At 41.3% G+C, this 72,089-nt stretch overlaps 1 protein-coding gene across 1 annotated transcript; it reads right to left on the reverse strand.

The window, feature by feature from the left end:
• Positions 1 to 1,865: 1,865 nt before the first annotated feature.
• Positions 1,866 to 53,434, reverse strand: LOC141491033 (neuropilin-2-like). The gene is made up of 7 exons (XM_074191563.1): positions 52,370 to 53,434; positions 36,021 to 36,198; positions 13,867 to 14,048; positions 5,611 to 5,841; positions 4,315 to 4,469; positions 3,650 to 3,819; positions 1,866 to 1,962 (listed from the first exon to the last, which is right to left on the reverse strand). The coding sequence occupies exons 1-7, from the start codon at positions 52,440 to 52,442 to the stop codon at positions 1,944 to 1,946; spliced, it is 1,008 nt and encodes a 335-aa protein (XP_074047664.1). The 5' UTR covers positions 52,443 to 53,434; the 3' UTR covers positions 1,866 to 1,943.
• Between the last annotated feature and the right edge of the window lie 18,655 nt (positions 53,435 to 72,089).

The raw sequence follows: 72,089 nt of genomic DNA on the forward strand, positions 1-72,089 counted from the left end.
CAAAGCCATCCAATGGTCCAGTCATTCTTTTTCCTCATTTATAAAATAGAAGAAAACATTTTGCCATTGAATGAAATCCAGGAAAACCCTTCAATTAGATGAGCATTACCCAATTACAACTCCCTTTAAAAAAAGGGATCCTTTTTAAATCTTTGTCCCATTGAATGAAATAACTTTTCCTGGATCACACTACTACAAGAATTCTGGGTTTCAAAGTGTGTCTACTTTGTACAAGTGCAGGCAAATACCCCGATGCTTCACCTTCTCCTGGGTCTGAGTGTAGGGAGATAGAAATCACATTATGGGGAATCCTTTACAAGAATGTTTTGGGACTTTCTCATTTAGCATGGCTTGGCCACTGCCGTTTCAATGCTTCATAGCCAGAACAGGAAGATTTCATAGGTAATCAGATTGTCACCAGTCAAAAGGTACTTTAGAGATCATTTAGTCCAACCCTCTTATTTCAAAGATGAGAAAACCAAGCCCAAGTTGGTGAAGTGATTTTCTAAGGGTTGTACACACCAAGAATGCCCAAATGCTGTGGCATCGTGATATTGTATATCAAAAAGAGGATTGGGTGAGAGATCCTGAAACTTGGATTCAATCCCACCTCAGTTGATTTCTACATATGGGGCTCCCAGGTAAGTTACTTTGACTCCCCAGGACTCAGTTTCCTCATTTGTAAAAGAGAGGATTTGGCCTTAAGGCCCCTTTAACTCTAAAACTATGATCCTTATTGATGGGAAAGAAAGGGAAAAACTTTTGGTTCCTTTCTGAAACCTCCTTTAACCCCTCTTCCCCTCCCCTTTTGGATAAATAAAATTATAAAGAAAAAAATAAGTAGCTTCTTCTCCTCCGTGATGATTCAGAGCACCAGCCTCCCCCTGACCCCCCCCTCCCCAAGATGATCTCCAATTGAACTTGCCTCATGGCACCACAATCCTTGGGTTTGCCCTTTGCCCTTTTCAGCCCTGTCCCCCTGGGCAAAAAAAGCAAGCTTTGTTTTCAGTAGAGTTTGCCTCCTGCCAAGCCTGCCGCACAACACCATATCTACAGCGCCATACGAAGGGGCAGCTCACAGACAGGGCACCATGTGTCCTAAGGAAGCTGAGTGTCAGACATCCATATGTACAACAGAAAATGAAAAACCCTCACCCAGGCCACACCTCCGGGAGCTGCAGCTGTAGTGGGCACAAGCAGAGAGGTTTCAATGCATCACTGCCAAGTGTGATTGCTATCACAGATTCCAACTCTCTGACACACTGAATTTCTCCTCGTTATTTATTGTCTTCTTTATTCTCTGGGACATTGTGATCCCCTCTTAGGATTTGTGCCCTTTCATTTCCAGACCTCAGTAACTCCTGAACTGCAGCTACATGTGGCTTTGTGATTGTTAACCCAGCATGTGGATGGGGCTCCGGCCATAAATGCTCAATGAATCTTGTATGGTGAAACATGGACTGTGAAAGCATTTTCTCCTTCATTTGCAGTCAGAGAACATACTGCAAGCTCTCTCTGCTGTGTGAGATGCAACCCCAGCCAGGTTGTCTGAGAAACTGTGTTTTCCAATCACGTTAGCATAAGAAAGAGGATTTTTCAGGACTGGTCTATCCTTCTCAGCTCCCTGCAACCCTCCCTTCTCCCTTCATACCAATCCATTATTTGAGCTTCACAAAACAAAGCCTCTTCCAGCAGGTGAAGTCTATCCTGGGTTCTCTTTCCTCCCCTCCTCCCCATCCCCACTCTCCCTACTGGTTTCTTCTCCTTTCTGTTCAAGTGTACATTTGAGATTTGGAAATAGATTTACCTTGTGGTTCTTGCCATGCCGGTACATCATCCAATCTTCACCATTAGTGCTGACTTCCAGTTTGTAGGATTTGACATAGTAGCCATTCTGTGTTTCCCGAGAGATGGCTCCTGGGTCGCTATGGCTGTGAGTATAGTCAGAAAACGTAGGTCCACCTGTGGGGCATTAAAGATGGATGAGAAGAGGGAGACACTTATACAGTCATAACAGGACATCATCTTGCTTTTCTTTCTACTTCCTCTGCTGACACTGGTAATGTGTCCCAGTGCCTATGGCCCACTGTGGTTACTGCCAGTCTTGAATCTAATTTCATAACAAACAACTATTTGGCATTAAATCGGCCACATTGAAGAGACAAATTTTGTTCTTTTTTTTGTGTTTGTGTGTATGTGTGTGTGAGAGAGATTTTTCTTTGGTTGCAGGGAACAATGGAAAATGAGATGCTTTTGAGTACAAAACAGTCCAAGAGCACAGGATTGCTCCAATATTAACATGATTGGGTTATTAACCAAACTGTGGGAGACCACAGCTAATGAACACCATCTTAATACAGCAGTGGATAAATTCAATCCAAGTGGATAAATCATCACATCCAATATCCCTGTTTTTCTTCCCTCCCTAATATCGCTTCTTCCTCCATTAATTTTGAGGGTCGCTAAAGGGTCAAATTTTTATGCAGAAAATGCCAACCTAAAGAATAAAGATTCTGCTCCATTTTATATTTATTGGAAGAAGTGTGTGCCCAATGCTTTAAAGCATCTTCTGGTCCAAGATGCCAAATCCATTTAGGAAATTGCTAAATGTAATCCCTTTACTTCTCCTGTTTTTCTTGAGTGAGCAAAATTTAGTCAGTGTATGCCATTTCAATTCAACTCATCAAGTGTTTTCTGTGTATCTACTATGTGCTTAGCAATTCTAAGTTCTAGAGATGACCAAAAAAACATATCAAGGGAGTTCTCAAGGAGCTCATAGATTCAAGGAAACATAAGAAAATTTTAGAGAACAATGAGACTGAATGTAACAAGTATCAAAATGAGCAGTTGATGCTATGGGAATTCAAAGAATGGAAAGAACAATGATCTGAGGATGGTGAAGGAAGGCTTCATGGAGGAGGTGAGAGCTGAGTTGAATTCTGAAGAATGAATGGAGACTGGACAAGCAGTGAAGAAGAGTTTCTAAGTAGTTTTTCCTCTCTCCATCTCTGGTCACTGTGGGTTCTGCAAAGTCCATTGTGAGCCAAGGGTCATGAGGTCACATCATGATGTGTCAATGAGAAATCAAGGCTGGCATGGACCATAAAAGCACAAGTTGCCTCCCCTGCCTAAATGACCTCTCTCCAAGGGGCCATAGTTGGGTCACCTCTTTGTTGCAAGGGCTGACTACACAGCATGAGCTGCAAACCTTGTTCAAAGGAAAAGAAAATTACCATCTTGGGAGCTGCAGTGAAGAGTCTGACCAACCCTGGCTCTATCCCAGGAGTAAGATTTCCCCCAATTGTATTGGTCTACCAGTGACACACAGAAAGCTTTCATGATGAGGTTCTCACCAAAGCAGCTGCCACCATGCCAAGATAACATGCTGAGCCATCTAAATAAGGGAATGCTCATTCTAAGGACACTGCTCTTGCTGTCAGTCTCTTTATGCAATGGTTGAGGGAGCTCAGGATCAACAGAAAATTTCCTTGGATATTATTATACAGTTCAATGTAACATCTCTTTTATCATTGTGGCCTGGGAAGGCAATTTTTCCAAGGTCTGGTGTCCCTATACAACTCAGTCTTTCTTTTCTCCATCATACTATTTGGGATTTAGGTTCAATCTATGTCTCCTCTAGGCTAAATACCTGGAGATATTCCTTGTTGGAGTCCACGTTGGGGGTCCAGCCATTGTTGTCACCATGTAGCCGACCTTGCTGTGGAGTCCACCTTCCATCAGAGTAAGTAGAAGAAGCACTAATCTGCTCATTGGCGATCCTGCCAGATTCCATCCCCAAAGGAACATTGCATTGGAAGTCTAGGGCACACAAGTATATTGAGAAAGTCAAAAAGTGAAATTATAGTTCTCAACCTCAAACCAAACAAAGTCATGAAATTTTTGTCAAATCCTAGGTCAAGACTTTAGAGGTACTCTTGGGCCTCAAGAACAAAACTCTTCTCTATATATCTTTAAAATATATATATACAGGCTAGCAACTGTCCACCTTCACCCCGCTGGGCTAAAAAGAAATTAAACTAGCCATAAAAGAAACCAGGCTATGGATAAATAAGAACTATAACACAAGTTGAAAATACAGTTTATAGCACAAGCTTGGCTTCTACTTCAGGCTACTGATGCTCACTGTTGCCAGAAGATATACTATTGCAGTACTGTAAAGTAAATTACTAAATAAGTAAATATGAAAAGAATAGAGGCAATTTGATTGAACTGATGTATCTTGCAAATGCAACTTTATTAACATACACATGGGAATTTTCCTTCTTTCCATAAAATGTCAAGTTTCCAACTCACTTTCAGGGGTTTCTTGAGGATTAAATAGTAGTGTGCTGAGAAGCCATCCTTGGCCACTGCCATGTCAGTGTGGAAGGTGAGAGAGAGGATGCCGGTTGAAGAGCGGAGCTTCGAGGGAGTTTTGGTTCCACAGTACTTGCCAATCAGGGGACCCACTGGGAGAAGGAGAGAGAGAGAGAGAGGAGAGAGAGAGAGAGAGAGAGAGAGAGGAGAGAGAGAGAGAGAGAGAAGAGAGAGAATCAGTGGAAAGGAAATGACAAACTTCCTGCTGATCACATAATCCCACCCCCTTCTCAATTCATTTAGTTAACTCAATATGCAATCATTCTGTCTTACTAGAATAAGGGATAAACTTAAAAGACAAAATGTAAAGATAATCTTTCTTGTTCAGCAATCATATTCTATATGGAACTCTGAAAAAATGCTTCCCTTTCAGTAAGGAACATTTCTACCACCTATAGACAAGAGTGGCAAGAATCACATGTTTCTGTCTGGGTGCGGCTACTAATTAGAGTCAACTCCTGTGGAAACCCTGGACCGTGGAGCTGCAAAGATCCTCTTGAAGTTAGGAACATAGATATTGAGCTGGAAGGGAACTCAAAGGTTATGTAGTTCAACTCTTTAATTTAATTTAATTTTTTAAATAATATTTTCCCTCACTTATGTTAAAAAAGTTTTTGAACTCTTTTTTTTATAGATAAAGTAAGTGAAGCCTAAGGAGCTTAAGTGATGTGAACAAGGACACAAAGATACTAAGTCTAAGAAGTGAGATTTGAACCTCAGACACTTGATTTTTAGAGGCTGTACATAGTCTTACCATGTTGCCTGGGCTACTTTATCTTCACACAAACTCCCTTTGACATTACCTAAAAACATAGAATTGATCTAATTCTCAAAGGACTCCAATACAGAAGACTGGAGAATTTTTACCATCTTTCTGTCTTTCATTGAGAACAATGGGTCAGTCACCCCTCGAGTTAGCACTAGAGAATTCTTTTTTTTTTTTTTTGCCTTTGCTCTTTTGTTTTGTTTTTGTTTTTATTAGGCAGTGGGGTTAAGTGATTTGCCCAAAGTCACACAGCTAGGTAATTATTAAATGTCTGAGGTCAGATTTGAACTCAGGTCCTCCTGACTCCAGGGCTGGCGCACTATCCACTGTGCCACCTAGCTGGCCCCCACTAGAGACTTCTTTATAGTTTTAAAATCTTTTGTTTCTTTTTAACTCTTATTGAGGTGATTTGCTGACAGAAGGTGATCTATTGAGGAAAAAAATACCTATGACCTATTAATACTCACCATGAGGAATGCCATCCCAGATGTCCAGCCAATCATATTTGCAGTCACCTTCTCCCACCTGCAGTGGATCGTGTTCCAGATCAAAGGTCATAAACTGGAGGATGATTTCCATCTTGGGTTTGGCTAAGATAGTGAAAGTGCAGTCCAGATTGTGTGGGTACTTATCGGGGAACCCAGGGGATTCAATAGTACCATTCAAACTCGTGAAGTTTCTTGAACAATCTTCAGAGCCTGGAATTAAGAACGAATTGCAACATTAAGGCCCAAAAGTGGTCTCTCTTTGCTTTGTTTGAGATTCCCAATGTTTGGGTCAAAGGTTCCATGTTCCTCATTGGATAGTTCTTGAAAAGCACATTTTAAAATTAAACACAATTAAAACCCCCAAACTTCTTCATCTGGGAGAATCCAAATGTTTGGCTCAAGGGCTCCATGCTCCACATTGGCTAGTTCTTGAACTCTTTCATTCAACACTCTCTCAGCACCCACAATTAAAACCCCCAAACCATTTCTTCTGAAGCACAGACCCAGGGGAGAAACATCAGGGAGAGTCCAAATGTTTGAGTCAAAGTCTCAATGTTCCCATTGGCTAGTTCTTGGAGAGCACCCTCTCAACACCCACAATTAAAACCCCCAAAGCAGTTCTTCTCAAGCACAGACCCAGATGTGGCTTCACCCACATCTCGGGGAAACAACAACTAAAACATTTTGGGGAATGGAGAGAAATGTATGTATATGTGCGTTTGTGTGTGTATGTGTGTATGTGTGTGAATTCTGTTGAAAAGAAGAACAGAGTCTCCTTTCTCGTTTCACTCAGCTGCCTGTTCCAGAAATGTAAGTTATTTCAATCCTTAAGGAAGGCTTTCTGATTGCCAGCAGGGAAAACAATGTTACCACTTATTTATTGCTGACCTCAACACTGGCCTCCATTGTACCATGGCCAACTTAGTGCCCCCCTCTCCCCACTGAGATCCAAGGTGCCTCAGGGGAGGGGCAAAGGGGAGCTTGGGTCCCCATTCATGTCGTGACCATATTAAAACTAGTTGCTCTGTAGTGATCAGACAATTAACAATCGGAGTTTTTAGCCACTGAATCACAGCAGGGTATCGGGGATGTTAAATGGCTGTTCCGCCATTGAGTCTGAAGAAAGACATCATTTGGAAAGCCTCTAATTTCTGTGTGATAGAGATGACTGGGAAGCCCACGTGCTGGTTCCTCTTAGAAAGGATGGAGGGTTTCCCCTTATAGACAGTGCAATTCCTGTACCAGTATGGGTTTGTACAGCAATAGCTACCCTTAATGCCTCTAGGTGGAGTCTTCTTGTATACCAAGAAAAATAGAAGCATCTTCAGGACTAGGACTCCTCCTGAAACCAGAGTCAATCTGACAATGTGGCACCACTGTGGTGCAACCACAAACACCACCACACACACACACACACACACACACACACACACACACACACACACACACGAAACAAACACAACTTATCTAGCAACACAGTGAATATAAATGCTAGGCAATTAGAATTGATTGTATTTGGTCCAGATAAAAAGGTAAGCTGGATTGATGAAGAGAATCATACACACTCCAAGCATGGAGGAAAAACACAAAAATATTCAATAAACCAGGTGTTTACTGGCAAGGAAGCATCCTCTGGGAATTGCACAGAAATATAACTATGTGATGTCAATAACCTGATCTTAGCCTGCAGCGATGTCTTTATCTGAGGCTCCCTAGCAGGTCGGTTCACTAGTATCTTTATTGATGATGGTTCTCTGGAAAGCAGTGAATGTCTTTTAAAGGGTCCCTGCAAATATGTATTAGACAGAAAGAAATTTTTTTCCTTTAGTTTCGAGAAGGACGTGTGTGACACACACACACACACACACACACACACACACACACACACACACACATACCCTTACCCTTTGCTGGGGTCCCATTGAAGCGGACTGGCAGAGCAGGGACATTGGATCCACCGAGACCTCAAAAAGAACCTTTTCTTAATTCTTTGGAGGTCTACCTCTAACCACAGAGACTCAGAGGTTCTGCACTCATTCCATCATTCAGGGACATTCACACCAATTGGGCAAGCCCTTGGGCTGCTGGAGCATGAAGCCAGACCAGTGAGACCAGAGCTAAGCCATCCTCTGCCTTGTCTTTGTTTCCTGTCATCCTGGGCTCCGGTAGCGCTTCCTTGGTTGGCCGCCCCGCTTCGCCCAGTATGATGAGATCCAGGGCAACCAGTCGAGCACAGCCAGCTGGCAGATCTTCAAGGGGTCCGAGAGGAATTTTGAAAAGGTTAGGGTTTAGCTGCTGCTGAGCTGCCGCCCCTTGTAGCCTGGCTGGCAGGGCCACAAGCGTGGCGGCAAGAAAATTAAATCTCCATTCTCAACTTGCAGGTCAGCTTTGAGAGTCAGGGAAGGAGTATTGACTTTCCCTCCTAGAGCCTACCCTTACTGTAATTCTTTTTTAAAAAGGACTAGAATTTTCCCTTGGGAGCAGGGAATTAAAGAGAAATCCCTGGTTCTGTCCATCTATGGGGAAATGGATGCTTCACACAAGAGGGAAATTTCACTTGAAATTACCAAGTTTCAAAGACAGTTCCTGAAAACACCCCCTCCTTCCTGTTCCTCCCCCCACCACCACAAGCACACTCTCTTCCAAACCACAGCCCCTGTCTCCTGCCCATGCTTGCTCCTTTTGTTTCAAAACAAAAGACTAGAGGAAAGATTGTAAAATTCATTTGATTCCCAGAAGACTGTGCCCAATTATACATGTTTGGGTACTCAAAGGAAAGGTGTGTCTCTGCCCCAGGGCTGTTACTCCCAATAGCTTGCCCCTGGCTCTGGAGGGATTTTTGTCCAGGTAGATATCAGAATACATTTAATAATAGCAGTAACAACAACCAGACCTTTTTCTTTCAAACAGTGGATCCTTAACTCTTTTTTTCTTTTTGGTGAGGTAATGGGGTTAAGTGACTTGCCCAAGGTCTTACAGCTAGTAAGTATTAAGTGTCTGAATCCATTGTACCATGGCCAACTTAGTGCCCCCCCCCACTGAGTGACCTAGCTTCCCCTGGTCCCTAACTCTTGATGGCATCTTGAAACCTGACTTGAATACAAGAAAGAAAGGCAACACTGAATGTTCCCTACAAATAAGAGGTATAGGGGATTAGACTTATGATTTCATTGTCCATGGAAAATTCCTAGACTTGGAATATTCTTGTTGTAGATTAACAACCTCTCTATGTTTGTCCTTCATTCTGGAAGAAAACTATGGCATCAGGAAAGGTGATGCCATGACAAGCCCATGAATTGGATGGGGGGGGGGGGCTGTGCTATGTCACCAGCCTCATTTTCTCCTCCAGAGTGATTTGGGTCCAGTGGCCAGATATGAATCAGGATGACTGGAGATGACCCTGGGTGCAAGGAAGTCAGGGTTAAGTGACCTGCCCAAGGTCCCACATCTAATAAGTGACAAGTGTCTGAGGCTAGATTCAAATGCCCATCCTCTTGACTCCAAGGCCAGTCCTCTCTCCATTGTACCATGTGTCAGCATCAGGATTTGAAACCTTATTTATTTTTAGTTCTGAAGGGAGTTCCCTATGCTATTTCTTGTAGTTGCTCTTAATTCAGAGATACCAGGAAAAAGCATAAGCATTCTCAGGACTAAAATTAAGGTCTTCCTTAGCTCTTGTCAAAAGGGATAGAAAAATAAAAAAAAAAGAAACTCAATCCACTCAAATGGGCTAGACAACCCTTCTCTACACTGCATGCAAAGATCTGCCAAGGAAACTAAGTGGTTTCTACAGCAGGGAGCTATTTCTTTCGAACAGTTTTCGCCCAGCACGATTTCCTAGTTTCTGTATAATTGGAACAGCAGTTCTGAAAGCAGAAAAACCTGAACAAGGGCTTCCAAAAGTATCTGGAGCTTTTCTAGAAAAGTCTTCCAACTAAAAGCTAAAATAAAGTCTATATGCTGAAAGCAGAGCTTAACCCAGATCACTTCAGTTAACTAAGCCCCTTAACTCAGGGATGCTGGGATTCCCCCAGTTACATATCATAATTGAGATTCCAAGATCCATCACTGGGTCATAAGAAAGGCATTTTGACCTTGAACTCAAGTTTAAGAGACAGAGGGAGAGGAACAAACCTCTGACTCTTTCAGTTTCCACCAGTGATTTTTTAAAAATTAATACTTGAAATTTCTCCTATTGTTTCTATACATTATGAGATATCTCATTTTCAAATTTGCAAGATTTTCTTCCAGCTAACCTTCTTCTATGAAGACAGCCAGTCTGATGTGTTACAGAAATGCGTTGTTTTATTTCATAAATTAAAAATAAAATAAATAGTGTTTTTTTTAAAGAGAGAATTAAAAAAAAACTGATCAAGTGATATATGATCTTTTATAGCTCACTTCAGCTGGAGCCAGACATGAATTTACCAGTCCCACCACAATGTTCCCTGTCTGCACTGAAGTTGTGAGTTTATCTCTCTCCATATATTTCTTTAGCAGGGTTCTAATGGTATAATATACTGTCTCTGGGCTCCAGAGCCCTCTGGTATGGGTATTTGTATATCTCTGTTTACAGTTTCCCCCTCTCACTCTCTTTGAAGAATACTAGCCAGCAAACAGAGCTGTGTTTGTTTGGATTTCTTCAGTATATTCATGAATTTCTTTCATGTTCAGTTGATGACGTAAGCCTTATGTGTGTGTTTTTTCCCAAGATACCAGCACTGGAAACATGGGCATAAGGCCTGGCACCTCAATGGATTTTTCAGCTCTTCTTCATTTGTGCCCAGCAGAGCCATGTGTCTACACAGCTGGATCTAGTCTTCAGGGACATTCCCCCATCGGTCTTACTATGCCCACACTTGGTATTGGAAGGTCCAGGGAGTGACTTCTTGGCCCTTTTTGTACTACTGATATTTGCAGGACCAGAGGTCAGTTCTTCAAGGTTGAATGCTGGATATACCTCAAATGCTTCAAAACCTAAAATCTACCTATAATTAGCATTTATTTATTTGATAATTTGCTTATTTATTTAGTTTAAACTTATTTAAGGGGCAATAGGGTTAAGTGACTTGCCCAAGGTCACACAGCTAGCTAGGCAATTATTAAGTGTCTGAGGCCAGATTTGAATCAGGTCCTCCTGATTCCAGAGCCAGTGCTCTATCCACTACACTACCTAGTTACCCTGCACTTATTTTTTTAATTTTATAACTAGTATTTATATAACACATTAGGGATGGTTTGGGATATATTATCTCATTTGCTCCTCACAGTAACCCTGTGAGCTAAGTTCTAGTCCCATTTTACAGATGGGGAAATGGAGGTACAAAAGTTTACTTAGTGTGACACAGAATGACACAGCTAGTAGGAGACTGAGGCAGTATTTGAATTCAGGTCTTTATAATTGTGTCCTAGTAATCCAAGGATGTGCTGAAGCAGTTGAAATTCTTTGGTGGGTCTTAAATAATGGCCTGCAGGACCCTCTGCCTTGTATCTGATTTCCTGACATTATCTTAACTTCTTTCTACTGACTAACTCATCCAACCAAAAAAGGGACTCACTTTATATTTATATTTATGCTCATTTGTATTTCAAACTGATGTGAATGCAAATTCATTTTGGTTTGAAGGGTTTCTGAGACTAGAGCAACATCCTTAGTTTAAACATGGTAAAAACCAGTCCTCAAAATATCTATTTCTCATGGGAAGACTTATATAAATTGATGAATGTCTGATAAATTAAGCAGAATTAGGGAAATGATCCACACAATTAGGAAGGAAACATTTATGAAGTATGTTCCAGATGCTGGGGCAGCTAGGTCATTCAGTGGATAGAGCACTGGCCCTGGAGTCAGTATAAACATGAGTTCAAATCTGGCTTCAGACATATACTAGCTCTTTAACCCTGGTCAAGTCACTTAACTCCAATTGCCTCCAAAATTCCCCCAAAATGAACTAGACACTACTAAGAACTTTATAAATATTATACTATTTGATCCTCACAACAAAAGTAGAAAATGGATATTATTGTCCCCATTTATACTTGAGGAAACTGAGGCAGGCAGATGTTATCCAATTTAGCCAGTACACATAGCTAGTTAACATCTGAGTTCATATTTGAATTCAGTTCTTCTGAGCTCTATCCACTGTACCTAGATACCATTCCAGAATTACCATAACTATGGTATTACATAATTATGTTATTACAAAGAGCACTAAAATGGTCCCTGTATAATAATTATGATGACCAAGAAGATTGACCCTTGAAACAAGGTACCTCCTTTCCTTCTTTGTAGAGCCAAGGAGCTATGAATGTTGAAGAGAGAATATGCTGTCAGTTCAGAGGCTTGGTTGGTTTTGCTTATTCTCAAATTAGACTGAATGCTGTCTGTCTGTTGCCTTTCTTTGTATCCCAAGTGTGTAACATAGTAGGCTCTTAATAAATGTATGCTAACAACTTGATGTTTTACTTTATCTATTTTTTGCCACAAGAGATTTGAGTTGAGAGTCTAAAGGTGTTATAAAAACAAAAGTTATCAATTATCATTTGTTTAAATTGGAAAAGAAAAGGTATGCTTTCTTCTATCCACCTTGACTGCGCTCACCTTATATCATTTTCCTTTTTTGGCCCTGGTGGATCTAAGTTTCCTCCACAGAGTTTGCCCACATTGCCTTTTCAGTGATGTTGAGTGCTGCTTCAAAGCCGATGACTGGCCTATTTCTGTTGATCCCAGCTTATTTTTAAAATTCAGAAAGGCTCAGGATGAAACTCATGATGTTATTTCCAAGAGGCTAAAGCCAGTCTTCAGTCATTAAGTGTGTTGGGCTCTGCTGCATTCTTGTCTCCCCTCAGTTTGGTCTGAGCCTCACCACCAGAGGCAATTAACCCCCTCCGGAGCAAGGCTGCCTCCTTACTCACACCCTGTGAAAGTCTATGCTCCTGCTCACTCACATAGATTTCCCCCTTTATTTTGTTGTAAATTCTTGTTCTCATGCAGACAAATCTGACAAATATTTAGACAGAGAAGACATAAAAAGTGCTTTCAGCAGCTACCACTTCCTTTCAAGAACTGTTTGGCAAAAAAGAAAATATATCTGAATAGTTCCCCTTGCATTGAACTCCCAGAGGCGCCTGGCTTTCTCCTCTCTATGACAAAGCCTCCCCTTTGCCTAGCGCTGCACCAGTCACAAAACCTCCAGGCTACAAAGGAGGATAAATGCATCATTGCTGATATATGAGGATGTCACCAGTCTGGTGGAAGCAGGGTGAGTGTGCAAGGAACAAGTCTCATTCCTTAGCTTGAAGAATATCACGAGGCCACACAGAAAAAAAGACCTTTGCTTGGTATGCTTAAGCATAGGAGCTGATCTAATAAAGAGGAGAAAACTTCCTTATGCCAGCCATGAAATCAAGTACCAGCCCAAACTGTTGGGGTCTTAGCAAAAAGCAACATAGGATCTTAAGAGAAACTAGCATAGATCAAAAAGAGACAGGTGCAAATGTTAAGACATATAATCTTCCCTGTCACCTTTCTGACTGACTTTCACAACAATCACAGCAATAGATGGGTTTGATAAGGGGAGGAGGGACAGTGAGGGGGACCACAGTAGACAACGGATAGTGCTCTCAGTATAGTCATATGGGAGGACTGATCTGATCAACAAGGTTCATAGGGCCATAGACTAACAATTGGAAGGAGTTTCATTTTTTTCAGATGAGGAAACTGAGGCCCACCGATGGGAAATAATTTCCCCATGGACAGACAGATTGGTAGTCAGGAACTTAAGTCTCCAATCTTTTACATTTCACTCCATTTCCTTGGAAGTGATAAGTGGAAATGGGTCCCAATGAAAACTCTAGGGGATGAATGGGATTTCTGTAGGTGGGCAAGATTTTTTATAAAAGTAAAACTACACGATGCCCATTACTTTTCTCCAATATGTCTCCAGGAAAAAACATCTTTTAACCTCAATGCTTTCCTATGTCACCTTATGCCTTTCTTTCCTCTATCACCTTTGCAGAATACAAAATACAAAAAAGGACTTCAATTCTCTTTCCTTGATAGATGACATGAGGAAACCCCTGGGTTCCCATCTTCCCCTTCAGGCTTGCTATCTTCAACAGACTTGCAACCTCTCCCCTCCTGGGTCTCCCATGTCTGCTAAGCTCCTCCCCTTCTCTGGTCAGACATACCAAGGTATCTGATGGGGTCACATCTCTTCCTGGGACATCACTGACCTGTTTTGAAGATCTCGTAGCGCAGTGAGAAGCCGGCACCCTGGCGGGCATAATCAGATGTGAACTTGATGTAGAGTACTGAGCCAGAAGAGATGATGGTAGGAGGGGCGATGTTCCCACAGTGCTTTCCCAGGAGGTCTGCAGATTCACTGTCCCCATCCCGAATCTCAATGAAGTCATACCTAGTTGATGACAGCAAAAGGAGACACAGAAGAGGAAGAGAAAACAATCACCAAAAGTAGGTTACGTTGGCCTTGTTTGCTAATTTGTAGCTAAGGATCTCCTGCCTGAAAGACTGTTTGGCATAGAGTTCTGGACCTAGAGTCTGGAAGACTTGAGTTCAAATCCCATCTTACTTTCTGTTTCCCCACCTATAAAACGGGATAATCAATAACAACCTTCTTCCTAGGCTATGAGGATCAGATGTGATAAAATTGTAAAAATTGCAAATTAGGCCAGTGCCTGTTAAAGAGTAAGCACTCTATAAATATTAACTCTTTATAAAATGTGGTAATCATAATGGGATAACCCATCTGTTAGAGTTATTGTGAGAATTAAATGAGATGATCTATGGAAAGTGTTTTGCAAAACTTAGAGTACCATATAAATATTAGCTGTTATTATTTGGAGAGTAAGTGTGGCACAGTGGATAGATTGGGCTTCAAAATCAGGAAGATCTGGGTTCAAGTCCTTCCTTTGACACAGACTAGCTGTGGGACCTTGGGGATATCATTTAAACTTCTCCGTTATGCAGCTATCTCTAAGACTATAAGCTTCAGAGTTTTCTCACATAAGAGTCTCCTAAACCAGGTCCTATCTTCTATTATTATTTTACTATTTTTCCAGTTAACTTTCCCCCTTTAGTTGTTTTAGACCAAGGTCAGTACGGAATACATCTTCTCGTGTACATTTTTTCAGATGAGACCAGTGAAATGACTAACTGAGGTCACAAAATGAACAAGTGACTTAGTGAGAACAGAACTAAGGATCTTCAGCTTCTGAGTCCTCCTCATGATGATTTTGAACACTTCAAAAGAAAATGTCCACCTCCTTCCTTTCCAGCAGGCATCCTTTCTCCCCAGCTTTCTTTTCTTTCTGGTCCTCATCTTTATTTTCTTTTAAAGGCATATTACTAAACTTATAGCAATTAGCCCCCTCCCTCCCTGAGATGACAATGCAGAATTCAAGGCATTACACCATGAGCAGTGACAACAAGCCAAGTACATTAAAAATAAAGGAATCAGCATCATAATCCAACTCTTCAATAAAACAACAAAACCTTTTCTCCAAAAGCCCAGGATGAATCCCTGAGGAATCAGTCTCTTAATACAACCGTACATTTATTAGCCTTCACAAGACTACATGTCAGCTTTAAGGCATTTCCTATAATCTTGCCAACCTTAAAGAGAGTGGTCTGCACTGATTTGGGGAAATGGCCCCAACCACACCCAGGCCTGAGGGTGGGCTAAGACCTGAAGAATGTTCTGGGCTCTGACCTTCCTCTCCTCAGTTCCTAACACAACTGCTTAGTTGAGAAACCTCTTCTTCCAACTACTGTCTTATTGAAAACTATCCATTTCCCTCTACTTCCCTTTCCCTGTTTATTTACTTTTGTATCAACCTGTTAAAATAACAGGTAACAAATTTCTTCCTCTAGGGCATGATGCAGAGTTGGAAATGTTATACTCCATGGAATGCTGCCTTCCCTGGGCTATGTCATACACAGAGAGTCTTCTTGGATAAGTAGCTTGTTCAAGACCAAATGGTGTCTTATCTCCTCCCAGTCTCACAAGCCATACCTTATCATAGCTTCCAATTCAGGCAAATTCAATAAGTTGGGTGGATGAAAGAAAGGGAAGAAGTGGACCAGGCTCAACTCCTGTCTAAGGATAAAGAGGACTCTAAAGCTAAGAGAAAAAGACGGAAGTTGATTTGTTAAGTTTTGAATCAGTTCAAATTTATCATTTTCACATGGTAATGAACTGAGTCATTGTTGACACCATCTTACTTTTACAACAAAGAACACTTGACTGGACTCAGTTGGAAAGTGGAAGTTGACATGGTACTTTTCTCAAAAAAAACCTAAAGTTTTTCTCAGATCCAGTAAGGAAAGCATCTATGAACTGCTTTCTCAATGTGTAAGCCTTTCTGATCATCCATTTTCCCCTAATTTCTATTGATGCCCAATGAGATGTCTAATAGTAGTACATGAAGACCTCTAAGATCTGCCCACATTCTTTCTCTTCACAGTAGCAGCTTAAGTAGGCAAGGGACTATATGAAGCTCATTTCACTTAGAAGATACCCAAGCCTCAGAAAAACAACACGGTTTTATTTAGGTTACAGGTATGTGGGGGGGGGGGGGGGGGCGGGGAGAATGGGGAAACAGGATGAGAAGAAATTGAGAAAAATCATTCATCTCCTAATCAAAGAATCTGAGTTTATTTTCATGATCTTGAAAATGAGGGATTCTTTACTGGTTTTTGTGCCAAGGGCCCCACTGGCAATCTAGTGAAGCCTACAGACTCTTTCTGAGAATCATGGTATTGCCTATATGTATAATGAAAGGAAATGCTAAATAACCGTTAGAGGTAAGTGAAAATTAAGAGGAATTTTTTTCTCTTCACAATTTAGAGTCCTTAAAAGCTATTTGTGGACACCAAGTTAAAACTTCCTCCCACCAAGTCCTGATCAGAGTAATGCTCAATTACAGTATTAGAAGAGTAATGATTAAGTCATCTACTTTCCTCTTTAGAGGGAGGTGAAAGATTTTAAGATACAAAATAAAAGACACATTTTTTTGAACACAGCCAATGTGAAAATTTGTTTTTCTTGTCCATACATATTTGTTACAAGGGTTTTTTTCCTCCCCCCCCAGATGTAGGGGGAGAAGAGATAGTGGGATTAAGGGTAAGATAGCAAGAAAAGAAACGAAAGAAGATCCTTGAGGGATACTTTTTTTTTAATGCAGAGAAGAGAACAGAAAGAAAGCTAGAAAGAAGCACAAGCAAAGATGACAACTTTGAAAACTATAGGCTGAACTTGTTATATTTAAAAAAGAAAAACAAACTGAAATAACAAAGATTTGCAGTTTTACATACTATTCTTTTTCTGTTCTACTATGTTTATGGAAAGACCCATTTCACTTGTTTTTGTTAAGTTTACAACTTTTAAAATGAAAATAGAAAAGCAAAAGGAATTAAATATTTAGGTAGATCTTAGAGCTCATCAAATTCCATTCACAGGAGGCATTGAGTGGCACTATAGATAGAATACTAGACTTGACTAAAGAAGACTTGAGTTCAAATGTGACCTCAAACAGTAGCTGCATTATCATGATAAAGTCATTTAACCTTTGTTTGCCTCGGTTTCAACTGTAAAATGGGAATATTAATAGCATTCACCTCTTAGTGAAGATCAAATGAGATATTTTTGCAAAGTTTTGCTTAGGCAAAGAATTGAAAACTGAAAGTATGCCCATCAATTGGGGAACAGTTGAACAAATTGTGTATATGAATGTGATGAAATATCTTCTGTAAAAAATCAAGAGTAGGTGGATTTCAAAAACAACCTGGAAAGAGTTACATGAACTGATACTGAGTGAAGTAAGCTGTACACTTTACACTGTACACCTTAAACAACAATATTATGTGATGATCAACTATATGATAGACTTAGCTCTTCTCAGCAATACAGTAATCTAAAACAATTCTACAAATTCTGAGATGGACATTACCATCTATATCCAGAAAAAAGAACTGTGGAGCTTGAATGCAGACCACTGTCACTTCATTTAATTTGTTGGATTTTTTTCACTGCTTTTTCCTTTTGTTTGATTATTCTTTCACAACATGACTAATATGGGAATATGATTGTATTTGTATAACCTATAACAGATTACTAGCTGTCATGGGGAGGAGGGAGGAAAGAGAGGGAAGAAAAAAATGTGGAACTCAAAAGCTTACAAAAAATGAATGATGAAAACTATCTTTTCATATAATTGAAAAAAAAATTAAAGGAAAAATTTAAAAAGCTTTGCTTAGCATAGTATCTGGCACATAGGAGATGGCATATAAATATTTACTCCCTTCCCTTCTTCTCTTCACCTTCATTTTAATAGATAAGCATTTCTTAAAAGCCTTTTATGAAGGAGGTACCATATTGGATTCTGAGAAAAACAAATTTTAAATATTAAGGTATTCTTGATAATGTTATCCACAAATCAAATTTTTGCAAAACAAATCGTATTCTTAATGCACTAGGGGAGTTTGTGACTTAAAATAAAGAAGTTAATCAATATGGTCTCTGAGTCATGCCCCATGATTATCCATGTTCCTCCTTTTGACCAAATCTGGGATTTCATAAATAAGTGCCATTTGACAAGCAATATAGTATGTGTTTGAATGGGCATCAGATTTGGCATCAGAAGACCTTTGCTCATGACCAATTTCTGCCACTTTCAATCCCTAGGCAAGTTCCTCATCTGTAAAATGAGGGTGATATTTGAATAATCTACTGATTTTGAGGAAAGAATTGTGTTGCCCTGAAACTGCTAAGAAAGGGAGTTATTTTTATTTAGAGCATAATGCCCAGTTGCCAAGGCCTTCCTGTTACGTACTCTTCCCCTAACAATTATGTTGCCATGAAGTAGCCATTGTACCCAATTCAACACAGCAGTCCTGACCCATTTATCTACACAATATCCTGTCTCCTACTTTTTAAAAAATAATAAATCACAATCCAAATGACACATAGAGGATGTTTCGCTTGCCTCCTGCCACAACTGACTCATTCCGGGAAACGTGTTATTATTGAAGGATTTCCTACAAATGGAACAAATCTTAGATAGTTCAACATGATCAAGTGAATTTGTGAAGCTCTCTAGAAAGTCTGTGGTTTCTGAACAAATATAGTTCAATGTCTTACAAGGGCTATTCGGGAACCTGGGTGCATCCATCTTTGGGGTTCTTTCTTGGTCAAGTGGCAGAGTCAAAGGGGTTTCCACAAAACCTGAAATGCTTCTCCTCTTAAAACACACAATTTTTTTTTTAGGTTTTTGCAAGGCAAATGGGGTTAAGTGGCTTGCCCAAGGCCACACAGCTAGGTAATTATTAAGTGTCTGAGACTGGATTTGAACCCAGGTACTCCTGACTCCAAGGCTGGTGCTTTATCTACTATGCCACCTAGCCGCCCCACAATTGTTCTTAAAGACTGAAGCATGAACCAACTAACAGATACTCTGTCTTTCATTAAGGCAGATAAACTCTCTCAAAATGAAAAAAAAAATCCTTGAAAATTTAATGCACCACTCTTGAACTTCAGGCTGGAAAAAAGGGTGTGAATATCTCTGTTTCTGGTACACCTAGGATCATTCCCTCAAGTGTCTTGTTTTTCTTTTGTTCACAGGTTCTGATGACCATAAGTTGAGTCACTGACCTGGAGAACATTGCCATCGTTTTCTTTGTAAGTTCAAGATCTACTCTCCCTAATTTTATAGTATGGATCCTAGAATGAAATAGCATAACTCAATTAAAAAGGTCATGGCTATTGATGATGACTATGGGGATGTGGAAGACTGGGAAGGTCTCTGGAACCAAGTATGATCTAGATCATTCACATACCCTAATCTCAAACTGACCACAGTTTTAGCAAGCTATATAGAAAGTGTTATTCTTGGTGTTGATGAATGTCAGGGAAGAAAGGGAGAGCAATAAGTTCACCCAAGCTTTTAAATAGCATTTAGTATGTATTAAGCATTTACAAAAAACCTTTATTTTCATGATCATATTTGTAACCTGATAAGAAAGGAAGAGATCCTTAACTGGGATATTCTCCTGAAGTGCAGGTTCTGGTGATGGTCATCTAACCAGAAAGAGGGGTTCCAGCCCTTCACAACAGCCCTTGGTGGTAAGAAGTACTATTATGGTAACTTGTTTTGTTGTTGAGTCATCTTAATCATATCCAACTCTTTGTGACCCTGTGAACATGTGTCCATGGGTTTTCTTGGCAAAAATACTGGAGTGGTTTGCCAATTCCTTCTCCAGTTATAAACTGAGGTTTAGTGACTTGCTCAAGATCACATAATTAGGCAGTTTCTAAGACTGGATTTGAACTCAGATCTTACTGATTCCAAACTCCAACACTCTTATCTATTGTGCCACCTTGCTGCCCATTATAGGTGCCATCTTATAGGTGAGGAAACTGAAGTGGAGAGAAGTTAAATAACTTCCCTAGGGTCATACTGTTATTAAGTGTCTGAGTCAATATTTGAACAAAGGTCTTCCCAAGTTCAAGTCCAACACTCTATGCACTGAGTCACTAACTACCAAGGAAACTTTTTGGTTTCCAGAAACCTTCTTAGTAGGACACCAAAAGAACAACCAATCAATAAAGCAAAAAAAAAAAAAAAGAAGTTAAAGGGCACAGTGGATAAAATTTCTTACAGGACAGAATGATTTTTTAAACCTACTTCAAGGTCACTCTTATTCGAATTCTCTAGATCCTATTTCATATTAATAGAATAGGGTGGTACTTGAACACCTTATTTTCTAAATATTCTATTGATGACATTGGTGAAGGCTGCCATAGAGTCTTGATCGTTTCCTTGTAGTGGAGGTTACAAACATATCTCGATGATGGTAGGTATACCCAGATCCCATAAGCAGGCACCCAAGCACCCTGTTTACCTTTTCCATGGTTTAGGTTCCAAATACTTTAAATCATATTTCAAATGGAGGTCCTGTGTTAACAATCATCTATTTTTTGACAAGGACTCTTGGTCTCTGAAGAACCCAAGTCCACTTTATGCAGCCTGTTATCTCCTTGTAAGTCACTGAGCCATTCCATGTGTTTCATGAAATCAAATCACTGCTTCAATGACTCCAAAAACATGAAATATAACATTATGAGTGGAAAAAACACATCTCAAATCACTTTGACAGCATTTTCACTATTAGCAGCAAACAAATCAACTATAATTAAAATGCTGTCAGAGTGATTTGAGATGTTTCTCACACTTTCAAAGTGCCATATTTCATGGATAGATTACCCAGGCCAGGGAATATATCACCTCCTGGAGTGCCTTTCTTCCAGGGACCTCAAAGCCTTTTTTTTTTTAAACAAACACTGTCTCATTAATCCTTACATTAAAAAATTGAGGGAAGTAGGTGGTAAAAAACTGAGGACTAACATTTTCACTCTCAGAAGGGAAGATTACTAAAAACACAAAGAGATGATATACATGATGCTGAGATAAATGGTTAGTTCAGCCAACTTCAAATCATCTAATGAGAAAATTCAGTCAAATTGGTTCAGCATAGATTTTGAAGGACTTATACAGAAACCTTCCTAATTTAAGCTGGGATATCTTGTGGCTAATTGCCTAAGTGGGTTCTTCCAAGGTTCAGATGACCTTGGGATGTAACTCAAGTCCCAGCCCAGTTTGGAAGAAGGTTCTCTGAGCTAAGCAGGAGCCACAAGAAAGAACTTGAGAGACTCCCCTCAATAAGCTTATAGTAAGTTAGATTTCTCTATATGAACCAGGATGGATAGTCTAACCAAATAATTCTCTTCTCTGGTCATTTATTTTGTCATCTGGGAGACATAGATGAAATGGGGCTCCTCTATGTTAACATTCAAATAGATAGTTAAGGAGAGGAACTATCACAGGGCTATATTTTAATAAGCACATTCATTTCACCAAATTTCAGATTTCCCTCCTACAAAAAGTTCAGCAAGTAGACATCTAGTTATATATTGTAGGATTATAGCTATAACAATAACATTGGCATCACTAACACTTATAGGGACTTTTCCATCATTTCCCAGAAACCTCTTCAGCCAGGAAATTCACAATTCAGAGGTGCTGTCTGCCCCAGGAACCCCTCTTTCTGATTAGATGAGCATCACCAGAACCTGCACTTCCAGAGAATATCCCAGTTAACGATCTCTTTCTTTCTTTTTTATCAGGTTACAAATCAGACCTCTACATCAGGGCCCCATGACTTTAGAATGTATGCTTCTCGAGGGTGGGGGCTACCTTTCTATAATGTGTCCAAGTATTTGTATTTGTATTCCCAATATTCAGTACACTGCCTGGACTATATTAGGTGCTTAAGAAATGCTTGTGGATTAACTGTTAACTTGCTGGCAAAGTACTTTACATATAAAATTTCATTTGATCCTCACAACATTATCTCCATTTTATGGATGAGTAAATTGAGGTTGAGGGAGGTTAAGTGATTTACTTATAGTGTCATAACTAATAAGTAACGCAGGCAGGATTTTAATTCAAGGCTTCTGACTCCAAGCCCAGTGCTGTCTATTGTATCACCTTGCCACCTTCCTTCCAAACTGGAAGTGATTTTTTACATCATTTAATCCAAGCCCCTCATTATGGAGAAGAGGAGATCAAGTCTCAGAGAAGTTAAGTGACCTGCTCAATATCACATAAAATTTGAATCCAGTATCAATTAATCAATGAACATTTAAGTTCATACTATGAGCTAGACACTGTGCTAACTGATGAGCATATAAATATACTATAAGAATATACTATATCTACATAGATGTGTAGATATCCACACAGATGCATAGAGATATATGGCTATATAAGTTAATGGTGACAAATAGATATAAATTATTTAGAAGTAGGTAAATATAGGCAGCTAGGGGTCACAGTGGATAGAGCATCAGGCCTGGAATCTGGAAAATTCATCTTCCTGAGTTCAAATCTGACCTCAGAGTCTTTGCTAGCTCCAGGACTCTGGAAAAATCGCTTTTCCTTGTGCCTCAGTTTCCTCATTGGACAATGAACTGAAGAAGGAAATGACAAACCACTTCAGTATCTCTGGCAAGAAAATCCCAGGGGGCAGATAGGTGGCACAGTAGACAGAGCACTGGTCCTGGAGTCAGGAGGACCTGAGTTCCAATTTAGCCTCAGACATTTAATAATTGTCTAGTTGTGTGACCTTGGGCAAGTCACTTAACCCCATTGACTTAAATAATCTTTTAAAAAAGAAAATACCAAATACAAAGTTTTAGATACTACTGAAGATGACTGATCAAGATAAATAGAGATATGACATTTAGATATTCTATACATATAGTCAACCAATAGTCTATTAAGGTTTCACATATTAACTAATGATGTGTAGAAACTAAAGGATGTGTAGGAAGAATCCTGGATATTAGGATTCAGAAGACATGGAGAATCCAAAAATCCCAGTTTTGCCATGTGACCTTGGATCTCTTCTCTGGACCTCAGTTTCCTCATCTATAAAATAAAGAATTTGGAGCCAGATGACCTCAAAGATGCCTATTATATTTCTTAGAAGTAAGATAAGAATTGTTTCTATTCTAGAGATCTAAATGTGTTCGATATACATATTAAGTTTATGTTGATGAACTTGCGTTTTTCTTAGGTGTATTTTTTAATTGCTGTTATTTGACATTTCTTCCCCCCACCCCCTTTATAGCTTCCCACTACAAAGCTTTAATACTGTAGCTATTCATTCTCAATTCTCTCTCTCAGTCAAGGTCACCAGGGCTTTGGGGGGTGGTGGTGAAAACTGGTCATTTAGTAAAAGAAGCACGCAGAGAATATAACCCAAAACAAACTGAAGGACTTATCCCCCTAAACCTTGGAGGCAAGAAAATGGAAACTACAAATACCATCTATTTATAACAGTTGGTTGTTTTTCCACAGAAGACCCACAATAGGGGAGAACTTTTCACTGCTCATTGTTCCTCATACAGCCAACTGCCAAGATTGTTGCTTTATATAAGGAAGGAGACTTTTCTTTTCAGACAGTATGTCTGACAAATTTCACTGCTGATGAACTTGAGGCAAATGAAGCCCATTCAGCAGAACTTCACCACTACCACCCCCAGACACACACACACACACACAAACACACAAACACACACACACACACACACACACACACACACACAAACACACACACGTGATCTCTGGCTGAAATCTTCTCCCGTACCAGTAAGTCACATTCCTGTGGCAGTATGACTAGCCCCCTGCTCTTGGGAGGAGAAACACTGATGAGAATTTTGCTCAGATGGGACATGTCTGGAAAATCATTCGTTACGTAAGAAAACAAGATGTGCTAATGTGCTGTTTAATACTTTTCGGCAGGCTGTTTATTTGGGACTTACACATGGCTATTTGGTTCTATTTCTGTCTCCAGGATCAGTTCTATAAAATCTTCACCCTCACTCTTTAACTTACAAGGCCTTTTGGAAATGAGGCCACAACAGCAAAAAGAAGAGCAATTCTGGGCTTTCCAGGCACTTCCTTCAGGTCTGTTTCTCACTGGATATGTAAGGATGTAAGGGAGGCGTGCCACAAGGGAAGCAGCTCACCACCACCAGAACTGGTCACCTGGGATCTGAGTTGGCTTGCTGAATGAGCCAACTTGGACAACTAACTCCAGTCTTCCTAAGAGTTGGTTTTCTCATCTGTAAAATGGGAATAAAAGCCATGCCTTAGCTATCCCATAGAGCTGTGTAGGAGAGAAATAAAATGACCTAAGATTACTTGAGGAAGTATATGTTTTAGTGGTGGTGCATATGGGGTCTGATTCCAAGGTGAGCCCAAAGAAAGGAATGGGGGTAATTTACCAAATCCCCTCTTCTTTCTCCACCCCCCAACCCTGTGGTGAGGGAAGAAGAGTTTATTCCCTTCACCCGGGTGAGCAGTTTGCTCCCAGACAGTCATTTACTACTCCCAGCTCCCAGAGGATCAAATTGTGAAAGCAAGTCATAACCTCTCCATCTGTCCAGAAAATGGGATCCCTGCTGAGACCAGAGGTGCTCCGGGATGAGGGAATTACTGCATCTCAGAGGTTGTGTGTGTGTGTGTGTGTGTGTGTGTGTGTGTGTGTGTTTTTTCTTTTCCTTTGTAAAGGCTTTATTCTTTTAGTCATTTTCTGCCCCCCCCCTTCCATTTTTGGCATCCAGGCTCTACAACAAAGCCTAGAAAAGGCAAAGGCCATTTGAAAATGTTCCATGCAGAAGTCTAAAGAGACAAGAGAGGCATTTCAGCATTACACATGGCAGGTGGGTTTGGTCCTGCTCTTCGATTCATTTCACATGTGGCTTCAGGTTACAGTGCTTGGAGTTTTTGTTGGCTCCTGGGATTAACTGATCATGGAGTAAAAACTATGGCAGCAGGAAAATGATGAGCTCACATGAGTTCTCGGAACAGAAGAGTAGGCACCCGGTGGTTAGTCAGCTGAAATGGCTTCCCTCACTCAGCAATCACTGGACTTTCATCCCATTCATGCCTTGCCTCTTCTTCCCAAAGGTGAATTATGAATACCCTATTCCTGCTGAGTTGAAAAGCAACCGGACATGTTCAAAGCTGGGTTATAGTTCTGATCTTCTCCTAGGAGAGAGGACTCCACCTTTCGAGCTAGAATGAGTTGGAGGGAACTGGAAGTTTTAGAAATAGTAAAAAAATGCTAGCATGTTTGATGGGTCCACTTGGAGGCTCTCATGGAAAGATGGAGCGGGGGGCATACACCTCTACACGGTTTATAGAAAAGTCTCCCAACCAAACTCCAAGCACATGGTGTTAAGTGACCTTCCTCTAAATAGGAAACTGTAATATACTCATGGAAAGGCTGTTTGGTTCCCATTCTTGATGTGGCAGTTGTTTTGAAAGATGGTGCTCTAGGAAAGAAGGAAAGGCTTTGGGATTGTGCAGTCTTTTTGTGTCTTAGCAGCCTGTCCTTCAGGGAAATGGAAATTGCAAACACCCCTTAGCGGTGGGGTCCCTCAAAGTGGTCCAGGAAGAACTAGCTGCAGTCAGAGCTGAGACAACAAGGGGTCAGAAGGAGCGACTGGGGAGAAATAGAAGCTGAGCTGCTGGAGGCACCCAAGACTAATAAAAAGACAATCAGATGGAGAGTCTGCATCTTGCAAAAGCCTCTAACTTGTTCTGTGACTTGAGCCAAGTTTTTTCTCTCTTGATACCACAGGTTCCCAGACTATAAAACAAAGAGTAATGATTCCCTGCACTCTGCCTTCCTCAAGGCATGATGGGAGGAGATAAAGTGCTTTGAACCCTTTGGATGAAAGGCACCCCATTAAAGCAGAGGTATCATCAGTAAATAATTATAACAATAATTATTTTAATGATAATGATGATGATAATGGGCAAGGAAGAGGAGATAAACCGCCCACCTTGATATGGGAAAAAAAAATCTCTTGGGTTAAAACCTATTATCTCTACCCTTTCCCTTCCTAGCTCCTGATATTCTTCTCTTTCAAAATGCCCATTCTTGGACTGAAATATTATTTACTCCTTTCCTTTGCACTAAAACAATTATTTGTTCCGCTGTTTTCCCTCTCACTCACTCACTCTCTGATGTGTCTGGCTTGGCCCTGACAGCTCAGCCATGGACTGTTTACAAGTCTCGCTCACCCTCCCAAGCTCTGGTTCAGCTCCATTGACACTAAAGGCGAGAGAATTCTCTGTGTGTGAGGAATCAATTACTTCCACTGACACTCTATTACTCGCCCTCACATCCTCTTGATTCCAGATGTAGTCGGAAGGTGGTGGAGAGGATGGCAAAGAATTTGAAGGGGAGACGGGGGGGGGGGGTTGAGGGGAGTACAAAATAGGTGCATTGGGGTGGAGGGACACCCATCAAAGGTTAAGAAGAAGTGGTTTCTGGCTACTAATTGAGATCTAGACCTCATGGAAAAAGTCCTAGCTGCTGTATTTAAGTCATAGAAAGCCATCTCTCTCTCTCTCCTTGACTGCCCTGCTGGAATCCGGAGGTGACTCTTTGGCAGGCAAGGAGGAAGAAATGAAAAGAAGAGAAAGAAATCAAAAGGTTTACAAAGGGACCAGACAGGTCCCAAATGCTTAAACGCTGGGGTAACAGACAGCACACCTGGCTGCCATCCTGATAGGGAAGAGGAACAAAGACATGTGTCACCGGTGGGGACAAAAGACACAAAAAGTAACAAGACCCTTTGCCAACAAGCCATGAACAAAAAATATGAGAACGTACCCAAAATAAATTGAGCCTCTTTGACTTGCTTCAGACCATTTTCAAGAGTTCCAAGTCTTTTACCATAATATGATAATGATATGCCTGCCTGAATCAGCCCCTGGTTTGGGTTCCAGTTTTGTCTCTATGATACACATCAAAAGGCTTACTCTTTATTATTAATTGCACATTTAGGAGCACAGACCACAAGCTTCATGAAGATTTAGATAAATCAGTCATGGTTACAGTACTTCAGTTATAAGCAACTAGCTCCTAAGACAAAACAGAGACCAAGTAGTTGGCAGCCCCATCCATAACCTAAGGACTTAAGTAATAAGCAAGAAAAAGATTACAATTTGGAGATACCCAGTAGCTTCAATGCTAGGTAAAACATTTGCAGCTTTCTTCCCCCTTTCTTTCTCCCAATCTCTTCCCTCCAATAATTTGAATTTATTAAGCACCTACTACGTGACAGAGTAGCATCACTGGGCTATTAAGTGTCGTACAAACTGGTGCCTGACTTGTCATTCATGACTACATCTCCTTCCAAGAGATACAAAAAAAGCCAGAGCAAGACATGCTTTTCAAGGGTTTTCCTCTTCAGAGTAAAAATACGGGGTGGGGGGGGTGGGGGTAGCCAGGTGGTACAATGACTAGAGCACTAGCCCTGGATTCAGGAGGATCTGAGTTCAAATCTGGTCTCAGACACTTGATATCTACTAGCGTGTGTGACCTTGGGTAAGTTACATAAGCCTATTGCCTCACAAAAACAAAAAAAGGAGTGAAAATACAATTTTTGAACCAAAAAGCTCAAGCTGGACCTGTGTTCTGCAGTCGAAGGAATGAGACTATAAGATATCAGCACCTAATACACCCAAGCCAATGGAAAGAAAACTGAATTTGGGGTCAAGAAGATATGAGTTCAAATCCTGTTTCTGCTGCTTATTACTGAACAAGGCAGGGTAAGTCACCTTGAGCAAAAAATTCATATTTTGGAACCTCAGTTTCTTCATTTGTAAAATGAGGGGGTTATATTCCTTCCAGCTCGAAAACTATGGTCCTATGACCTTATTACCAAAGGAAGTTGTGTTCTCTAAACAAAGTTAACACATTATTTTTCTGGGAAGGCTTGAATGTATTCCTTAACTAAATCCAGGGGGATATTCTCTTGAATTTCTCTCAGCCTAGTGATTCCAGGATCTCTACCATTAAAAAAAAATTAACTTTTTAAAAAAATCTGAAAGAAAGGATTGGAGGAAGAAATGGGATAAACTAAATGACTTTTGAGGTTCCAACTCCAGATTTATGATTTTTTTGGCACTATCAATGTCTTATGTTTTCTATAATTTTCATGAGTAAAAGTTGCTCCTTTTTCCCCCGTCTATTTTCTTCATCCAGTTTATTTCCCTTTGTTTCTTATTCCCACCACACTTGGAGTTCCCATTGAATTTCTTGAGACAGAACCCTGCCCTATGTAACTGGATGGGAGAATTACATCGAATTACATCGGGTGAGATGCTGGCCCTTAGGGAAACTCCAGATTCAGAGGAGGTGCCAGGGTTGAGAGTGAGAACAAGTAGGATTGTGTATTATGAAATTCCCAAGTGGTTTTCCCAATCAAAAGATAAAATGCATTGTTTAGAGGGCAATCCACAGTGAAGTTTTCATTTGGATAGTCATTATTTCAACACAGCATGTTTGCAAACCAGCTGCTATAAATAACTATTGTCCCTTCTGCCCTCTAACCTTGGTGGGAGGGGGGAACAATTTGTAAACTTGCCTTTTTTGGCTGTTTTTGAGGTTGTTTGTTCCCCTTTGCTAAAACCTCATATTTTTGGGTAGAGTTCTAGGTCAGGACTGGTGAGCCCAGAATCAGGAACTAGCTAGAACTGGATTTTACTCATATCTATGTATTGTTTATCTGCTGGACTTCATTCCCAAAGGAAGGGATAGGTTGTTGAGTTGTAGAAAAGAATTACTGCTTATTGATTCCTTGTGGGAATCAGGCATTTTGATAGTACAATTGATAATAATAATAATATTTATAACCAATTCAATTCTCCCTCCTGAGCAAAGAATGACCTCACACTGAGCCTCCTGGGATAGTGAGGACTCTACCATCTTGCATTCCCTGAGAATAAGTTTGCCACTGGTTAAAGCTATACAAGCATGACAACCAATATCTGATGACAAAGAAGTCATGGAATCATTAAAAAAAAAATGAGAACTGAGGAAGTTCTTAGATATCATCTAGTTCCTCACCTTCATTTGATAGATGGGAAAAAGGAGGACTAGGGAAGCTAAGTGAGTTGCAGGAAGTCATATAGTTGATAAATAGCAGAGTTGTTATATTCAATAGTTATGGTCAATGAGTGATCCAAGCATAAGAGGAAGTCAGAAAAATCCTAAAAAGAGAAGATTTCTGGTCCAACCTTAGGCTTCCAGACTGGGGAACATGTGAGTATAAGACATAATCCTAGGATTTATTCATTCATTCATCAAATATTAAGTAACTACTGTTTGCAAAGAGAGGCAGCTACGTGGCTCAGTGGATAGAGTGCTGAGCCTTGAGTCAGGAAGTCCTGAATTTAAATATGACCTCAGATGCTCACTAGCTGTGTGACCCTGGGTAAGTCATTTCATCTCTGTTTATTTATTCTCTGTTTGAAGAAGAAAATGACTAACTACTCCAAGTATCTTTGCCAAGAGAACCCTAAATGGGGTCTCGAAGAAAATACTCTGGATTAAGTTTGGTGGAGTAAGAGCTCTCAATGAGTGCTGGAGAGGTCAAAGAAGGCATTTTTCTTTTCTGTCCCATCCCTATGACTTTCCATGTATCTAAAACACTCCCCTTCTGCTTTGCATGAAGTGATGCTGAGCAAGAGGAGCAGAACCAGAAAACATTGTATACCCTTACAGCAACATGGGGGTGATGATCAACCTAGATGGATTCGCTCATTTTATCAGTGCAACATTTCTGGAGAAATGCTATCTGTATCCAGAGAAAAAACTATGGAGTTTGAACAAAGACCAAAGACTATTACCTTTAATTTAAAAAGATTATCTTATTATGTAATGTTGTTATCTCTTATTACTTTATTTTTTTCTTTAAGGTTATGGTTTCTCTCTCATCACATTCAACTTAGATCAATGTATACCATGGAAACAATGTAAAGACTAACAGACTGCCTTCTGTTGGGGGGTGGGATGGGGGAGGGAAGCGAGATTAGGGGAAAAATTGCAAAACTCAAAAAAAATAAAATCTTTTAAAAAAATACTCCCCTTTCCTCCTTCAAGACTCACTTCAAGTTCCACCTTCCCAACAAAAGTGATTTTTCATTCCTATGATAGCATATGACACTGCATAATTGAGTTATCCTGTGTTCTGTACCATAGTTGTGTTTTCTTTTGTGGCACTTCAGATTTGTGGGTATTTTTAACTCCATACCTTCTCCCCAGTAGACAATAAACTCTATGAAGGTAAGAGCTATATCATCATGATCTATGCATCTTTCTCTGGGCACATCATAGTGTTGTCCAAATACAAGATAATAAATGTGGAGATATATTTTTATTTTTATTTTGTTTTGGTTAGGATCCTTGATTTCATAGCTACCAGAATTCCTGCTAAGGGGATTCCCTCTACCGATTGAAATCAGGACCTCTCTTCAACATCATCTTAGTAAGACACTCACTGAGTAATTAAGTGACTTGCCCAGGGTCACATGGTCAACCTATATCAGATGGGATCATGGAGTCTGTTACAACCTATGGCCTCTCTAAATGGTTAGTGAACAAATGGAGAACTTTTGTCCACTTGAAAGAGATATAGGGGGGCAATATGGTTCAAAGGAAAGAATAGTAACTTTGAAGTTAAAAATCCAGTATGACACTGGACAAATAATTGGCCCTTTCTGTTACTCAGTTTTTGCCCAAAAATGAGTGTCAGATTAGAGGATCCAACCAATTAGAAGGTTCCTTTCAACTCTGAATCTACAAACCTATATTATGAAGACTGGGAACCAGAAGATTTATGTACTTTGCTCAAGAGAGAAACCCTTGGGCAAAATCACTGACAATTTACTCTTACTTTACATATGATTCTAATAAGTTTATTTATCTGATTTCCAATCCCGCAGACAGATTAAAGCAACAAATTGTAAGGAGGTTGCCACAAGCACTGAAATCATAATTGACAGCTTGAAAGGGAGGAGACGTGAGAAGCAAAGATAAAAATTCAAATAGCATAGTGGATGGTAGTCATTTCAGTTTGGGACAGACAGACCTAATACACCACCATAACCCCCAAAGCCATTCTATTACAGTTCTGTACCATGAATTATGTTTAATTATAACCCTGAATCATCAAGAACAAGTTTAACACTGATCAGTATCCCTAGGTTACTAAAATGAGGAAGTATGGAACACATTTCAGAAAGAGTTCCACCAAATAGGGTTTAACTTTTTTTTTAGTTTTGTTATGTAAAGACATAAACTCCAATTATGTGGTAAAATATCTCATTTACTATCAGTGTCAAATAAATAAGGCAATGTTGTGTGTCCATTCATTTTTCCAGGTGTTCTACTCTTTGTGACCTAATTTGGAGTTTTCTTGGCAAAGATACTGGAGTGGTTTGCCGTTTCCTTCTCCAGCTCATTTTACAGATGAGGAAACTGAGACAGAGTTAAGTGGCTTGCTCAGGACCACATGAACAAGTAAGTGTCTGAGGCCAGATTTGAACTCAGGAAGACTCTTCCTGACTCCACTGCCACTTCTAGGTGCCTACTTTTACCAACTACAAACTCTTCCCTTAAAGTCTTCCTGGTCTCAGGGCAGTGTGAGGCATGCCTGTCAGTGCTTTCTCCTCTTTAAAAAAATATAGGTATTTAAAGCACTCTAATGAAGAGTCATTTAAGAATGCCCAGATCCTTGAGAGACTTAGGGCTTTATTTGTCCCTTGATGGGTAGCTTTAGGGTATGACTAAGAATGTGAAACTGTCTGCAGGATGTGATCTAGTCACTCATGAGTTAACTCTGTGTCATCTGTAGGTTGAAGATATCTTCTTCTTCTTTCCCCTGCAGAACTTACCAAAAAATAAATAAATAAAAAATAACACTCAACCAATTTGGGTGATGATTCAGCTGAAAATCCTTTGGCTGCCAAAGAAGCAATACCATCATTGGCCGGCACAGCTGAGCATGAAGTCTCCCTGCTCAACTTGCCCAGACTGCCTTGGGTCTGGTCTCATGCTCTGTCTACTCTGCCTTCCTCACCTCCTTAGACACTCTAACCTGACAGTGTGGTGAATGGTTTTTGGTTTCTGTACACTGAACAAGTCTAAGAGAAACCCTGGGGTTTTCAGTATTTAGATTGTTTTTAAGGGAAGGAGGAATGCTCGGAAAGGCAACCAGAGGTGGTGGTCATTGAATACAATGACTCAGGCAAAGTTGAGGTTTCTGAGTGCAATTTTCCATACAGAAAGACTATTGAAGAACAAACTTTCTGTTCGAAAAGCAAAAATCCACAAGTGGCGGTAAGACTTGGGGGATGACTAAGAAGTGAACACCACAATAAAACCAAATTAGACATTCATTCTAAAGTCACAAAACTTTGAAAGTTACTCAAAGTATATTCCTCATATGGTTACTTTTCAAAGTTAAAAAATACAGTTAAAACCACTGGTTCCAATGGTGGGGTTAAAATCCTACATCTGGGCAAAAACCTTAACTATCTTGGGCCTCATTGTCATATCTATAAATTAAGGGAGGGGAAGAAGGAAGGAGGGATAGAATTTGGAACCCAAAACTTTTAAAAATGTAAAAAATTATTTTAACATGTAATTGAGGGAAAATACAATATTGATGAAATGTTAATGTTGGGAGGTAGAAAAATAATGATAATAGTAGCTAACATTGATATAATAATTCCTGTGTTCTAGAAATTTGTTACGTACTTTTTAATTATTAGTTTATTTTATCCTCACAACAACCCTGGGAAGTGGGTACTGTTATTTATCCCCATTTTAAAGATGAGGAAACTGAGGTAAACAATGGTTGAGTAACTTGCCCAGAAATCACTCAGTTAGTGACTGAGGCTAGATATGAGCTTGGGTCTTGACTCCAGGCCTGGAAACCCCTGGCTGCTCCCATGAGGAGTGTGGGTCAGATGGCCTCTGAGATCCTTTTCAGTCCTAGAGTTATGAGTCTGTTGACTGATGAATTTACTGAGCTTTCTGCCTCAGCCTTAAGGATGCAAGTCCCCAAGGTGAGAGAAGAGAATGGCTCACTGGCCACTGCTTTGAAAAGAACCTTGGATAATCCTTTCAAACCAGGGAACAGTTCCCAGATCACAAAGTAGTTGCTGGATTCAGTTTTGTAGATGAAACAGGAGGAAACTGGGGAGAAAACGATCTGAGCTCCTTCTCAGCTAGAAAGGTTTTTTTTTAAACTATTAACTTCTTATTTATTCCTATTTTCCCCCACCCCTCCTACACACACACCCCCTTGCTGCTTTGGTGTTGCTGCTGTGTCCTATCATCTGAAGGACAGTTCAGCCAGCAGCATGGGTTCCAAGTTTTATTTTCGGAAGCATCAATCCTTCTAAGCATTGAGAAACCAGACTCAGTCTGTAATATGCACACAAAAGGGAAAGACAGAAGAAGCAGATTTCCTTTGATTTGAGGTGCCTTCCAAGCTTTCTTGGAACAGATATGAAGAACAGAAAGAAAGAAAGAGGTAGGGAGAGAGAGTGAAAAGGTGAGGGGAAAGGGAGATAGAGGGTGGAAAGAAAGAGAAGCCAGGAAGAAAAGAGAAAGGAAAAGAAAGGGAGGGAGGGAGAGAGAAAAAGTAGCCTGAAGAAGGAGGGAAAGAGAAAGAAAGAGGGGAAGAGAACAAGACAGACAAAGGAGAGAAGGGGAAAGGAGAGAAAGGAGAGGGGAAGGAGGAGAGAGAGAAAAAGGAATGGAGAGAGGGGGAGGGAGAAAGAGAGAGAGAGAGAGAGAGAGAGAGAGAGAGAGAGAGAGAGAGAGAGAGAGAGAGAAGCACCTTCCAGGACTTTAATTACAATAAATTATTCCTTTCATAATGAAATTAAAAAAAAGGGAGGGTAGAGCCTGTTTCTTCCAAATGTAAATGGTCAGCCAAAAGAATAGAAACTGAAAAAAGAAGGTCTGAAAGAAACAGATGTGGTTCCCTAAATGGTAAAGATGAGAATACAAAAATGCAGAGTGAGAGATGAAGGGGAAAGAAGGAAAGGGTGGGAATGAAAGATGTAATCAAAAATCTGTTGCCAAGAATTTGAAATGACCCTGTCTGATTTCTTCCTGGCCAAATGGGTACCCCAAGGAAAATAATGTACCCCAGGATGACCTCCTTTTGACCTCCCTGTTCTTCTAAGTTCCATTGGGCAGTGGAGGAGGGATCGGGTGAGAGACTTAAGATAATCTCAGTCCTCCCACTGAACAAGAAACAGGAGCAAACCCCTCTCGAATCTCCCTCCTTTCTCAGTTAAGTGGCAAAATCCATCAATGGGAGGAAGGGAAAGGAGGAAGAATTAAGGCTGTAAAGCCTTCTGATCCAACAACGTAAAAGACAGCCTTGTGGACCGTGCTCCTTCTGAGTAGGGAAAGCTTCCTGGAGCAGCACAAGAACATGCTTATGTAACCTTTCATGCAGCCTAGTTGCTCTGTGCCATCCTTATTAGCTCCAAGATTTTTCCTTGAGGAACCTGTGATTTCCCCCTCTACCACTGATGCATAAACATAAGATGACCTCCTAGAGATTTCACTGAGAGCTCTGCTGTCATCAGCAGAACAGAATGGAGCCCTCTATGGAGGCAGAGGTGCTTACTCAAATTTCTCTGAGCTCCATCGGCCCCCAAGCTCAGGTCTTTCTGAACTCATGTGCCCTGCCCTCTCTCTTCTCATCAGCCCAAGATACAAAGGCATTGGCTGCCTTGTGTGGACCTGATAGGAACTAAGAAACTTTTAAGTTGATATGGAAAGATCCCTGCGCAGATAAATTTAACTGAAGCAGAGAACTGAGTGAGTTATCCTGAGTCATCTGTAGAGTCAAGAGTAAAGCTGGCATTGGAAACTGGTTCTCCTGACATGAAATCACATGGGACAGCCCACAATCCATCCAACCTCTCCAGGCCTTAGCAAAAAGTAAGTCTCATTTGGGAAAACATCATGTAAGATACAAAATACCAAGGAAAGAGAGAATAATTTACCAAGCCACACAATATCCATACTTCAAAAATGGCCCCTTTCATCCATTCAGAGAATGTGGCATGATCAAATGATGGAACTTGAATGAAATCAGGGCCAGTAACACAAACCCATGTGACTTTCTTGCATGTATCATGTCTGGGTTATCTTCTAATAACAATTTTTAAAGCATTCCCTCAATAGATAGTAGGGGCTTAAAAAAGGCTTGCTTATTAATCTACTTAACATGAAATTTTTTCTTTAAAAAAAAAGAGAAAGAGTTCCTCTTTGCTTAGGACTGGAAACTCCAGATGCCTCATGTGACAGAAAGTCAGGAGACACAGTTTCTTCTTCCAGGTCTCTGTTTTCTCCATATCTTTGTAGCTGACCTCCTTAAACCTTTAAGATATAAGGTGCTTAATAAATATTTATTGATTCTGAAAGTACCAACTTTTTTTAAAACAATATTCAAATACCAAGCATGATCTGATAATATTTTTTCATGTGGAAACATGGCAAGATGGCCCTTGAAGAAACTGAAGGCCTGTTTTTGTCTGAATTTCCCAATAACCAATTCCATAGACTCTGAAATGGATGCTGACATCCAAAACACACAAAAGCTGAGAGTTCTGACAGCTTACTTTTTGCCTTCTAATCCCCACTTCCAAAGCATAAGTAGAAGCAAGATCAACTTTATGAATCAAATGAAAAGCACATACCACTGTGCCATTGGGTTAACTAGACTCTCCTTACTCTAAAAGATAATGGCCTAAGGAGACACACTCTGGAGTCAAGGCTCCATGGAGAATCAAATTTCAGGATTTATTGATCTCTTACATCATGGGATTCAGGTACTGGCGGCGGTGGCAGTGGTAGTGGTGGTAATAGCGGAGATGCTCTGGTTACTAAAAAGGAATGAGGCGGTACTTACTTGCAGTCGTGTTTTTCGATCTCAAAGTGAGGGTTGAAGTTGAGGACAATCTTCTGGTTGGGTTCTGGAGCATAAACGATCCACTCACAGTTCTGGTGGGAGGGATAGTCCTGGGGATAACCAGGCGACGTGATATAGCCAGCATCTTTGGAATTCAAACGACCTCCACAAGGTAGGCCTGAAAGGGAAGGCAAACAACGTCAAGAACTTCAAATAAATTCTTTTTTGTTTAATTCCTCCCCTTCTCTCCCTCTCTCTTTTCCTAGCAGCTGATTAAAAACTATTTTACAGACCTTTTATGGAAGTACACAGGGCTGACCCACTTACTCATTCAGTGGGCAAAGCTATTATAGCTCATCCCTTCTTCCTCCACCAGCTATGCACAGACACCCACACAAATGAAAACGTGCCAGGAAAGGGCCATAAATATTCCAATTAGACAACTTCGTAATGACAGAAAGAGGGGCACAAACCTAAGCACCCCCTTTCCTAACTAACTTTGTTGGTCCATTTCCCTTTGCTCATCCAAGTGATTCACCTCACTCCTTAACTTACAAATCCTTCATTTTCTCTAACTTGGCACCAACCCACCCAACCGGTGTGAATTAAAGGCTTCAGTTCATAATTGACCATCGTGGTTTTGAAGAGTTGTCCCACAAAGAGCCTGGTAACAATTAAAGCTGGGCAAGGAAGCACTTTCCAGCTCTGGGGTTAAGCAGACCCTTCCCTGGAGGGTGATTTCAGCTTCTTCTTCTTCTACTTTTTTTTTTTAAATAAGAAAAAAAATCCCCAAACATTTAATCTCAAATACACCACAAATCTGATTTATTATTTCATTTCCCACCAAGAGGGGAAAAAACCCTCTATATCAGAGTCCAAATTCCTTTCACATTTGGAACTTCCATAAAGGTGCCTTGGGCTTATTTGATTTCCCACTCTTTTCCCTCCTACTGTCCCTCCCAACCTGGTCACCACAAGAGAGTGCTACTGCTACATTTAGCTTCAACCAACCACTTGAAAGGCAGCCGAAGTCCAGTCAGCTGACCATTATTTCTCCTCCCCTCCCTGGCCGCACACTGATGGAGATGAACAGCTTCATGGGGGATGATGGAATGGGGAGTGGGGAATCTTCAAAGGAAGAAGGGGATGATGGGAGAGGACTTCTGTACTGCCTCATCCCAGTTGGGTTGGTGACATTTGGGAAATACAATAATAACTGGGAATGAAATCTCACGACACCTGGGGGTTTCCCAGGAAACATGGGGTTTTCATTTAATATCCACAGTAGAACAGGAAGACGACAGGAAAGTATGAGAGTCAGAGCAATAGCAAGAGATCTCTTGGAGATTTTCCTGAGTGGTTTTTTTTTTTTTTTTTGCTTCTCTTAGCATCAATCATGCTTTAATATTGCCATCTGCATGAACCAGCATGGTCCTGTGAATTATGTATTATGCCTCAGCAGTCACCCAACAGGGCAGGATCTTTCTCATGTGTTCACTCTTTCAGGGAGAGGGTCATGCATTTTTAACTCTACAGGTGCAGTTTACTATTCCCCATGTCTGTCAGTATTACCGTCTTCCATACCTCTGCTTTAGATTATCAGTCTGACAGGGCTTAATGCATAAAAGATGGGGTGCAAGGCCTAGCTGTGCTTAGGACCCAAAGCCAGACAAGTAGCCTTTTAACCGGTTCACCTTGAGGAGTTCAAATGTGAGAGGAACACAGAGTGAGATTTTGAAATCTAATGGACCCTGGTGCCATTTCCTCCTGAGAAGGAAAACAAAAGTAAGCCATTTCCTCTGAGCTAGCAGGGACACACCATCCTCTACCTAATGACTAGCGAAGTCTGAGAACACAAAGGCATGACCCCTTGAGGAGTGGCCCAGATGAGACCATAAATGATCAATGGATTGAAAGGAGCCCATTCTTCTGCAACCAACTCCTTGGGGGGTGTTCCAGGCGCCATAAACCATACTCTCAAACAGAGCACCCAGCATAATTCAGAGTACGAAGACAGACTGTGTCCCACTGCTGCTGCCTAATGAATGGGAAGGAACCAGAAGGAGGAATGAGTCTGTTCCTTTGGGAAAGGCTTAGGTGTGGGAACTCTGAGCACCAGCTGCTCAGTGAGTGGGGGAGAAGGGATCATTTTATTTTAGTTTAGTTTACAGTCCCTTTGCCAGTCACTTCACAGAAATGATAGCCCTGCCGTCCACCCACCCCAAATCACAGTCCTGACCAGGAAGTTGATTGCAGCTCCTGTCATCATCTACCTAGGACCCTCTGCTTCTTCACTCCACTAAAGAGATGCTTTCTGGTGTTTATAGAGCATTTTGTAAAGTTCTTTGTTCACAGCTGTAGGAGTATAAGTGTTATCACACCCATCCATTCACAGATGAAGAAACAAGCCCAGAGAACTCAAGGGACTTGCCTACAGTTGCACAGCTCACATAGAGCTTGGATTTGAACCCAGGTCTCCCCAACTATTACAGGATTCTTAGATTAAAGGCAATGGAACCAGTCTCAAATTCTAACTCTGTCATCCTTCTGTGACCATGAGGTAGGTCATCAGATGTTTCTGGGCTTCAGAGCTCTCTTCTGTAAAACTAGAGGATTAATCTAGGTAACCTTTGAGATCCCTTACAGCTTCTTCATCCAGAAGTCTGCTGGAGCCAGTTCATACTTGTTAAATTTTTGTGCAAGTGTTCACACCTCAGAAATGATGCTATATATCAGGACTTGATTCAGTGTGTTGTTGCCTAGACTTATGAAACTGATGGAGAACATTTTAACAATTCAGATCAAACTTAAAATTACATCCTGTATATATTTTTTTCCAAGAGTCAGTTGTTAAACATTGCCAACACACACACCTGTCTAAATCTATGATCCTATGAATTCTTCTCCGCCATTCCAGAGATCTTTCTATCATTGTTAAGTCATTTTTCAGACTCTTTGTGCCCCCTTAGGGAATGTTTTTCTGACAGAGTTACTGGAGTGGTTTGCCATTTCTTCTCCAGCTCATTTTAAAGATGAGGAAACTGAGGTGAACAGGATTAAGTGAATAGCCCAGGGTCACCCATCTGAGACCAGATCAGTCTTCCTGATTCCAGACCCATCACTCTACTGTGCCACCTAGTCACCCCATCTTTTTATTACATCTCTTTCATTAGGGAAGCATCACAATGTATGGAGGCCACATGGGATAGTAGCATAGTGTTGGACTTGAGAGTCAGAAAGATCCCATTTCAAAACCTGAGATACCTTTTCTCTGTGTGATGAACAAGTCATTTAACTTCTCTGAGCCTTAGTTTCTTCATCTGTAAAATGATGGGTTTAGAAATGATAACTCTTAAATTGCCTTCCAGCTTTAAATCTAGGGTCTGATATATACTACCAGTACAAGAAAATAAAAATCAGTTTCTTATTCATGAGGAGTTTCTGGATTATTGAGTGGAAGAGGGGTTGAGAAGAAAGGAGGGAACTTAACACTTATCTACAGATATTTAAAATAGAAGTTAGAAAGGAAAAAAAATTCCTTGGAGAGATCAAACAGTGTAGCATGAGGGAGATCATTTCTAGGTGGGGCAGGGGATTTGGAGAAAGCATCCTTTAAAGAGGACCCAATGTTCAAAAGTCTCTCCATTCCTCTTGATTTCCTCCCTCCTCCCAAACACTGCAGAAGAACATCCTTCTCTCCCATGGGTCATACGCACAGAAAAGTTAGCTATAATGACAGGAAACTTCCTCATAGGAAGTTTTTACTTCTCATCCACACTGGGGAGTAATCATTTCCTCAGCTTCAGATTTGGCCACCAAAAACTGAACTATTTTTATCTCGAGGCAGGAATACAGCATTTTCTGTTGTTTCCCAGAAATTTCATTGCTTAACCCAAACAAGAGAAGCAACCAGCCTTTTTCTGCCTTTACTTTATCTGAATGAAAGACACTCATAAAAATATCTGAGAATTTAAAAACATCTGTTTTAGTTCCGTGGGGTGAGCTTACTCAACACACAAACATTTATAAATGCAGATTTTTGTTTGGATATCTCTCTCCATGTAATGCACACACACACACATACACATGCACACAAATAGAGATATTGAACATACATTAGCTTCATATACATATTAGTAATTCACACTTCATTCTTGTACACGCTTTCACACCCTCACATAAAATATCACACATCATTTGCACAGACATACATCCCATAAAGATAAATATTGGAGTTTCAGCCTGTATTTTTCTTGGAAAGAAATGAACTTTTGAAATACAGAAGTAAAGACTGGAAAGAAAACAAACTCAATCCCTTTTCACCTCCCATGTTCTCATTCAGAATCCATCCCACACCTCCCACCCTTTCTACTTTCAGGTACTTAGCTGCTAAAATGCATATGAAGCCACAACAGACACTTGAAGTAATCTCTTTTCAAAAGTCGTATCATCTTAAGCCTTTGTAGCTTCTATCACTTTCAAAATGGTCCACATATAGAAGAGATGTCAAACACCTATAAAGCTCAACCCCAAGAGAATGCCTTGGGGAAACCACTCTCCATAGGCATCCCATCTCCACTCTAAAGTCATGAAGTTGCTGCAATGTGAACTACTCAGCTTTTGTTAGTTTGGCAAGAGACTTCATTCTACAATCATCTAGTGAAGACTCTTCATCTAAGATAAATCCCCAAAGAAGAGTGGCAAAACCCTGAATTAACCAAAGAGGGAGTTGTTTCTGCCTGAAGATGGTGGACTGGACCAAGTAAATTTTCTAAGACCTAATCAATCCCATAATTCCACACTAATATCATCATGCTTAAAAGAAGTATAATTAAGTTAATTTAGGAGTAAAATCAAGGCATTATTTGGTTTCCTGTTCAAGTCAAGACTTGGCTACTAGGTAGGATTGCAGGCCGACTGGGGTGACAGAGAATGATTAAAAAATAAACAAGCCATCTGTGTTTGCTTCCAACAACCCTTATAACATTGGGTCAATGAACTTTTCTGTGCCTCGTTTTCTTCAACTGTTAAAGACATTTTTAGACTAGAGGGCTTCAACCGTCCCCTCCAGGTCTAAGTCTATGATATTTAAAACCTGCATTTAAAACTTATTATCATGTTTTTAATTATCATTTTGATTAATGAAGCAAAGGGCCTTATCTAAAATGTTATAGCCCACCCATAGTGGGGGTATGTCCATCAGAACATCAGTCATTTCTGGTCCTAGAACTGTCTCACACTAAGTTATGTGACTTTTAATATTTCCTCTTTCTGGATCTCATTTTTCTCCTGTGTAAAAGGGAGGCAGTTTTGACTGGGGTGCAGGTTAGATTAGCTAATTTCCTTTCCCCTTTTAGTGCTCTACTATGATGAAATCCGATTTTAAATCTCAGATTTACCACTTGCCAGCTTTATGGCTAGATCTTCTTACCTCATTTCTTCAGCTGTAAAATGGGAGTGTTTACAAATACCCATATTACCTACCCTATAGTCTTGTTGAAAGGATCAAATGGGATGATGGTGAAAGTACTACATAAGTGTGAGTTATAGTAATTGTTACTAGCCTCTGACTAATGACTCAAGGCAACCATAAGCTTTCAGAGGCCCCAGGGACTATAAATGATCATACGAGCATAGGTCTGGAACTAAAAGGAACCTCGGAAGTCATCAAATTTAACCCCCTCATTTTTACAGATGAGAAAAAAGTCCTAGGAAGGTAAAAAATCTTGCTCAGGGTCACACAGATAATGTCAGAGGCAGGAAAGGAAAGTCAGGTGGGTTGGTAATATTGAACTATAGTAAAACAGTCATTATTTGCTGCTAAACCCTAAAGAAGGAATAAGGATAAGGGCATTATAGGCCTCCTATTATTTTCCAAAGAGGTTTAGTTGTTGCTACTGTTCTTTATTTGTCATTTTGGGAAACAAAAAAGAAAAGAAGGCTCTGTAGCTCCATATAAGGAACACTGTAAACAAGAGTGGCACATTTAAACCCCAGACCCAAAGTGATTTTTGTCAGCGAGGCAAGGGGATTAAGAACAATTGAAGTACCAAATGGAACCAGAGAATATTGCCCAGAATATTCTCTGGGAATATGCTTAGAGGATAAGTAGTCCAATTGACCCATTTTACAGATGAAGAAACTGAAGTCCACAAAGATGAAGTAACTTGTCTAAATAATTAGAAGCAGGATCTGAATTGAAGTCTTTTCACTCTAAATCCAGGACTCTATCCACTGATTATACTGCCTCTCTCAGCATCTAAAAATATTCCAAATGTTAGACCGAAACTAATAAGATGACATTTAACAGGGATCAATGGAAGACTGTACCCATAGGGTCCAAAAATCCACTTTGTAAATACAATTTAGGGGATTTATGACTAGTTAGTAGTTTTTCGGGAGGGGGAAGGAAATATTTCTTGGTTTTGCCCAACTCAAGAAGGGACTCAGAAACTCATCCTTTGCATCTCCCTTGGAAATCACATATGTTGCTTACTTTAGGGAAAAAAAGGAAAGTACATCATACACCCACTTAGCCTTCAAACTTTTAAGGAGTAAAACAAGAAGATTGAAGCTGAAGACTGAAAATCTTTGCCCCGCATGATATATTTATTAGTAGCAAAGTAAAATGATCCCCTCACCCTCCCATTCGGAAGAAAAATAATACATCAGGTTAAAATTCCTGGCCCCACCCTTTGGCAAATCATCCAGGGTAGTGGGAATTGAAATAGGGCTTGGAGTTGGACGTGCCAGTTAGACTCAGACTAATCACCAAACCACTGGAAAATGAGAGGGATTGAGCAGAGGAACTCAAAGGTCCCTCGTAACTTGAATATTTTTTACTTTGGTAAGGAAAGGAACCCGAGTCAATAAAACAGATAGTTTTAAAAGTCACTAAAGCCTACATGATGCAGAACACATTTATTCAAAGTGTCACACTTGTTTGACTTGTGCTTCTGTGATAAAAATTTCCTAGACTTTTATGATGAAGAGAGAAGAACTTTGTCTTAGATTATGAGGAGCTCAAGTATCTTTTTTTCACTACAATCCTGCATGCTGTTGCATATTTATATATTTTATGGATACATATTTCTGTGTGGAACATGTCATACATGGAAATACACAAAAAGAAAAAGCCAGAAAGCTTCTTCAAATCCCAGTCCAGCTCATCTAAGTCCTTTGCTCAGAGTTTAACCAAATTTTACCCAGTAACCCTGGATAAGCTGATTTTAGGAGTCATTTCTGTGATCTGAAGCGGGATTTTGTTTTATTCAAAGTGACTTCAGCCTGTCACAAGACAGTCTCATAAAATCTGTGTCTTGGCTTAAGCTAGAAAGAAATGAGCCAATCCATCAGCCCAGGAATGCAGCCGTTTGACCACTTCCTAAGGCAACTGGAAAGGGATGCAATCTATTCAATTTATAGTTCAGGATGGCAGTGAATGATGAACTCCTGAAAAGGCAGCAAATGGAAATCCTTGTGAACTTTTGTGAAGATAAAGTTCAAAATCTGAATAAAAGAACTTTAGGGAGAGAAAGGGAAGAAGGGAGAAAACTAGTAGCCACATGCTTGTGAGTGTAGAGAGATGGGGTGAGAACAAAGTAAATTTTCCTTTCTAAAGTTTTTCTAATAAATACTCCTAAAAAAAGATTTGGAAATGGAGTCTTGAAATAGGGCTATTAAAAGCCTCTTTCCCCTCATCAAAACCCTAAAAAAGAAAAAAAAATCATCATTTAATTTTTGAAATGTAACTTTGATGAGATTTCCAATTCTGACCTCACATAATGCCACCTGGGATAACCTTGTTATTTGTCATCTTATATCATAAACAAATGCAATTCCAATAGGGCAGCCAATATAATATCATTAGTTTATATTTATGTCCACTTCCCCCCAGTCCTTACTGCAAATGTAATTCTGATGTCCTTGGTGGTAGATCTGGGATTACAAGCCTTGACCATTTCAGGAGACCTAGGAGGAGGGGAGCGAGAAGTTGCTATATTTACAAATTTGAGAGCTCGTTGAATGCACCATTTTCCTATTTATTTTATTTTCAGAATCTGAAATCATCTGAAGGGGCAGAAACATTTTTTATGAAGGATTACCCCATTTCCATTTGTCTAATGATCCCCAGCCATATTACTGATGCCAAAGAAACCAGGTAACAAGTTTTACTGACTGCTCGTCCAGCTTTCCTCCCTTATCCCCAATATTTCACAACCCCACAGGTTGTGTTATTAAAGTCATATCTTTACATGATTTGTGGAAATAGTAAATAATTCACCCAAGCTGAGATACAAAATGGACTTCAAAGATTCAGATCCTTTTAACCAGGGGAGACAAGTCACTGGCAGGGGGGTGAGTATGGGGGATGGAGAAAGACTTGCAATCAGGGGGATCTGGGTTCAAATTGGGCTCTGTAAATTACTACTTGACCCCTGGGCCCAAGTTTTCTCAAAATGAAAAGTTGTACTCTGTGATCTAGAGCCTTTCTTCAGTTGTAAATCTCTAATCCTAAGTGATTCAAGAGGCAGCTGGAGCTGCCTAGGAGTCAGGAGACCTTTCTCTGTCACTAACTATGGACTGTGACCTTGGGCAAATCATTTAACCCCCAAGAATGAGAAACTTGGCTAAAATAACTTCAAGGTCTCTTCCAGTTCGAACAGCTCTATGAATTTCTGACCAGAGTTAACGGGAAGCTTCTGCCCTAAGTAAAACCAGCTTTCTAAAGGTCAAAGGCTATTTACATTTTTTAATTATGTTGATAAATGAAATTATTACATCCACATTTGGTTCTGGATTTTTTCTCCCCTTCCAGCCTTAAGCGACCATAGTCAGTAGTTCTAGGATGCCACATATAGACAAATAGACCAAACACAGAACTAAAAGGGTGTGCTTGCAATTGATTTTTCCTTTGCTCTGTCCCCCTCCTCCCTCCTTCCAGTTCATCTTCCTCTGCCCTCCCCCCCATGCCTTTCAGGCACATCTGTTTTATTTTCTCCTTTATCAAAACAATTATTGCTACAATTCCATCCAGTAAATTGCTGTTGCCTTTATCCTCTTTCACAGGGCAAAGTAAGTAGAAGCCCTAAGACTTGCCAATAAGCAAGATCATTAGTTATCGAAGGATCTTTTGAAGCAGAGAGCAGGTTGTTATCAGGGTCTTACTCTGAGCATTTACCATTAGGCTGTTCTGCAGCTCTATCAACTTCATGCCACAGCGGAGATGTTTCCTATTGTCATTTTACCCACTTTTTTTTCCTTCTGGATTAGATCATGACTCTTTTATGAAGACCCAGGGGGAGATGGGATTATTAAGAGTCTTGCTGGGTAAAAGCTATTTTGTCTTTATGATGACTTTTTTTTTTTTTAGCAGTGGAGAGGCCTGAATGCCAGAGTTGAAGTTATTATATATTCTGGAGATTGCCTTTAAATATAGCATCGCCTGCTGAGCAGTTTTGGTGATGAAGGAGAGAAAGATGGGTGAGAAAGAAAGGAGAAAAAAAGTTGAAAAGGAAACTGGAGAGAATAAAAAGAAGACAATAAGAGGAAAGGAAAATGAAGGAAGTAAGAAAGAGGAGAGTAGATGGTAAGCATGTTGGTTCTCTAGAAGAATTTGAAAGTGGTTAAACATAGAGATATCATATTTCCCTGAAGAAAATCTAGGAGTCACTTGAAAATGAAAGGGACCATTGGTTCGATGGAGCAGTAATAGATGAGTTAAAGTGTTTACATAGTTCTCATAGAACCAGATAAAAGCTAAGAGATCTTTACTCTTTAGTGTACAAACCATATCTCAATAAATCTGTGTATCTACGAAATGGATCCCTTTGAGGTAGCTTTTATAAACTTGAAGGTGTTAATAGAAAAGCTAAGGAGTCATGAAAAAACCCAAGATGTCCTAAGAAGTCAGATACCTCTGGTTCTTGGTAATTAGCCCCCCCAGATTAAACAGCAGGTTTGATTGATTGGGACTTGGTAAAGACAATTGCTTTGTCATTTTTGAAAATTCCCTTTGCTTTATTCCTAGGCCAATAATCCCCATGTATGAAGAGAAATGCCTCCAAAAGCCCAGGGGTGTGGTAGACTGGAAGCATTTAACACCTTTCCCATCCCTCAATGCTTCAGGCTTTCCCTGTAATCTTGTCCCTCTTTCCTGTATTTCAGAAACCCAGTGGGGATGTCTGTGTCAGCAATCACAAGTCACAACAAACAGAGGTTTTAGGCAAACTCCCATTTTCCTCCCCTTTCTCTCAACCCCACTATCTGAATAATAAATGCCCGATTTCTTATTGTTCTACTGGATAGGAGCACATTTTTCAGATACGTGGGATTTATTTTTATAACACAGCTGGTCTGCCAAAGGTCACATAATTTGGCAATGTTCCCAGTGGTTAAAAATTAATTTCTCCTTATTAATACAACCAAGGTCCCATAGGATAGGATCCCAGCCTTATCTGAACTTGACAGCTTCCTAAACCCTTAGAAGGATGCTTTCTCCTGCCCAGCTATCTGTGTTACAAGGCCACGGTGTCCTGCAATCCAACCCCAAGGAATCCGGTTAGGTAAGCAAACCATCAAGGCCTTGGAACTTGCAAGAAAGACAAACTTCAGAAAACTGTACAAGAGGCCTCCAAAGACTACCTTTTCCACCACATAATCAGGGAACAGATTCAAAACTGGCCAGGTGGATTTTCCAAAACATGAACACCCTACCTAGAACAGATATTTGAAGTATTGAACAACAGATGACCCTAGGGAGAAAAATAAGCAAATAAACAAAACCCAATTGCCTCTCAAGTTATATGCTGCTGTTCCTGCAGCTGCAAGGATTTTCCTGGACCAGATCTTGTTTACCCTCTCATAGGAGCTTAAGAAATGAACCAGCATTAGCATTTTCAAGATGTCATCAATGGATACCCAATCTTACCTATCAGTAAACTTTATGCCAGAAAGTCTGTGGCCGTTGCCAATAGTGAAAGATTATAGTTTTGGGTGATCATGGGAACCTAACCCCTATTACGCAGAGGTTCGATGTATCAGCATTCGATTTTTTAATTTTTGTACTATTTTCTGGGAATATTATCCCCACAAAAATTGCAAGTAAAGGTTAAGCCAACTTAAAGAAGTGTTATTTTTCTCTTCTAATATTTTGCAAAACTGGAAGATCTTATCTAAGTTACTGAAATAATTTTTAAGTGGCTCTTGGATCAGGTTGGGGAGTTGCTGGGGGGGTTTTTAAACTTGTTATCAGTCAACATTACTCCTGAGTTTAAAAAGTTAGAAATTTCCCACATTGTGCCAGCTTTTTAAAAAAAACAACTGTATTTGAACTGAGCAGTAAAAGAAGATGAAAAACAGCAGTGGAGTCATCAGAATTCCATTCCAGGGTCTCTTCCCCCCTTCACTCACTAACTCCTCTTCAAATGGTTTATCTTAATTGGTAGCTCTTTGCATGTAAATTGGTCTTTTCGCTACTGGCCTTTTCCATTTCCAAGGAAGAAGGATTTAGATTTAGAGCTGGAAGGGACCTTAGAGATCCTAGTCCAGCCCCCTCATTTTACAGAGGAGGAAAACGAGGCCCCTAAAGGTTAAACGATCTGCCCAAGGTTACAGACAATAAGGAACAGATAGACAGGCCGACTTCAAACCCTGGTTTTTCGTCGGGAAATCCAGTGCTCTTCCCCTTAAGGCACTAGGCTGGCCTGTTCTTTCTGCTCACGAAATGCTGGGCTAGATGGGGGTATGCTAGGGTTGTGCCTTTCAAAGGGGAAAGCTCGAAACAAGCGTCATTTCTGTATAGGAAGCCTGTCGTTCCCCGGCTCTGGACAGCCCAGGTTCAGGTCTCAGCAGGGGCAGCTCTGCCTTTCATTCTTACCAGCTAGCTTCATTGAGAGCTGTGTAGTTAAATGTTTGAAGGCCCCGTGGATAAGAGCTTAAAAATCCAAGTCCTTTAGTGGCGCTCGGACGGCGCGTTTTGTACCAAGCTAGGGCCTGCCCCTAGATGCCCCTGGTCTGCACAAGCTCTCCCTCTCCAGATCGTTTTCGCCCCTTCCCAGCACTGTCTCTGGGGCTCCGGCTCCCCCCTCCCCAGCTCCCCGCCGGCCGGGCTGCAGTTATGCAATGCTCTCCGTTACCAAAGGGCGGCGGCAGCTTTTCAGTCCCAGGTGGCTGCTTATCAGTCAATGTTTATTGGGCATCCACAGGATGTGTGTAGCTGGAGACTAGGGAACACAGAACCAGGCTGCGCCCCCGCCACTCCACGCTCCAGCGGCTAGGAGCTTGCAGTCCTGCCTTAGGCTAAAAGGAGCAACAGGAATTGTGATTCCGGCTCTCTCGGGGCCACGGCCGCTTTTGGAGGGGCGGACCCTGGGGAGAGCCCCCCCAAACAGAAGCTGAGCCGCAGAAACACGGCGTTTCCTTAGTTCTTTTTCTGTACTTTTGGTCAAGCCAAGGTCTCCTGCTCCCCCAGCTACACCTCTGCTCCAGGCGTGATGCCGAGCTCGCGTCCTATCGGGTTCCCCTTCTCTGCAGCCTAAACAGGGACTTAAATCCGACATCTAAGACTTACAACTGCACGGGGACGGTGTGGTCAAGGGCTGGGGGGGGGGGGGGGGGGCGAATCCTCGTTTCTAGTCTGATTCACCATCCAGGGCCCGGGGGGAGGGGAGAAAAAAGTTGCAACGGTCTGATGGATGACGCCCGGTTAGCAAAACCCACCAAGCCACAGACGGGGGCTGGAATTGGCAGCGGCCAAGAACTGGGCAGGGCTCGGGGGCCCCTGGATGGGGCGAGCCGCGGGTGGCGGGGAGGCTTTGCCAGCCGTGTAAATTGAGACTTCCAGGGCGATTGAGTCGGGAGGGGTCTGCGTCCCGGGGCAATGGATGCCCGGCGGAGACAGCGGGACTCCCCGGGCAGGAGCCCCCCGCCCCCGTCTGCGCAGGGCCAGGCGCTGGCTCCTGGGGGCAAAGACTGCGGCAGAGGGCTCAGACCCAGGCCAGGGGCGAGGAGGGGCAGCCGCTTGATCCCAACTCGCCTCGCCTCTATTAACATGTTGGTATTAAAAAGGAATCCATCAGCTCCAATGAAGCATTGGCCGTGGATTGCCGCCTGGCGAGAAAAAGCCCTCGGAGGCGGCGGGTCGGGAGGGGAGGGGAGGGATGGGGGGAGCTCCCGGGCACCTCCCCTGGCTTCTCGGGAGGGGAACCGCGGCTCCCACTTTAACTTTGTGGCCCTGGGGCCGCGGGCGCCGCGATGCCGCTAGCTTCTCCCCCGGAGTGGCGCGGGGCCCGGGGGCCCGGGGTGGGGGGCCCAACTCCCCGGGGCTCATTCCCCCCGGGGCAGGGCCGGCGTTCTGCTTTGGATGGGAATATTTGTTGCCTAATAGAATGTTTATGGCTCGCTTGGCTCGCTTTCTGCTGTGCGGCCCAAACAAATCGATGCGGGGTGGGGGTGGGGGGAGAGATGGCCGCGGTGGGGAGGGGGATCCAGAAGACTTGGGGGGAGTAGTTGGGCGGGGGCCACCGCACTTCTTCCCCGTGGCACGCTTTTCACCTGTTAAGCGGCAGTGGGCTCCGGCACCGGCCGGCCTCGTGGCCAGCTCTGCATTCCTGCAGCGCAGCCCCTCTTGCCCAGCCTCTCGGGGAACCGCAGGCAGGCAGGCCAGCCTCCCTGGCCTCGGGGGCTCCCTCAGAGGCGGCTCCCCCCATCCCGGCGGGCGAACCCGCGCCGCTAAGTTGGCGCAGAGCTGGTGCGGTGCGGAGGGGCGCCCGGGGCTGGGAGGCGGGGGGGGGCTCTAGTCAAAGGGGCTCCGGCGGGGGACGCGGACCCCGAGCAGAGAGCAGAAGGGCCGAGTCGCAGCCCAGCCGCAGCCCGCCGCCGCGACAGCAGCCCCCTTGGCCCGGACGCCCCGTTTGCTCTCGGAAGGGCTCCCGGTGGGTTGGGGTTTTCACCATACACCAGATCTCGCCCCCTTCCTTTACCTTCTCCTCCACCCTGCCCTCCCATTTCCATCCTTCTCGGAATACGGTTCTCCAGCGGTGGCATTCACACTAGGCTCCTTTCCAGACCCCGGGCGCACACCCCGATGAGTCAGAAGGTCTCCCCTAAGGTCTCACTCGGCCTCACCCTCTGCCACCCCCGTCTTGTTCAGATTCCCGGCTTTGCCCGACCAGTGTGCAGCTGGAATCCCCCCCCCCCCACACCCCGGAAAAACTCAACTTCGAGACGCCTCCCCACGCGGAGCCCTGGCCCCCGATCGCCTGCCCCCCACCCAACCTGGCCAACCTGCCTCTGGCCGTGGAGTCCCCAGCGCCCGATCCCCCTTGTCCCCGGACTTTTAGAGAAGTGACGCAACGCGGCCCGGGTCGGAAGAGAAGGCTTATGGAGCCAGACTGCAGTCCGCGTGGTATTCTTTGATGGGTGCCAGCGTTTTCACACACCCAGGCACGCGCGCTCGGGCACACCGACACAGACACACACACACACACAGACACACCACTGGACTGGGGGAACAGATGTACTGAACATCTGTGGTGTGAGATGCTCCCTGGCTCTCCAACTTCACAACCCCTTCTGTTCCCTCTCCCCGGCCCCCCCCACCACCACCACCATAAAGGGAAGCGTTAGAAGTGGTGTGTGTATGTGTATATGTGTGTGTGTGTGTAGGGTGTGTGTAAGTGAGTGTGTGTGTCCTTTTCCCCAGCCTGGGCCTACGTGAGTATGTGTATGAATGCATAATAATGTTTCATGGGCCCATTCGCTCCCAGTACACACAGTAAATTACATAAACATAAATAATTTATGCAGCATCCAGGACTGTGGGAAGTAATTTAATTTTGCCTCATGCTGTGACCTTAGAATTAAGGAAAGAGAATAGGGAGAGTCGAGGATCCCTTGCGATAAGATCCCTACCTATCCCACCAGGTGAGTAAAACTGAAGGTGCAGTTGCCCTACAGGCGATCCCTTTATGGGAGAGAAATAACTGGAAATGAAGGATGTTCGAGAGAAAGAATGCTTCCTCCATCGTCTTCCCCTTCAAACATACATTCAAGTTAAAAGGATAAAAGGAAGAAGGAGGTAAGGGGAGCACATAAAGTAGAGAAAGCTGCTCTGTCAAATTAAACAGACTCAGCGAATTACCAGGCGGCTGGCTAACCTCACTCAGCCATGGCTAGATCATGGCCAGGTTTACACATGAAGGCTTGGGCCTCTTCTTAAGACCCTATTGCAAGCTAATGATTTGGGGGAATGTGTGTACTTAATACACACCCTCCAGATAGGGCAGGTGTGTCCTGGGGTAAATTTTTCTTCCCCAGTCACCTGTTAGTTCTTGGTTGGAGCTGTCAGATCCCAGATGGATGAGTAATCAATAGAGAAAAAGATCCATCATAGAAACTCTCCCCAGGAAGGAGGGGATAAAGTTGCCCTTCCTACCCTTAAGAAATGAGGCCTTTCCCACAAAGTTTACACGTGCTCCAGTCGCCCCTATCCCCATTAATGCTTGACCCATCAAGAGCTCTGTGGCCTCTGGGCTTCTCTTGCTGCAGTTTGCCCACATTCCCTTTTGGCCATTAGAGTGAATTCCATAAGGAAAAGTTTCTTAAGACCTTCACAAGATCTTTGAGGGCCATGCTGTTTGTTTTATCTAATAAAAATTGCATGTGATTTACTTTTCCAGAAAACACACACAGACACGTATACATAGTGTGGAACTGCAGAGGCCAGGATTCAAAAATGGGAACTTTCCTCATCAATTGAAAAACCATTTAGTGGAAGCCCCTTAATCTACACCAAAAGCCAGACTGTTCCATCACCCTTAGCCCTATAATTTTTGGAGGTTCTTTCTTCTTATCCCTTTCAAAAGAATGAGCAACGTTTGAAAATGAAAACTAGATCTCCTCTCTCCCAGCCCTTTCACTTCTCTTAGCTCCATGTAGCTAAATGGGGTGAATACAAATGATTTATGTTTTTCTGGCTAGGTTCAGGAAACTCAAGGGAGATGTGTTCTGCTTCAAGACATGAAAAAAAATCCCTAAAACTGTAATGCGAAGGCTTTGTAGTATTTTTAAACCTTTGATTCAGTCCATATGTGACATCTGAACACCGCCAAAAACTGTCTGTTTCAACACACACACACACACACACACACACACACACACACACACACTACTGCTAGCAGGAGGGGAAAAGTTGCATTTTTAAAGCAGTGATGGTGGAGGATGGTTGGGTCTGTCTAAATTATTGAGTAAGTCTTTTCTGCGCCGAGTGTACGTCACCCCCTGCATTTACTCTGGCTTTTAAGGAAAACGATCACAAACCTAGAGAAAACAACTTTCGAGGGGCTTACCTGCTTCTCCCATCACTCCGGGTCCTGCAAAGCCGAGAGCCAGAGAAACCCAGAGGAGATGAAATGTATCCATTTTTGGAGAAGGGGCTTTCTCCAGAGCTGATGTGGTAGGTCTTCCTGGGTAACTGAAAGTCTCTCTTGGGTGCCTCTTATTTTCTTCCTTAGAATTTCTTGCGCAAGAGTTCCTAATTTGTCTCTTTTCTCTCCTCCGGGGTCCCGACGTCCCGTCTTCTAAGACTGCCTCCGGGTTTGGGAAGCCACCGCACTTCCACGGGAGGACGGGAAGCTCTCGAAATCGGAAGAGAGAAAGCAGGGAAGAGGGCACTGCCTTCCTCTTTTAAAAAAAAAATGTATTCTTTCCAGTTCCTTAAAGTGTCATTGCCTTTATCCTATAACATCACGAGCATTTGCCCAAAGCCAGGGATAAAAAAATAAAAGAGGAATAAAAGAGGCTTGCCTTCGGGCATCACACACACACACACCCCAAGCAAATGTAGGATTTCAAGCCCAGACCCGGAGGCACAGCCTCACACGTCCACACACATAGACACACCGGAGAGACACGCGGCGGAGGGACAGACGAGCTGCCGGCTTCGGCCACTTCTCCCCCTCGCTGCGCTTTCCTGAGTGGGCTTGTCCTCGGAGGTCCGCGGCTGGGCTGGGCGCAGTTCCCCCAGGCTGGTCAGTTTGGGGGGGGATGAGGGAGAGGGAAGGGCAGGCTTCTGGAGGCAGCTCGGGGATTAGACTGTGTGTGAGGCTGCGGCGGCTGCTGCGGCGGCTGCGGCGGCTGCTAGGGCTGGGGAAGCTGCCTTCATCCGAAGGGTGATGATGATGATCGGGGCTAGGAGTCGGGTCTTTCCTCCGGCCCCCTTCCCCGTCCTTCTGCTCCCGGGTCGGTGCGCGTCTCTCTGCCTGCCCGTGGCCGTGGCCGTGGCTGTTGTGTGTGTGTGTGTGTGCGTGTGTGTGTGTGAAGATGTTCAGAGGCTTGTGGGCTCGTTGCCTCCTTCCCTTTCTTTGCCTCCCCTTCAGCTCTTCGCAGCCTTTTCAGGCAAGGCAGCATGTGGATGTCAGAGCAGAGGCAGAGCTATCCGATTACACGCCGGTTCAGGGCCCGCCCCTTCTGTGTTCTTGATTAAAGAGGCAAACGCGTAGACACCAGCCAGTGCGCTGCGCTCAGCCCCGGCTCGGCCATCCGAGCGGTGGCAGCAGCTCCCACCACCACCGGCCAGCCGGCCGGCCGCAAGATCAAAGTTAAGTCAGCTCCCACCCAGGCTCCTCTCCCCACCTCCGAGCCACAGCAGAGAGCCAAACCCAGAGCCCGGCCTCAGGATCACAGGCTGCTCAGCCCTCTGCGGAGGACCGAGCATCTTTCAAAGAGCCAACCTCTTGGTCACCATCTCTGGAGACCCCCCAACGCCAGGAGTCGGAATCAACATATCTCTGTTCTCCCTAAATTCAAAACAAATTCCTGGTTGATTCGGGGCGCCACCCACGCGGAACCCAACACAATGCAGCCCCACACATGACAAGCCAAGTTGGATAGGCTGCGGGGCTCGGGGTGGGCTGCCTCAGGGAGCCATCCATCCGTTCCTACAGGCAGAGCGCTGGTTGGTGCGTGGCAGCCACAGATAAACCATCAGTCGGGGCTGGGCTGAAACCCGGAGGCTTTGCTAGTCATAGCCTTGGTCATGTCCCAAACACGTCCTCCCCCCCACCTTCTTCCTTTAAAAAAATGTGTTCTCTCTAGTTCCTTAAAGTGTCATTATCCTTTAACATCACGAGAATTTCCCGAAAGACGGATAAAAAAATAAAATGCGAATAAAAGAGGCTTGCCTTGGAGCATCTCACAAAATAGCTCCCTATACCTTCCCACCTTAAAGAGCAGAGAAAGAAAAGGGGATTGGTGGGAAGGGAGTAGGGAATACCCACACCCACGTTAATCAGCGAAATCTTTTGGGGTGTTTTTCTTTTCAGTACAGGTGCTCTGGTCCTGAAAATGCCATGCTAGCCAGGTCCTTAGAGCTCATATTTTGCCCATGGTGATGTGGTCACAAATGCTCAGAAAAGGGAAAAAGAAAGCAACGTTCTGCCAACTATTTTTAAATGGAGGCGTGAAAACCGTTTAGAGGGAGCCGCAAGCTAACAGTTGGGGAAACACTTGTATCTTTGTTTCTTGGAATGGTTTTGTGGCTTCCAACTGTCTTGCTTCACTAAGCACCTATTACTACATTATCATAAAGACTAGAACAGGAATAGTCAAAATAATAGCAGACATATGCATACGCTGCAAATTCTCCAAAACAAGGAAAAAAAAATAAAAGTTCTGGAGATGAGAAACACACACACACATACTTCTGACTGGTTCATGTTCTTCTTTCTTGGGAGTGTGGGATTCTCCTGGGTGGTTTACCTCCTTATCTAGACTTGGCCTGAGCTTTGTTTATCACTTTTAGTGTTTGAGAAATCTGTAACTCCCACTTAAAGGCTATTTACACTTAGATAATGAAAACAAAATTGAATCAGAAGTGATTTGCAAAGAGTTGATCCAAAACATAACACAGATTTTACAGTGTCATGTAAATCCCCTGCTATGAGTATCCTGCTGTTAATCTTAGATGCTAGTTCTGAAAGGGCACAGAACAGAGGGTTACTGAGACCTTCCAGAAGGGCCAGTCCACAGTGTGGCCTAAAGGCAACATTTCATTTTCAACAAAGGAGCCATTTTTTTTAAGGAAGAAGAAAAGCATCCAGATTATTAAAAAACATTACATTTTTTCCACTTGAAGTTTAGTTTGAAATTATGAGAGGTTCCCTTTCCCCCCTCTCATATTTAATAAACTGACTAAAATGTGGTGATCCACATTACAGCCATGATAAGCAGAGGTTCTAATTGATAACTAAAAATGGATGGGGGGGGGGAGATAAGCCCAGAAGGTGAGAAGGTAACAGAATGAAAAAATCATATACTTTCTCTGTACCTCAAATGTAAAATGAAGGAGTTGGACCAGATAAATTCTAAAGTATCCTTTATTATAAATCTTAGGAAAGTAACTCTAATTGTGTAAAAAGAGAAACATATCTTTTGATGACAGTCACCAGTCAAAAGGGAAGTTGGACACTGAACATTTTAATAACTCCCTCAAACAACTCTTATTATATTCTCTTTTATATTATTATTTCTTTAATATATATGTATTAAATTCTACTGCCAACTGATCTGGAGAAGGGAGAGTAAGGGAAGGTTGGGAGAACTGGAAAAAACAGACAGGAAAACAAATGATACCATATAACCTATATGACATCATGTGACCTATGAAAATATTCATAGGATTAGTAGATTTAGAGTTGATAGGAACTTTGAGAGCATCCAATCCAACCTTTTGTTTTACATATGGGGAAAATCAGGCTCAGAGAGGCCATGGACTCAGAGCAAGCAACTTGTTCAAAGTCACACAACTCATTAAGTAGCATAGCAAGGATTCAAACCCAAGTCTTTTGCCCCAAATCCAGTCCTTTGTGTACCATATCACATATCTCCTAACTAAGGTTTCCAGTGCTCTATTTTATTTACCTAGAGAAGTTCTTAACCTGAAATCCACAGACTTCGAAAGATCCCATGAATAGATTTCAGGGGGCTGGGTATTTTTTAATACAAATAATTGATTTCCTTTGAATGCTATATATTTTATTTTATGCAGTTAAAAACATTATTTTCTGAAGGGCCATAGGCTTCACCAGACTGACTGCCAAAAGGATCTATGAAACACAGCAAAAGGTTAACCATCACTGAACAAAAAGTCTCTGCTGAATCCAATCCACATTTGGAAGATTGTTAAAATGAAAATTCCTGGACTGTTTGTCCTGCCCTTCAGTGTAAAAGACCTGGAGTTCTCAAGAGAGTGAGTAGACCATTATGGGCATAGGCTACTTGGTCTTGTTTCCTAGTGGGTTGATCTGGAGGGATTCTAATGATAGGTGAAGTCATTCCCCGATGCTTTCTTTCCTTTTCTCCTTTTCCCCTGTTCCTTAGTAGCTAGATTTCTAATTTGCTCACAGGAGCCTTTGAGACACAACTGACCAACCTTTGGGGAGTGTTTTGTATCAAACTGGTTCATCCTTTGGGCCACTTTGGCATAATACTGTGGAATGTATCAGGTTGCCAGATCATTTGAGAAATTTGCCACAAATAATGGTAATATTATGATTTAAATGGTTAAATGATTATTTTTTAAAATATGGAACTTGCCTCTCAGTATTTCCAAACACTTTGCATAAAGAAAACGCTAATTCCCATTAAGAATTTTTTTTTTGTCCTTTGTTCTCAAAGAAGACATTGACAGCAGGGAGAAGATGCTATGACATGAAAGTGAATTGGATTTGAGTGAGAAACTGCTATACAAAGTCACTAGTCTTACTTTCTCCTCCAGAGCCATCTGAACCAGTGGCCAGATAAAGATCAGAATGACTGGAGGTAGTAGAATCCCAGGAGTAGAAAGACCTTTTGGGTCCTTCTTTCCAGCCTGCTTTTTTTTTTTTATCAATAAAGAAATCATGACCTGGGAAAAAAATGAAGTGATTAATAACATAAAAGTGCATTGGCAACAAAATGGAATTTGGAACCCAGGTCTTCTGACTTTACCCCATGAATTTCTATAAGTGTAATTGAATTTTTTTCCCTTTTTAGTAAACTGAAAAACAACTGAGATTCTGAGACATTGCTTTTCATGGATCCAAGACTCCCCTGCTCTATGATTTGAGCTGCAGATTATATCTATATTAAGGCAACATCTAATCTAGTGGCTATCATTTTACTGGATTCCTTTATTTCTTATCTTTGGCAAATTGTAGTCAGTGTTGCTTTCTAGGCCTCTTCAAATAGCTTCCTGTTTTTGATTAGGCAAGAAAGGTCCACATTTGAAGTCCAAGAGGGACAGGAAATGCTCAGACAAGCATCACCATCACAGGAACTCCTCTATCTGGTTGTAGGGCAGACTGAGGGGCTATGGGTAATGTCATCTGTGGCTGTGGGAGATATGATCTCATTCTGAGTGTTACTTGGTCTGGAGGTTTACCAGGAAAACAAGTTGATTCCAGGATCTAGTCATATTGGCCTTGGAAATCCTAGATTAAACCAAAGTTGCAAGACCAATCCATAGAAGCCACTCACCCAAATTCTTGGGTCAGTTTGGCCTGATGTGAATTCTCTAGCTTGGCATTTGCTTAGAAATACTAGAAATGCTTCATCTCAAAATCAAATCCCAGGAAAGTTGGTTGGAGTCAGGTAGCTTTCCAGGAGGTAGAGAAAATGTAAAGTCACTCAGCTCCATAGAGACTAGAAAGATGGGGTGGATGCCTCCCAGATGGCACCCAACTGAGAATGGCTTTTTTTTTAATGAGTAAAGGTGGTTTGGAACAAGCAGAGAAATGCCTAATTACTGGTAACATCAATGACTTACCTAAGGCAATTTGTACTATTCCCCTGAATTGCAACATAGAATAGAAAATTAAAAGTCCTATTGTTCATGCCAACACCCTGACAAGAAAGGATATTGTAAGGCTGAAGTATGCATATAGAGGATGCTAACAGAAAGCTATTTCCCAATCAGCCACACCCTAGTGTAAAGTGAGGTGCTCTGGGAGGCATATTTTATTCTCACACACCCATCTGAGGAAATCTCAAGAGTCAGTGCACCTGAATTCAACTTTTCACTCCATCTTACTTCCTACATCCACTTAGACAAGTGGAAAAAACCTTTTTTGGGTCTCCAGTTTTCCTTTATATGTGAGAGACTAGATTGGGTGAATTCTGAGGCCTCCTCTAGCACTCTCTGGATAATCCCGTGATTTTATGACTTAAATAAATATTCTTTTTATCTTTACTGTCCAAGAATTTTGTTTCTTGTTAGCCTCAGAAATTTCCAATAGGTACCACCTAAAAAAAGAGGACTAGATCTCCAACATGCCTCATGTCACCGTGATGACCAGGTACAAGAATTCTCTCCATTTGGCATTAAGGAACACCACTAAGAATTTACTACTGCCTGATTATAATGGTTAGATCATAAGACCATAGAACTAAAATTGCAAGGGAAGGTAATTGGTGTTATCAAGAAGATAGAGCCTTCAACATCAGCCCTTTCAGTCAATGGTTCCCAATGAAGATTTTCTCCATCCTGTAGTATTTTTTTTTTTGTTTGTATTCATCATGTTGTACATATTAGGTGTCTATGGATGCAAGGAGCTGCCGGATGGTGTGTGAGGAAACCAAACAGACATGGTTCCTGCTTCCTGAGGCAGCCTCAAGAACACCTTGTCTATGACCTGAAAATTCAAAGGTCACTAACTGACTCAGCCCATGCCACCACTCACATGATAAAATCCCTTATCTTTGTACTAACATCAACAAGCTCTCAACCCTGGAAGAGAGAGATATGAGGTGTAATTGCATTTTAATCTCTCATTGACCACACTGCCCTTGTTAATGTTTAGCCTCAGCAGTCTCTGAGCCTAAGCCTGGGTTCCAAAATGATGGATGCTAATTTTTTATTCCCTTCTCTGTTGTGGTAGCTGAAGCCTGGCTTTCTGTTATTCCCAAGAATGTCTGAGTTGGTCAGGTTGTTTCATTCACCCTTCAAATATATAGTATTTTTCTTCTCTTTTTATAATTCTCAATGAACACCCATAAGTTTCTACTTCAGTATTTCCCCAGGTGGGTTCCTAGGATCTCTATGGTTTTCTCTGATTCATGGAAACTATAACACCGGACTTGGTTTACCCCAAAGTAAGACATTGATGAATGAGAAAAAAACTAAAGGACTGAGAAGGATTGGATTTGGTTTACTTCAAAGTAAGACACTGAGGGACTGAGGAGGGAAAAAATGAAAAATGATGCTAAAACTGGCAAAATTCAGTCAAATTCCACTAGAGTAGGACACAAAAAAACTTAAAAGTCTGCTCTCTGTTCTTGCTCAGAGCAATAGATGTATGCAATACCATCATTCATACACAGGGGGCACTCGTGCTCCAGGAAGGCCTCAGTCTACCTTTCCCAGTAGGAACTGTAAAGTGTGATTCATCCCATTTCCTGTAGAAAACAATAGAAATGATCTTTAGTGGGAATTCCTCATTTTACAGAAAAGGAAACTGAGATTCAGAAAAATTGGTCAGTTTACTCAGGACCACTCCGTTAATAATTGTCAGAGTGAGAATTGGAATCCTTGCTGTTCTAAGGCAGGTTTGGTTGTTGTATTGACCATGTCATCATGGAGTCACTCTGGCTCTTCAAGGACACGATGCACCCCCACCCTGACTCTATACCCTACCCAGGCTAAATCACTTTTATTTCCCCTTCTACCCTTCCTTGGGAACTAAAATTAGATATGTACATGTATAGACAAGACCCAGGGGGAATCAATGGATCCTCCAACTTGTCCATGAAAAATGGACCTCCAGTCAAGAAAAACGCTGCAATTCCCACCCCCTTGAAACCTCACATTTGAACACTCCCCCAAATCTGAGGCCATGTTGCTGGAGTGCTCCTAACTCTCCTTCTCAACATGTACCACTTTCATTATTATAACTGAATTCCTACACTACGCCTCCAATAAACATTCTGCTATGTCTGTGTAAGACTGCCAGACATATTCTGTTTGACTCATTCCTTCCCATCAATGAATGAAGAGGGTGTTGTTCCCCCTTAGGCTGGGCACTGGGAATCAGGCTGAATCTACCTTAGACATGAGCTGGAGACAGGTCTACAACTTGCTTCTTGGGCAATGGAATCCACTGATCTGAGCCACGGGAGAAAGCAAGGGTCAAGAGAGCAAAGCTGAGCCAGGTGACCCGCACACAGACTGGGCTTTCTTGGAGAACAGAATGGAACACCTTTAGATCCATCATGTCATACTCTCTTGTGTTCTCCTATGAGGGAATGTTAATTGAAGTGCTGTCATTAATTCTTAGGATTAAATTTGAAAGAGTTTGTGTCAGGGTTGGGAGGTCTGGGAGACATTTACCTTCTCACATCAATCTACGTTTTCAGGGTTTTTTATCTGCTTGGAATCCACCCTACATCACCCAATAAGCTACCAGACTCCTTGGTTTTCTGGGGTCAACTTCAGAACCATCTGGACTTACTCTTCAGATAAAGTCATGATGCCATTATTGAACATGTGCTGGGTGTCCTAGCAAAAGAGCCATTGCCTTCAAGAAGCTAACATTCTATCGAGGGAAAACAAATATACAGATAAGATGTGCAAAATACATTTATCTATGTACATATTACTCTCAAGGGCAGCTATGCTCAATTTCTCAGAAACTTTTCTGAGCGATCAAAACTTATTCTAGGCCTGTTTCCCCTGGGTCTTGCTAGGTAATTGAAGCTAATGATAAACATCTACAATAAAGTATAATGACTGGTTGGGGTTGAATTTGTTGCCCCTTCCACAAAGAGTCTGCATTTTAATGTGGCCTTCAGTGCTTAATCTCAGAGGAGTGAGTAATGTGGGAATTATAGACACCTTGTCAGGGAATTGGGAAAGATATTTTATTGCAGAGGAACCTTTCTCAGGTCTTTCTGCTGTTTCATAGCTAGTCTGTAAGACCAGCATCCATCCCAGAGGTTACTATAGTAACTCTAGTCACAAAGGTTGAAGGCTTTACAGGGAGTATTGCAACAGGTAAGTTGTGGGGCTAAATTTGAAAATTATTCTTATTGTAAGACTTTTAAAGAAACTAACAGGATCCTTGAGGCTGAAACTTTCCAGGATTTGACTGAGTTCACAAACTGATTTTCTTGCACACAGATTTATTCATCATCTATTTCCTCCCTTTCTTCAAGGTCTGTGTGTGTGTGTGTGTGTGTGTGTGTGTGTGTGTGTGTGTGTGTGTGTAAATACCCCATAGTATAAGCCCAGAAAACTATGGGGACTTGGGGTTGTTGAGGGCTTTTTTTTTCTCAGCTTACCCTCTGTGATTAAAGATGCCTTAATTAGAAATCTTGATGTGGGTTATTGTTGTATTATGAAGGCAAGAACTACGCATTTGAGCTTGAAAGTAGTGACTGAAAGGAGAGAGCTGGGGAGTTGACCTTTAAGATGCTGAAGATGCTTCAGGGTGGGTCAATCACACCCACCAGAGTCATTAGTCTCCAATCTCCTTCCTAATATTTACTCCCACGCTGTTTACTGAGCTGCCAATCAAACCTGTGTCTAGGGGAGGGGAAGTGTGTTAGAGCTCACTAAAAAAAAACAAAAATAAAAAGAGTGATAATTTGTTGAAGTATTTCACCTCTCAATCTTCAAACTTTGATTATATCTTAAGTTAAAAACAAACGTGTTTATTATCCTTAAGCTTCTTTCTCCCAAGTCTCATCATTCATTCACTGCTTTGCTTCTGCTCATTAAGCCCAGAGAGGCAATGTGCTTGGAAACCATCAGGGGGCAGCTGTGACCAGAAAAGAAAATATCAGACTAAATGAAAATCCTAAAATACAAAATACTAAAAAAAAAAAAAATCTCACCAACTCTACTGCCATCCCTCAAGAAATCTTGAGGTAAGGGAAAAAGAAATGAAAAAAGAGACATGCACACACATACACACTAACAAGAGACAGAAATGTAAAGGGAAAGAAAACAAATAAATACAACTGAACTAAATACTACTGGAGGGGAAACTGAGGACCAAGAAGTTAAAAAAAATGAAAGAAAAATATTGAACTTTTTCAGCTTTTTTTAGTGAAAAGTCATAAATTTTCAGAGTTTCTGCCTATATCAAATGTAGGGAATTTAGCTGAACAATGTCAGTAAAAAGATTTGAAGCTGCAGATTTTGACCCAAAGCATGAATTTGGGCTTAGAATGTTTGGAGATAAAGAGGACGGGATAGTGGCTGCCAAGGTGTGGGGTGGGGCAGAAGGGAACGGGAAAAGATAGGAATATATAGAGCACAAAAAAATTCTGCATTTTTCAGAATGCACTAAACAAATAAAGAAATAATAGCTTTCAGCCTTTTGGAAGGTAAGTAAATTAAGCTGAATATAAAGGTGCAATTCTACTTCCTAATGCAGCAGCTCTAGGAAATGAGGGACTGAATTTCTTTGGAAACCTGTGCCATAATCCAAAGCTTTCAGGTGCTCTTCAGCCAAATACTGTCTTGGTTTCAGCAGGTTAACTTCATTAAAGCTCCTAGCTACTGCTTTAATGTCTTGGAGGCTCCCCCCGGGTACATTAGGCAGAAACAAGGCCTCCTGGGAATATTGTACACTGATGTTTTGTATTGAGAATGGAATGCAGGGGCAACACTATGCTGGAATATTTGAAATGGAAAATAGCTTCTAAAATACAATAAATACAATTACTTCTAGTTAATGTCTCTCTTCCTCTTCTGCTTTCGTTTTTCATTTTTTTTCCAGTTGCTAATGATGAGCCCATTTTATCATCAAAAAGTCAGCACCAAGAAAATAAGCATGGTACTCTTCTGGGCACTGTTCAAAATCAAGGAAAGAAAAAAGTGAACTGGTACCAAAGAGGAACTTACAACAAAACACAGGAGCTTAAACTGTAAAACCATAGTCCCTATTTTCAAACAAATAAGCAAACAATTCTTGAAGCACAAATTTGATCAACCGAAGCAAAAGTGTTCACCCTTTCTATAGCTTTCTATCCAAAAGAGATCTTGCTAGGGGTCATTGCCATAACCCAAAGGTTGTCTTTGCTTCCAAGGACCTCAGACAATTGTCCATCAGGGATATTTATTGAGTAACCATCGTACTACTCCAAATGAAATAGATAAGGTCTTTGAGGGTTAGATTTGTCTTTATATTCCTAGTATCTAGCATGGTATTTGAGACATAGTAGGTACTTATTTTTGAATGGAATTGAATTCCTATTCCCTCATCCAGTTCTTGCCTATCCCACTTGTAAGAAAAAAGATATCTTTGATCATCTTGGTGAGAGGTTTCGGTCCTGTGACCAGAAAAGAAAATATCAGACTAGATGAAGACCCAGAAAAATCCTAAAAAACAAAATACATGCACCCCCCCCCCCGAAAAAATCTCACCAACTCTACCACCATCCCTCAAGGAATCACAGGGAGAGGTGAAAAAAGAAATGAAAAAAAGACACACACACACACACACACACACACACACACACTAACAAGAGACAGAAATGGAAAGGGAAAGAAAGAAACAAATACAACAGAACTAAATGCTACTGGAGAGGAAACGGGACAGGGAGGTTAGTAGATCGTACTGGTAAGTATATACCATGATTGTTTTTGCCCAACTGACCTCTATGACCTAAAACCAGTCTTAAGATTGCTCCTTGGAAGGATCTAGGAGGAGGAGTGTATATAAGGAGAACTTTAGATGATATTAAAAAATAGAAGACCTCAATGCCAGTTTTAAAAAACCTTATGTTTAGGACAGTTCTCATTCCCTCTCTGAACTGCCTACTCCCATCCTATCTTCTTTGAAATGGGTCCTCAGAGGACATATTACAAATTCTAAGAAATGTTTAAATTTTTTCCTGAAACTTGATAAAATACAGAACTTCTTAAGGGAGCAATTTTGTTCACCTTAAACAACTCTCCCACAGCTTTAGTTACAAACTTGTTAGACTGTGTCTGTCTCTTCCCTTGTTAGAGCTCAGCAAGGAACTAGTGTACAAATGTGTTTTTTAAATGCTTCATTTGGTCACAGTTAAACCCCCCCATAGCTTTTAATCTTCCCCCCCCACACACACACACGGCAGGATATTTTCCACTTGCTATACCTGTGTGACTCCATTACTGTTAATAGGATAAATCCTCTTGCTACTCAGTTGCCCCCTGTCCTGGGAAAATGAAAGTTTTGCACTTGACTAGAAGATGTATCTTGGGAAAATTCAAACTAATAACAGGAAGGATCTTAATCCTTAATTTTAATGATGAGACTACATAACAAAGTAAACTCAGTCTTGAACTAAGAATCAGCAGACCTGGAGTTTGGTCTTGGCTATTATATCGATTCTCTGTGTGATTTAGGTTCATTGTTTAATTGCCTCAGTGATCTCATTTCTAAAGTATGTGACACCACACTTGTATTCTGTTTGATCTAACTATTGCTTTGGAATATTCCTATAAAATCATTTTCTTTAAAGTGGAATTTGTAGTCAAATAGGTTCAACTTAAGTTTTACCCAAGAAATTGTTAGGACTAAAGTCCAAAACCCTCTCTTTCCAGTTTTATGGTGGCTTCAGTTCTAAGAGGATCGCACAGAGTGTTGTCCAGTGGAAAGTCCATTGACCTGGCACTCAGAAAACCTGAGATATGTTCCAATTCAGCCACTAACTTGCAGTGAGAAGGATCAAGAACCTTTTCCTCTGATACAATTCCCTCCCTTTTCTCTAGACGTCAGTTTGCATACTCCATGAAAGAAGGTATTGGACTGGATGGTCCATCTGTCAATCTGTGATTCTAGAACAATCATAGAGGAAGGACCTAATACATTCTATTTGAACATATTTGAAGCATGAACAGGATCTCCTCACTTCCACTATCATTGGCTTATCATTGAATCCTTAGATCAAGGCTACATGGTCTCTTGGGGCAGCTTGATGGCTCAGTGGATAGGATATTGGGTTTGGAATCAGGAAGACATCTTCCTGAGTTCAAATCTGGATTCAGACACTAGCCCTGTGAACCTGGGCAAGTCATTTAACCCTTTTTGCTTCATTTTCTTCATCTTTAAAATGAGACGGAGAAGGAAATGGAAAACCACTCCAAATGGGTCATGAAGAGTTGTATATAACTGAAACAACTAAACAACAGTATCATTTAACCAGGTAACAACTTCACAATATCATCAATAAAATAAGTATAATCATTTAACTTTTTAAACAGTGTATTGACTGAGAAGTTATAGCAAGAAAAGAAGTATACACATATTTCCTCCTGAATTGGGAAACATTCTCCAAGTTACTCCTTCAGCCTCTAGGGAAAGGAGATTCAAATTTAAAGTGGTTGTAGCCAAAATTCCTGGCTCCAAGGTTACTTCCTAATAATGATGCATAATGAATTCAAAGGTAGCTTCCTTGTTTGCAGACCTTGATTCACTACTGATCTTGAATCAATCATGGAGGTTCTGCTGTCTCCTCACCTGTCTTGGCTATAGTGGTTATGACAATGTCTGCTATGAACTCCAGTCACTGGTTCTTTCTAAACTTTGAATGCTCACAAAATCATTCTGTCTCCAATAATCTGAAAGGAGCAACACAGCAGAGAGAGAAAAGGAACTGTGTAGTCACAGATTACATAGTGACCCAGTTCAGCTGGCCATTCCCACTGCCTGCACCCAGAAACTTAGAGGAGGTCTTCCTCCACTGTCATCAGAGAAGGTTCTCTTGTTGGTGCAGTTTTTTTGGGGTATAGAATCAGTTCCTGCTGAGTAGACAGTTAAAAAGCTTTTCTACCCATAAAGAGTAAAAAGACAAAAAAAAAATAGTCATAGAAAACCTATCCATACTCTACATCAGGGACAAAGCACTTTTCTCAGTGTTCATTGTGAATTTCTAGAAGCAGCTTCCCCAAGCATCCACACAGATGGTACTACATAGAGAAGACTGCCCTTGCATGATGGACTGGGCCCCAGTTGGCCAATCTCCCAATACATACTTATTGCTAAATAAGTAACAGGAGAGACAAACTGTCAAAAGATAGCTTTGGCGCCAAGAAGACAAGAGTTCAAATTCTTCCTCAGACTCAACAGTAGTGTGATCTCAGGCAAGACACAACCCTCTTACTGGCTAAGGAAATTCTATTTGAAGGGCAGTGAGGTGGTAGAGTCGATTGAGCACCAGCTCTGAATTCAGGAAGACTCCATTTTCCATAGTTCAAACCTGGCCCCATAAACTTACTAGCTGTGAGACCCTGGGCTAGTCACTTAAACTTGTTTGCCTCAATTTCCTTATCTGTTACACGAACTGGAAAAGAAAATGGCAAAGTACTTCAGTATTTTTGCCAAGAAAACCCCAAATGGGTCATGAACAGTAGGAAAAAACTGAAATGATTGAACATGAACTCTTTTTGAATAACTTATACATTAATTCTCTATTGCCTTAGGTGGAGGCAGTTTCCATCACATCATGAATTCTCTACAGAGATGAAACCACAGCTCAGGGCACCTCACCCCAACCCCAAATGTAACTACCTATTAAGCTGTTTTTTTTAAAAGCTGCATCAGTCAGGATAAATAACATTTTTAAAAAATCTATACAGTAGGACTCATCAAACTGCTCACATACCACAATTTTAAGAAGTAAATAATCTGTGCTTTTTTTAAAGTCAAGATTAACCATGCAATCCATAATACATTGTCCCCTTTTCCTTGTCATGCCTAGACTTGTCTTTTCTTTGAATTTTCTGAGAAGGACTTATGATGGAAAGGGTTTGAAATATTCCTCACCAAATTGCTTTCTGCCTGGTTATTGCAGTAATTCAATAAACCTTTAGACTGTTCAAAGTAAGAGGGAAATTTGTCTGTAAAATTTCCTCTTTCTGATCCTTAGGGACCTAGATAATCTAGGGACCTCAGCCATTCCCCTGCTCAGCTGGGTTTTGTGCCTTAGCCACCTTATCTAGAACTCTCAAACTCTAACTTTAATATAAAAATCTCCCTTAGTTGAAGCTAAAGTAGCAGAATTCTCAGTCACTAAACATTTTTGAAAAATATAAATTTGATTAGAAATAGATGACCCAATTTTTTCATCTTATCTCTCCTAGAATTTTTGTTGCAGTCCAGTGGGATGGGAGAATCCAACCAGGAAAACCCCATTGAACAATCAATGATATATCATCATCCTTAAAGAAGCAGAGAGTCAATGGACCTAGCTTATAGTCAAAAGCATATACCCATGAGTTAATTTTCAAGTTCATTTCCTTAATTGCCTGAAAATCCATGGCCAGGCAAATTGACTGAGAGGCTAGGATGTCAAATAGAACCATCAGGGACCACACACACTTCACTGAGATTTCTTTTCACTCTGAAATTCTCTGTGATTTTTTTGTTGTTGTCCCCCAAACAAAAGATCATAGTGTAGCTGTCTTTCACAGCAAGGTGAAGATATGTCTTTTGTATGTAATCCACACAGATATTTAAAACTTCAATGGAAATCCGTATTCCCCAAAAGATCTATAGGGACTACATTTCTGTAAATAAATAAAAGTACGGAAAAATAAACTGAATGGACTTTTTATCCAAAGAAACTTCAGTAATACTGAAGCAAATCATCTCCAAATCTCCAAAGGTATCTATTATAAGATTTTGATTTTCCTACAACTACTTCCCCGTATGTATCTTTGGGTATGATATGAAAACTGAAGTCTAGGTCAAGATGTAAAAAAAGTACAATGAGTTGAAAGTTCCAACAATAGATTATGACAGCAATTATCATCATCATCATCATCATCATCATCATCATCATCATCATGATATTTTAAAGACACTGTTAAAAGAAATTAAATTTAGTTTAACTTCTTTACTGTGTATTGTCACTCATGGAGCTCATCCAGTCTGAATTCATTTGGTGCTTTTCTTTCTGTAAGTCTGGGATTTTATAGCTCATTTTTCCTTTTTTTTTTTGGATCCTTGTAATCATTTCATTAATGACATGTTCCTGAATTTGTGCTACATGAGTTTTTTTTCCCTCAAAGGTAGCTGATTGTACCTGTGCCTGTCACTCTAGTCCCAGAGACACTGAGACTTAAGTGGCAGCTTTCAGTTAAACAACTGCAAAGCTGTATTTAGGGTTTTTTTGCAGCATCATGATGAGAAGAAACAAAAGCTCTTTACAACTGCTATTTTAAAAATACTCACCCTGTGGATTTCTTGTCATGGCAGCATTTGTATTTTGATCCCCTCTGTTCAAAGGTAACATTTGAGGATAAATCACATATCCAGAGAAGCTGATAAAAATGACATTTGGGATGAATATAATAAGAGCATTTGTCAGTTGCCATGAAGATTTCTCAGGAGATACATATATCTGTGTGTATGTGTGTGTATACATATAATGGAATTTGCATACACACATGCATGCATAATACATATATATATATATATATATATATTTATATGTATGCAGTATAAAGTGCTTTTAGGATACCCTGAAGGCTATATATGGGCCAAAGACCTATGGTGCATCTCAACTACTTAGAGCTGTTTAATGATAGGGACATGATCCTAGAGAGATGGGCTGAACACTTCCATAGTGCTCTTTTTTTTGGGGGGGGGTTGCAAGGCAATGGGGTTAAGTGACTTGCCCAAGGTCACACAGCTAGGTAATTATTAAGTGTCTGAGGCTGGATTTGAACTCAGGTCCCCCTGACTCCAGGGCTGGTGCTATATCCACTGTGCCACCTAGCTACCCCCTCCATAGTGTTCTTAACAGATCATCATCAGTCATTGCAGAAGTCAATCCATCCCTAGTCTAGCTCAAGAAAAGACTTCAATGTCTGGTATCTTCTCCTGCCAGGTGATCTTCAGAATCTTCCTAATATAATTTAAATGGAAGCAATTCAGTTTCCTGGCATAGAGTTGGTAGACTGCCCAGGTTTCACAGGCATACATACAATGGCTCTGTAAACCTTCAGTTTGGTAATCAGTGTAACTTCCAACCCAAGAAGAGATTTTGAATGCCATTAGGCACTTTTATGTGGCAAAGCACCTGGTACTGATTCTACTCCAGCTGAGATCTACAAGGTGGGGGGTACCGCCTCATCCAAAAGCCGGACGAAATTTTCCAGGTTATATAGTATGAAGAGGTTATTCCCTCAAGAATTCAAGAATGCCTCCATTGTTCATCTCTACAAAAGTAAAGGGAATAGATAGTTCTGTGACAATCACAGGGGTGTTTCTTTTTAAGTCATTACTGGTAAGATTTTTCCCACAGTCCTCCTCAATAGACTGATCCTTCACCTGGAAGACAGTCACCTCCCTGAGAGCTGTGGCTTCAGAAAGGTTTGAGAAACAGTCAGTATGGTGTTTGCTGCCCAACAACGCTAGGAACAGAGCAGAGGTCTGTACATAACGTGTCAAGATCTGACCAAAGTCTTTGATACTGTCAGTCATGAAGGTTTATGAAAAAAATATGTTAAAATGTGGTTTCCTGGAGAAGTTTATCAGTATTGTATGTCAATCTCATAATGGCATGCTTGCTGGAGATTTTTTGGTCACCAATGGAGTGAAACAAGGCTGTGTCCTTGTTCCCATGCTATTTAGCTTGATGTTTTTAGCCATGTTATCAAAAACTTTCACTGAGGATAAACATGGCATCAAGGTCAGCTACTGCATTTTTGGTAAATTCTTCAACTTGAAAAGGCTACAAGCCAAGACCAAAGTAGAGGGAGTTTTGAAGCATGATCTCCTGTTTGTAGATCATGCTCAATGAAGTCTCTGTAGCTGAGATGCAGCAAGTATGTATTAATTCTCTCCTGCTTATGATAACCTTTTCCTAACAATCAGCACCAAAAAAACACAGGTGCTCCATTAACCAGCATCACACCATCCATATGTGGAACCATTGATTACAGCAAATGAAGAAGTTCTGAGTACTGTGGACAAAAACATTCACTTACATGCTAAGGCATGTCCTTTCCAGAGAGGTACATGAGATAATGAAGTTGACACAAACATTGCTAGAGCTAGTTCAGTATTTTGGAGGCTCTGAAAGAAAGGGTTGGAGAGGGGAGATACTAGACGACTACTAAACTGAACGTCTACAGAGCCATTGTACTGACTTCATTGCTGTATGCCTGTGAAACCTAAACAGTCTACCAACTCCATGCCAGGAAACTGAATTGCTTCCATTTAAATTGTCTTAGGAAAATTTTGAAGATCACCCGGCAGGAGAAGTTACCAGGTCTCTGAGGTCTTTTCTTGAGTTAAACTGCCTAGTATTCAAACGTTACTAACAGCACAACTATGATAGATGGGGTATATTGTTTGAATGTCAAATGTAAGATTGCCAAAAAGACTTATTTTTTGGAGAACTCACACAGGGTGAGTACTCACAGAGAGGTCAGAAGAAGAAATACAGGGACACTCTGAAGGTCTCTTTTAAGAACCTTGGAATTGATTGTTCAGCTTGGGAGACGCTGGCACAGGACCACCCAGCATGGTGTGCCCTCATCAGAGATGGGGCTGTGCTGCTGTACAAGGAAGGCAGAATGGAAGCAAGCTCAAAGGAAGCATGAGATGAGAAAATTTAGAGAACCCACTCTAGGTGTTTATATGAACTCTTTGTGCCCAGTCTGTGGTAGAGCATTCCAAGTTCATACTGGTCTGATCAGTCACATGGGACACACTGTAACTTGAATCTAAAATGATGTTATTTTGATCTTCTCCAATAACAAAGGACAAGAATCAACCAACTACATAAATGTATGTATATTCATGTACTTTGGGGAAGGAGTTAGGGATTTGGACCAGAGGGGTAGAAACAGAGTCAGTGGCATTATTCATTTCTGCATTCTGCACCAGGTATTTAAAGAAAAAGGGGGTCCTTTTGCCTTTTGGAAATTATAAAATAAACATTTTTCCAGAGGAGAGGATCCTTAACTGGTAATATTCATGATCCTAACCTAGACTTCCTTTTCTACGTGTGGGCATAGGAAAATGTGCTTGGAGGAACAGGAAATTTAGAGTCCTTGGCACCAAGTTCTCACACTCAGCATAGCCATCTTGCATTTCCATGCTTTTGCCCTCACCATCTTACATCTTGGAATGCAATCTCTCCTTACCTCTGCCACCCAGATCCCCCTCTTTTCCTTCAAGGTATAGCTCAAGCACTACTTTCTAGAGGAAACCTTCCTCAATTTTTCAAATCACCAGCATCCTCCTCTTAAACTACCTTATATTGAACTAACGTGTTTATTCTCTGTGTATTTGTTCTGTCACTCTCTGTTTCTCTGTCTCTCTCTATCTCTCTCTAATATTATCTCTCTAGCTACTATGTATATCTATCTAGCAATCATTCCAAGTCCCTGAAATGCTTTGGAGATTCAAAAATGTGAACATTTGCTACTTTCAATATCAGAAATTTAAATGTTTTAACAGAGATAAACTAACCTTGCTAAGATCTCTCTATCCCATAAAGCAATATCCTAAGTCCTGGTAAATCTTAAGACAAGTAAGATCCTAATGAATTAATGAGTTGATTATTTTCCAAATTTCTATTGTTTGTTGGAAGTTTATTAGTGAGACAATAGAGTGCTCATGATATGGATCTTTTCTCACACTCAGTTGATCTAAATACAGGATTTATTGAGATTATACAAATGGGTCTAGTGAACATTTAAATGTTCCTGAGAATGCATGTGTCCTGTCTCCCACCACTCTGGAGCCCTGTTATTTGTAATGGCTTTGGGAGATACTGCCTAGAACCACAGGCAATATTTAAGTGGGCTGTGGCCATGAAGGGCCATAGAACTTTATTCTTAAAATGATACCCATTGAAGGTAAGGTAAGCAAACCAGTACCACCTTTGAATAGGCTAATCATGTGTGGGTCAATAAAGATAAATTCTGTACTGGGTTTGTTAGAATTGTGTTGTTATCTGGATCTACTCTTGTCATTTTAGCTTCTTCTGGCTCCCTGTTCCCCATCCCCTAACCAGATTAGATCACTTCAGCAAAAGCCTGAATTTCTCTCAAAAAATATTTTCTCACCTCTATATTTATTATCT

Source organism: Macrotis lagotis, chromosome 6 (genome assembly GCF_037893015.1).
Source record: "Macrotis lagotis isolate mMagLag1 chromosome 6, bilby.v1.9.chrom.fasta, whole genome shotgun sequence".
Taxonomy (NCBI): domain Eukaryota; kingdom Metazoa; phylum Chordata; class Mammalia; order Peramelemorphia; family Peramelidae; genus Macrotis; species Macrotis lagotis.

Bases quoted from the DNA above. Each gene is read 5' to 3' on its own strand.
- LOC141491033 (XM_074191563.1), bottom strand. From the start codon at position 52,442: ATGGATACATTTCATCTCCTCTGGGTTTCTCTGGCTCTCGGCTTTGCA. The intron at 4,470-5,610 runs GTGAGTATTAAT...TCCTTCTCCCAG, and splicing joins CTGGGATGGCATTCCTCATG to TGGGTCCCCTGATTGGCAAG. The intron at 3,820-4,314 runs GTGAGTTGGAAA...TGTGTGCCCTAG, and splicing joins TCCTCAAGAAACCCCTGAAA to ACTTCCAATGCAATGTTCCT.